This window comes from Quercus suber, unplaced genomic scaffold (assembly GCF_002906115.3).
Source record: "Quercus suber isolate HL8 unplaced genomic scaffold, Cork oak 2.0 scaffold_507, whole genome shotgun sequence".
NCBI classification, from domain to species: Eukaryota; Viridiplantae; Streptophyta; class Magnoliopsida; order Fagales; family Fagaceae; genus Quercus; species Quercus suber.
The window spans coordinates 397,112-469,017 of record NW_027069956.1 but is presented as its reverse complement, the minus strand read 5'-3'; the positions used below and the strand labels follow the sequence as shown (position 1 = coordinate 469,017).

At 31.5% G+C, this 71,906-nt stretch overlaps 7 protein-coding genes and 1 long non-coding RNA gene across 8 annotated transcripts in view; 4 read left to right on the top strand and 4 right to left on the bottom strand.

The window, feature by feature from the left end:
• The first annotated feature begins 17,526 nt into the window (after nucleotides 1-17,526).
• LOC111998979 (transcription factor LAF1) lies at nucleotides 17,527-21,302 on the top strand. The gene is made up of 3 exons (XM_024031105.2): nucleotides 17,527-17,810; nucleotides 19,227-19,356; nucleotides 20,548-21,302. Exons 1-3 carry the CDS (start codon nucleotides 17,675-17,677, stop codon nucleotides 21,149-21,151), a joined length of 870 nt encoding a protein of 289 aa, XP_023886873.1. The 5' UTR covers nucleotides 17,527-17,674; the 3' UTR covers nucleotides 21,152-21,302.
• Nucleotides 21,303-22,954: 1,652 nt separating this feature from the next.
• Nucleotides 22,955-24,721, bottom strand: LOC111998983 (25.3 kDa vesicle transport protein SEC22-1). The gene is made up of 5 exons (XM_024031109.2): nucleotides 24,488-24,721; nucleotides 23,926-24,086; nucleotides 23,600-23,743; nucleotides 23,431-23,498; nucleotides 22,955-23,319 (listed from the first exon to the last, which is right to left on the bottom strand). Exons 1-5 carry the CDS (start codon nucleotides 24,676-24,678, stop codon nucleotides 23,218-23,220), a joined length of 666 nt encoding a protein of 221 aa, XP_023886877.1. The 5' UTR covers nucleotides 24,679-24,721; the 3' UTR covers nucleotides 22,955-23,217.
• Nucleotides 24,722-26,706: 1,985 nt separating this feature from the next.
• Nucleotides 26,707-29,418, top strand: LOC136063289 (uncharacterized). Its single transcript, XR_010624967.1, has 3 exons — nucleotides 26,707-27,381; nucleotides 27,823-28,517; nucleotides 29,214-29,418. It is a non-coding gene; the product is annotated as an uncharacterized LOC136063289 (long non-coding RNA).
• Nucleotides 29,419-29,448: 30 nt separating this feature from the next.
• Nucleotides 29,449-33,230, top strand: LOC136063287 (uncharacterized). The gene is made up of 9 exons (XM_065763447.1): nucleotides 29,449-29,452; nucleotides 29,590-29,738; nucleotides 30,357-30,464; nucleotides 31,212-31,382; nucleotides 31,483-32,043; nucleotides 32,365-32,439; nucleotides 32,536-32,664; nucleotides 32,754-32,828; nucleotides 32,907-33,230. Exons 1-9 carry the CDS (start codon nucleotides 29,449-29,451, stop codon nucleotides 33,186-33,188), a joined length of 1,554 nt encoding a protein of 517 aa, XP_065619519.1. The 3' UTR covers nucleotides 33,189-33,230.
• A 43-nt stretch (nucleotides 33,231-33,273) lies between these two features.
• On the top strand, nucleotides 33,274-35,394 carry LOC111999004 (transcription factor MYB17). The gene is made up of 2 exons (XM_065763450.1): nucleotides 33,274-33,467; nucleotides 34,468-35,394. Exons 1-2 carry the CDS (start codon nucleotides 33,454-33,456, stop codon nucleotides 35,069-35,071), a joined length of 618 nt encoding a protein of 205 aa, XP_065619522.1. The 5' UTR covers nucleotides 33,274-33,453; the 3' UTR covers nucleotides 35,072-35,394.
• Nucleotides 35,395-36,152: 758 nt separating this feature from the next.
• Nucleotides 36,153-39,487, bottom strand: LOC111999024 (remorin). The gene is made up of 5 exons (XM_024031155.2): nucleotides 39,117-39,487; nucleotides 37,581-37,631; nucleotides 37,407-37,494; nucleotides 37,021-37,102; nucleotides 36,153-36,533 (listed from the first exon to the last, which is right to left on the bottom strand). The coding sequence occupies exons 1-5, from the start codon at nucleotides 39,292-39,294 to the stop codon at nucleotides 36,333-36,335; spliced, it is 600 nt and encodes a 199-aa protein (XP_023886923.1). The 5' UTR covers nucleotides 39,295-39,487; the 3' UTR covers nucleotides 36,153-36,332.
• A 25,230-nt stretch (nucleotides 39,488-64,717) lies between these two features.
• Nucleotides 64,718-69,080, bottom strand: LOC111998995 (transmembrane ascorbate ferrireductase 1). Its single transcript, XM_065763454.1, has 4 exons — nucleotides 68,838-69,080; nucleotides 66,528-66,576; nucleotides 66,243-66,442; nucleotides 64,718-65,206 (listed from the first exon to the last, which is right to left on the bottom strand). Exons 1-4 carry the CDS (start codon nucleotides 68,979-68,981, stop codon nucleotides 64,904-64,906), a joined length of 696 nt encoding a protein of 231 aa, XP_065619526.1. The 5' UTR covers nucleotides 68,982-69,080; the 3' UTR covers nucleotides 64,718-64,903.
• Nucleotides 69,081-71,842: 2,762 nt separating this feature from the next.
• LOC112001609 (transmembrane ascorbate ferrireductase 1) overlaps nucleotides 71,843-71,906 on the bottom strand; it is a 4,512-nt gene continuing 4,448 nt past the window's right edge. The window contains exon 4 of the mRNA XM_024033782.2: nucleotides 71,843-71,906. This exon is cut by the window's right edge and continues 421 nt beyond it. The gene's annotated coding sequence lies outside the window, so the exon portion shown is untranslated.

The window sequence follows — 71,906 nt, the reverse complement described above, 5'->3', positions numbered from 1 at the left end:
GCATGCAAGCGCTGGAATCAATGGTCAAGGCTCATTAATGGTGACAATGGGTGATGACTGGTGGCTGAAAGGCCAATCATACTTTGCTGCAAAGTTATGGTAGGATAAGTTCCAACCGAGCCATCCATTGTCCCCGTAAAATGGCTGAAAGGCTGATGATACATTGCTGCAAACTTGTGGTGAAATAAGTTCCAACCGAGCTACCTCACAGAGGAAAAGATGAGTCATTTATTAGTTTGGTTAATTGACCCACCAGGTGGCCCAAGCCTGGATGGTTTAACTGGCTTCCCCCTGCATGGCCATTGATTTCGGGAGAAACAATGAGCCACTTGTTGTGTTAGGTGGTCTCCTCTCCTGGTGAAACCGGAGGCTTCGTGAACTTCTTTTCCCAATAAATTCTTTTATTATTATTTATTTTTGAAACTCAAAAGAAATTTTTTGCCTGAAGAAGAAGAATAAGGCTTCGCTGAGTTGGATGCATTAAATTGTGAAATCTTGACATTGGATATTTTTTGCTCTTGGCTGAAGCAAATTTATGGTATGAGCCATGGATGGAGACATTTAGCTAGATATTGATTTTTGTGAAAAAGGAACTTAATAGGATTGGTTACGGATTGAATGGTGAAACCAGTGGAATTATCATTGGCCTTACAATGACAATTGGAATGATTTTTAAACTAGTAAGTCTAGAGACACAAACACAGATATATATATATATATATTATAATTATTGAGTGAGTATAATATAAATTTATAATTTGCATAAAAGTAATATTATACAAATTATAGTTTGACATCTTAACAAGTTGTAAAAATTTGTGCATTGCACTTCACCAAATAGTCAGAATTTCATAAAAGGGGAAACTAGTTTTTATCATAATAAATAGACTATGAAAAATTAAGAATTCTTGAACAATTTGAGCTTCTCAAAAATGAAATTCTTACCCTCACTACTTTCTTAAGCTCCTTTTCCTCGTCTAAAAATAATTGAGCTAACAAAATGGAAGGACTAAAGTAGGACATGATGCTAGTATGGGCCTAGTGGGCCTCGCATCAGTCCCCTTAATTTCATTTGAATGCTTGGTGAATAACTAAGCTCTTCAAATCATGAATTCTCTTATTGTATGAATATTTGCCTGACCTGACTATAGTGACAAGTTAACAGAAGAATTCTTGAAAATGGATTCCTATCGGCCTCTCAATTTAATCGAATAGGGTATCTAAAAGAAAGCGCTCTTTAATAAGTTGCGCTCACTTTAACATTTATTTCTCACCACTTACCCTCAATTGCATTCAATGCAATGGAACTTATCCTTTATAGATTGTCCAAGGCTCAATACGTTGCAAAATTTCCTACTAATTGATTTAAAAAAAAAAAAAAAAACTCGATTTTGGGGCATAATTCATGTTAAAAAAAGAAGAAAAAAGAAGAAGAAGGAAGTATCCCTCTATTAGAAAAAATTACTACCCTACAATTTCTATCGTTAGAGAAATTGAAAACCATTTGACTTTACTTTCGAAATGGTTTCAACTCACTTGTTTTGGGTAGGCTTTTCACAAAAAGGATTGTTGTTTTTCTTGCTGGATAGCTAGAAGGTATAAACCAATAGCTGTCTTTGCCTCTGCTTGGAGTCATTTAGTCCTGTATTGAATTTCATCCCACCATAAAAAAAGAAAAAAAGAAAAAAAAAAAGAAAAAAGAAGAAGGTTGGATGGGTTTAGATGGTGGTTTGATTCATTTCAAATGATTAAATCCATTCAAATTAAGTAAATGAATGGTCTTTGTGCTAAAAATTTTACCATCTTATTCATGTAAATCTTATTGTTTATCACTCATCATTTGCCATACCATATGGTGTGTGAGTAGCAAAGTTAAAAATTTTTTTTTACCAAATTTACCAATAAATTTTTATAGTGAATATAATAAACTATATTTTTCTTAATTTGGGTTGACCTAAAGAGGAAATGTATACGTTTATTTAACATTTTTAACATATTACGGGGGGGGGGGAGAGAGAGAGAGAGAGAGAGAGAGAGAGAGAGCAATTAGTGCACACCTACCTCGCCGTCATCTTACCATATTTAACAAGTAATCTTAACCGTTCATTCCTCAAACCCTAAAACCCCAAGTATTTAATTTTCTTTTCTGCCGCCGCCTCCTCTAGGGGCCAAACAGATCTTGTCTTTCCAAAGCTATCATCATCTTTGTTAGTGACGCCGAAGTCAAGTAAAAAATATAGAGCCCAAAAACTACAGTAGGGCGAGGTTAAAGAAGCAAATTGTGTGTCAATTCTAATTATTGAACAGAGAGCTTCAACGATGGTAAAAGGCTTTCTCAGCAGTGAAAGCAAAAGGTGATAGTTTCTTTGGAGACAACGATAAAGATGAAATGAGTCTTGAAGTTGAAGCCTTACACTCCAAGTGTATTGTCTACTGCAATCAATTCCTCGATGCTCAATTGAACTAGCCTTGTATTGCATGTTGTTTTGAACTCTTAAAAAATTACCCAAAATCTGGCTTTCTTTGCATCAAGCTTTTCTAATTACCATCCAAAATATCCAATTTTCTCTAGTACACCTGATACAGTCCTATTAGTCGATATTTAGGCATAAATACTTCAAATTTGGGGTTATTTGTACTGGATCATCGGGTACAAGACATTCGAACTATACTGGCTAGTACGGTATGACATTGACAACTTTGTTCTATACAAATCAATTGTAAATACTCTTGATTATTAATCATTCAGTATGTTGTATACACTGGATCAAAATATATAGCATAATATATGTTTTATGACTAATTCACCATTAGCGAGCTTCTACGTGAGAGAAAAAGAAAGAATAAAATAATTGGCTCTTGTTTGGGTATTCGCAGATTTTGGGCGTTATAAGCAACTATTCATAGAGATGGGAGGAAGGTTTGATGCTTATCCTTGTGGTATGAAAGAGTACTACGATAAACTCATGCAAGATTATCAAGAACAGCTCAAGGACGCTAAAGAGCGATATTACATGCAACTGACTTCCTTCTTGGAAGTTGATAACTCTTTCTTCTCAAAATGGCATGGGGACCTTAGTGCCGATGATAAGGCTAAAGAAGGACAACGACGCTTGGATTTTCAGCCTGGTTCATTTTTCAGTCATGAAGTAAGTAAAGTATTGTGGTTCTTGAAGTATTAATTTTAACAAAAATTATATTCAATCCTATATTTAGGGGTGTGTTTATATTCGGGTCAATTTATTTATTTTTTCTTTGGTCATGGTTCTTGAATTTTCTAAGTTGGTTTGAAGTTATCTTTACCGTCATCTAAATTACGAAAAATGTTGACTTGGTTAAACAAATTACATACGGATCATTTAATTATAATAAAAAATTATTGAAATAATATTAAAAAACGCCACATTAGCGCTTAAGTGACAAAATAAAGCCACATAAGCATTTTAATTTTTTTTCCCTTTATTTTATCTCTAATCACCTCTCTCTCTGATCTCCCTAAGTTTCCTCTTGGGTCGTAATTAACCAATTATGAGTGGCTGGTGGGGGTTTAACTTGGGCAGATTGGTGGCGATTGTAGTGGATGGGGTGTGCTCCGACCATTGCATGCGCTGGTTATGAACGAGGGAGCTTTGCTTTGGGTTATGTAAACTTGAGAGGTTGTTGTTTGGGTTTTTAAGGCTTCGGATAATGGTTTTGGGGTGGGAGTTTTTGGAGGTTAGGGGCTTTGCCTAAGGTGGTGGAAGCTTGCATTCGATTGCCACAGATGGATCTACTATAAACGGGGGAGGTGATTCTCTTTGGCTAATAGAACTTAGCAACAGTATTGATAGTAGGTGAATAATCATTAACGTAGTTAACAGGGGTTCTAGATGACTTTACGTAGAAGCCATTAACTTTTGGTACTTGTCAATGGTTTCAACTTTAAATTGTACCTTTTGAAAAGGATTAACTATAGCGGCATAGAATATATTAACTTTTGGCACTTGTCAGTGGTTTCAACTTTCAATTGTACTTTTTGAAGAGGATTAACTATAGCGGTATAGAATACAAAAACTATAGCACTTTTAGCTCCTCTCTCCTCTTCCTCTATCCAAACATACTCTAATAATATAGAGTTATAATAACGATAACAAACTTTTCATTATTGCATAATATTTATATTTTATACTAAAACATGTATGAATATCAAATTATCATTTATCATGTCAAGAACGTCGTAGATCAATCGACACTTCTTGCCTTTTTAAATGAGATGTTCAGGAACTAGGGTTTAGATGCCAGTCTGCTGCTGCTGTATTTCAGACTATATATTGACATAAACATATATATATTTTTCCTCTGGCTCAGGTTTTCGATGTGAAGTCTGAAGATTCAAAAGAAACCTCAAAGCCCTAGAAGAGATTGGCATCCATTGGATTACCAAGGACAAAATCTTGCTTTAAAGTCGACATGTCTTTCTGTTGGGATCGTGTCGCATTGTTCTAGCTAGTACAAAATGTATGGTTGGTTTGAATATGGACTAAGTTTCTTTTCTTCTTATTTGATAGTAATTTTCCCCGTTTGGGCACAAAAGAAGAAAAGAAATTAATCACTACCATATATATTTTCTCTCAGTTATTGTATTTTGAATTATCTGACTTAGTTCAAGAACTTCATGTTTCCTATTCAGAACTGAATCTATCTATATTTTCTTTATTTGCATCTTTCCAACCCCTTTTTAGAAACGTAGGAAATATATATCAAAACTACCAATGTGATTTGATTGAGGTTAAAGAAGGGTTTTTCTTTACCTTAATTATTATTTTGGTTTGAGAATTTGAACCAACATCCTTGTCGATACTGGATTCCGGTTCGACTCACTGACGAGGATTTTGGTTGGAATGTAATGGATCTGCGCAGTTACTGTTAATTAATCATAAGATCTTATAGGCATGATTAACCATCCTCCACTGTTTAATTAATTTTATTAGCATTTAGGACTAAGAGAGTATAAACTTTGAAGTCTCCTAATCTAAGCAAAGTAATAAATATCTACGAAAACATGTATAGATATAGGTTTGGAAATTAATTTATGTGCGTGTAAGAAATATGTTAGGCATCTCACAATATATTCATTACATGATTTTCCCATAATTATTACTTTTACTTATTCTAGAACATTAAGGGCTTAAAGTATGATGGGATTAGCTATTTAAGTAGTATTAGTTTAATTTTTGTTAATGTTTGTACCATTTAATACTTTTATTGCGTGTATTATGATAAATCTATAATTAGATTATATTTTCTTCTTATGCTCTTATATTATATAAGATTAATAACTATTTCATTTATGAAATGTTTGATTTTAGATTTTTTTTTATTTATAGTTTTATAGTTTTTGTATTAATATATAAGTTTATTGATGGAATGGTTAATAAAAAAAATTGGGTCTTATACATAATTCCTGCAATGTGTGTGGTTTAATATATACTATATTACAACTTCTATGATATAATTAATTTCTCTATGTGACTAATTATAAATACATCAAAATCATTAAAATAATTTACTTTAAGTGGAAATTGACATTTTTGTCCACAATGTTGTGAAATGGGCTTTTGATTGAAACTCCTTTGGGCTATTCACATTTCCCTTTTCCTTAGTTGGACCCTTTTGTTCCTTTGGGCCTATTCGGAAAAAATAAAAAGTGACTCTATTATTTAGAAGAAAAAAACCCCCTAATTAAAACTCAGTTATCCAAAGTTTTAACATTTAAAAGGAGTTTCATTATTTGTGAAATATTTTATAATTTATTATAATATTTGATTATTTATAAAAACTTTGTTTTACATGATGTATATTCATCATATAACTTAGAGTAATTTTAATTTTTTCTTTATTTTACTATCTATTTATTAATTATATTATTAAAATAATTTCATTAGTTTATATATGATTTTCTTAATTATATTAAGAAAATCATTTTTTTTTCATAAAAAATGATTTTCTTAATTAAGTTGTGCACTACATGTATATTCTCTTTTAGATTATATAATAAATTTCGCAATCTACCCACCGTGGTTGCACTATTAACACAATGCTAATGTTGCACGTGTGTTATGACGAACTTTCATCATATACTGCACCATAAGGCATAAGCATATTAAGATTGTTCATATAATTTCCTAATAGTTAAACATTTTTTTTGTCAGTTTTAAAGAGTCAGAAAACCCTATTCTGATTCATCAAAAGTAGACTAGAAATTTGAAAGAAATTTTATAATCTATTTTATTTTATTAATTTATCATAATTATTATAATAATAAAACTAAAAAAGTTAGGTCATATATACATATCATGCTTGTCTTATATGACTCAACGTAAATGTTACATGTTGTTCTATACACTTTTATCATTTGACGCACTATAAAACTTTAAAATTTCTGACATATATAGTTTGCTCTCTAACTAAAACTTTATTACTAAAGTTTCATATAATTAAAATATCTTCTTAATTAATATAAAAAGTCAAAGAAAATACATTGTTGCTTATCTTAATTATTAATCTCTTCAAGTAATACTATATATCATTCAATAGCATTCAAATAATACTTAAAAATCATAAAATTAAGTCCAGCCAAGGACCTTGTAGTTTAATTAGCACATTTTCATACACAAAATTCTTGAGTTTAGGAGAAAAGGTGTTCCAACTTCGGGATTAACAACTTATTGTAATTACCTAAAAAAGTAATAATAAAATAAAAGTCGGGCCACTCAAGGATAGATTTGGCAATAATCTAATTATTGATTTCGATAGCCAGTATTCTTTAATGCAACTAGACAAGTTTTTAGGGCCGGGGCCATTATTAGTTGGTAGTCCTCAGTGTATTTTACATGATTTTGACATAAAAAGATGTTTATTTTGTTTTTGGCTGAATAGAAAAAAGAAAATATTTTTTTATTAAGCATTCTTTTATTTCAATCTTTTCCTTTTTCTATTTTTTTTTTTTAATATTCTCAAATGAAAGGATTTGACTAACTGATAACTACCCCAGAATAATCCTCATTTTCATTAAGCAGGACCCCTGGCCCCTTCGTAGAAAGAGAGGGTGAGCCAGCCAATGAGGTATATATGCTATACTTTGCATCATTCATCCTCTCACACAAAGACGCAATGTGGTCTACCACATGTATATTTATAATTAACTTTAATCTTTTATAGATTATCTGTATATTATAATGATAACAAACTGTTTGTTTTTACATAAATTGTCATTAATTGAAGGTATAGCGTGTTTGACTTGTCACAATTTAATTTAAGTCTACAAGAAAGTGACCAATTACTTCAATTTAGTGACTATATATCTTGGACAAAGTGACTAGGTTTTAAATTGCTTTCTACCACATTGCAACGCCCTATTGAGCAGACGGCTTAGCATCTAATACTTTAGGAAACCATCACTCTCACTCTTAATCCCTCTGTCCTTTCTTTGCATTTATAATAGAATCATGGTAGCTGGTGTTGAATCATATAACAAAGGCATTATATTCTAGAAGAGTATGTCATACAAGTTATATGTAGTTTGCAGGAAAGGGAGCATAATAGGCTTCAATCTGCATCACATAAAATGAAAAAAAAATTTAACTATAATATATATATATATATATATTCTGTGAGGTTCAGTTGTGCAATCCCCTTGTTTACACTTAAAACCCAAGAAAAAAAAGAGAGAGTTCGATGCTCTAGAAAGCAGTGCTTTTTCATGTTGTGAATTAAACTACAGTGAGCTAGAAAACATTTTTATCCTTGTAAAGAACTGGCTCGATTTTCTTAGTAAGTGTAATGGTGAAATACAAGGGGTCCAGGGGTAGAGTGTATATATAATTGCAATTTGTAAACATCGTGTTGTAATTTTTTGTATCTCACTTAATCAACCAAATTCGAAGTAAGAAAATATCCATTCATGGTCTCTAAATTTTGGTAGCTTACCTTGGCACTTTTATTATTATTCCATAACTATTGGAAAGGAGATGTGTGTCTAAGTACCTCTTTGTCAAAAGGGACCTCCAATCACCTAAACGATTTCTTAAGATTATATATCAGTACTTTTAACAAGAAGCAAAGCCTTCCAACTTTTAAGCTTCTGGTTAAGATTGTTAATGACCAGAGTATTAAGAGTTTATGATCGGTTCATTTAGCTTTATTTCGGAATATGAACCAAACTTGAGTTATTCATAAACAAATCGATTTATTTACAACATTGTGTAAATATGTAAAATTTTTGGTGCATCATTAAACCGTGGTTGGTTTATTTCTCTGCTATGCAGAGAGCGAGTCTCATAAACATGAGTCACAACTTGGTTTTCCTACCAAGATACCCTTTCGCAATTGTGAAAGTTTTTATTCTGTTAATTTGATAAGCATATGGAAAAGAATTGTGACCGAAGTGTTACATTCAATAGAATACTACTTTCTGTAAACCTCTCCAACAGGACGAAAACTAAGTCATGTGTGAAAGCACATTAAAAATTGTTTGGTCTAGTTTGACTTCCCTATCAATTTCCATAGACTTGAATCAATTTTTGAATTTCTCATGGCAGATTCTTTCATTCCTACTTCCCTTTATGATTTCATATAACCCAAAGTTCTCTGACTTACACCTACTCCATATTGAAAAAAATAAAAAAGAAGTCAAATGCTAAGAAACATTCAACATGTAAACCTTACCTACCCTCTTTTCAGCCCTAATTTCTGAGAGTCCAGAGAGGAAGGAAATATTCTCTCTAAACAAACTTTATAACACTATACTCACACACACACACATATGTTGTTGCCAAAATAGACCTATTATATTTAGAAAAACGGTGCCCTTTCAACAGTAACCAATCGTTTTTGTGAGACTCTCCCTGTTTTGAGAGTTTTCTAAGCTTATTGCCCCTGCATTTCAAAGAATGGCTACAAACTCTTGAGGTACTCTGAGAAGCAGGCATATAAATGGCTACAAAATCTCATTGATTTATTGCACTTCCTTGACATATTTTAAGTGTCTAATAAAATTTAATAATATTTCAACGATCAACTTGTACATGTATTAAAAAACAACCTTTAAAAAAAATCCATTTTCTATTTGGAACTGTAAAACCGGGACAAAGTGTCAAAGTTATGAATTGTATACTCATATCATATTTGAAAATAAGATTTTACTACTTACCTAATTTCCGTTTACAAAGTCATTACTGGACATTCTAGCAGCGGTCAATAGCTTGCAAACCTATGGTGTCAAGTACACAATGATATATTTTTAATACCTCAGAGGTGATAGGCTCAAGCTACAACATGAGTATGTTTAATAATTTCCAATTTGCTTACTAATTTCAACGTCTTGATCCACTTGAATTTGCAAGAAGATATTATAATTAACACGTGTGTATTATCAACTATATCTAGGACTTGTGGGCATTTTTTTGTTTTTGAGGCCCACGGATCTCGTGATTAATTTAAATATAGCGCATGTATATTAGAAAACTTCACAAAAAATTCTTTTCTGATTAAGACATAACATCAAATATCTTATGTTTGCAAATTATCATAAGAATCTGTTTAACGGAATAAGTTCATTGTTAAATGATAATACAAGAGTAGAGGGACATAATCTGCAAGTACGAAACCTTTCGGAAAAACCAAGTATTGAGAGTAAAATTGGACTCAAATCCATTAGGCCGTCTAAATCCAAATGAAACAATAAGGTATGAGTAATAATAAGAAGAACAATCTGTTTTATTCCGATAAGTTTCTAACTAGCTTGTACCCAATTTTGACTTGGCATGGCCAAGTCGAACCCTTACCCATACAGACCTGACTTGCTCATCAAGTCCTTATTATAAAATTCTAAACGAAATTATTATTTTTACTCACTGTGTTTATACACTAAAGTCATATTAAATTTTTTATATAGTAGATGAATATACCAACAACAATATTTGTCAACTTGATAAGTAATTTTTAAATATAATTGTTTTCAATGTCTATCTTACTACTAACTTTTGAGTAATTTTCTTTGGTAAGTTCATTATAGATTTTATTTCTTATTATTTATTTTTTTCTTTGCTCAACATATTTTATTTTATTCTTAAAATTGTATATATTATATGAGTTGGATTAGTTTTTTCTTTTAATTTTTCTTGCTTATTTACTTATGTACTACGTTTTTAAAGCCTCAATTTTTTTTAATTACAACTATAATTTTGCTAACTTTTAGCAAGAAACTAATCCAATAGCACACTTAGTTTATAAGTGATTTTACTTTATTTCATTAAACCAGTATAACATTAAAGGCCATTCCAAGTTGATTTGATTCGTTAAAGGCTAATTAAGGGTCATAGAAATAGTAGTCTATTTTAGTCTAATAAGTTTTTTTTTATCCAAACCTGTTAAAACCCAACCCTAACCCTCAATAATCCGAGTCGGGTTCGTGTTGTGTTTATGAGTTGGGTCAAACATTGAAACCCTAGTTTTGATGAGTTTGAATTTTAGGTAATATTAGAAACTTGACTTAATATCCAAGTTAATTATAAAAATCCCAAATATTAATTATTGTGCAACAACGGAAGCTCTAATGTTAATAGTTATGATTTGGGACTAATGAAAGCACATTCATGCAAACAAGAAAATAAAAAACCCACATGAGACAACAATATTGAACATAGATTGGCTAACTCCTTGCCTACATTCATGGGTAACACCAACCAAAATCCACTATCAATGATATGGTTACAACCACACTTAACCAAACCTCACAATACTCAAAACTCACACAAACAACACTAACAAATCTCGCCAATATAAACAAAACCTCTCACAAACACAAACTAACTCACAAACCTCATAATCCCAAATATACCCAATAATTCTCTTATACTAAAAAAAAAAAAAAAAAAAAAAAAACTCCGTGTTTATCTAAGAGTTTTTTCCTCTCCTCATGTGGAAGGACCCTTGGGTAAAATCAACTAAACCCCTAGACCTTGATAACAATACATTTTTTTATAAGGCTTCAATTTTATTCCTTGATGGATATGAAATACCCAATTACCTTTTCAACTAAAAAAAACCTTTTCCTTTCATATGTAGAAGAATCCTTGTCTACCACATCAAAGAAAATTCTTGTCTTTTAGGCCAAGGAAAAACTTTCATTCCATGCCAAGGAAACCAAACCAAAACTAATTAGGTATTTGTGACAATTTTTAACATTAATATATTACAACTTCCTAGATTTCTATAAAGTTCACCTCCATACTCTCACTCTTTCTAAACTGATGTTGCATTAGACAATTTTATATAAATTGAATGGTTAACACTTACCATTATCCAATTTTTATCAAGATTAAATATAATGGTCTTAGTGTTTATCAATACTATTTATTTTTGGCTGAATTAGTGTGTGTTAATAATTAAATGTAGTTAATTAAATAGTATTTTAAAACTTAACATTATTGAATAATTTAAAATTTATCCCATCTGGCCCCAATGACATAAGCAGATAAAAAAGGAAATTTAATATCTCAAATATAAGTACGATGGATTTGAAATAAATTTCCTACAATTTTAATAATATATTTATATTTTTAATGGGTTTGGGTTTGAGAATACTTTCTTTCATCACAATCTAGTCCTTAACATTTTAGAATTTGTTGAACTCATGTTTTTACACTTTATTCTTTTCCATGGTACTAATTTGGCACAAATTATGCTTAAAGTCTTATCTCAAACTTAAGCAATTAGCGTTGTATAATCTTTAAAAAATGGATTGGAAAAACAAAACCATGAATAAAAGTAAATAATCAGAACAAACAGAGTTGAATACTACGATTATTGAGTGGGTAAACAATCCAAATTTATTAAGTTCTTAACAATCCAAACAATTTCCGCTCTTTGTAGCTGATCCCTATGTAACACCATATAATATAGGTCAGCACTGGTTTCATTGTTTTGAAAGAAACTACTTTCGGTTTGGTTGGCAAATAAATATGACATACAGTTGTGACAGTTTATCAAAACCAAGACCAGTTGACATATATTCAGAGAGAAGTTTTTTTTTTTTTTTTTTGATTACTCTATTGGATGATCCAGGGGATCAATACTCAATTGTAATCCTGCCAATTTATATATAGGAATATGATCTGTCAAAGAACTTTAGGTTGCATATTTTAACTTGTTATCCCATGTGTTGCTATATTTTAATGAATTAGTGAACCAAATGCTGATTCTCAACAATGATTGAAGATGGTTTTTCTTTTTGTCAATCTCATCAAATGATTCATCATTGACCATAATCAGAAGGGTGAGGATATTTTTTTTTTTTCAATATATGCAACATGACGCACAAGGGCACAGGCACATCACTCATTAAATTTCTACTCTGGTGTCCTTTCATTTTTTTTTTTTTTTTTTTTTTTTTTTTACTTTTCTACTTGAATTTCCCACATTTCATTGTAAGCTAATTCTATGGTCAACAAATGTATATTAATTTTGGAATAGTTGGAATTTTGCCACAACAATGGGCCTGATGAAGGTGATGCATTGCTTGAGACATTTACTTGTCGGTAGAGAGGCATGAGAGATAAAACCGACAACTTGCTCTAATTTTTTTATGTTTCTCATCGAACGTTTTCTTAAGGCTTTGTATGATGCTATACTTGTCTTTTATGAAAATGTCCATGGGCTCTACAATGGAGCAACGACATGTGCGAACCTTCTTCAATTGCTACTTGTATGCATTATAATTTATAAACTACAAACTATATATATATATATATATTGAATTGAATAAAGTTGATGTTAAGGTTAAGATTTTATTTTTTATATTTAACGAATATATATAGTGCCATATCTTTTAAATTTTTAAATGACACGATATTAGATACACCTTTAATTTTGATTTTTTAAATCTATAATATTTAATTTAAACCAAGAAATGGAGTAAGAGTTGATCATTTTCCAAAAAATCTTCCATGTGCCTTCAAATGTTCATATCACATGTAATGTAAGTTCAATTCCTAGTAGGCGACTTAGTTGGCCCAAATTGATCATTTTCCAAAAAATCTTCCATGTGCCACCCAATTAGAGCTCGCCCAAGTCAATTATAAACAAGTAATGCTAATTACACAACAGTTTTATAATAATTTCACAAAGCTTAGGCTACCTAAGCTAGGCCCACCACTAATTTTTTTTTTACCTACTATTAATAATTAGCTACCAGAGCTATTGTGAAATTATTGAGAATATGTTGTGATCTTAGCTTTATTAATTAAAAATCCAACTCAGCTTCCACCTTATCTCTATTACTAATGAAACCTAGAAAATCTCTCTCTCTCTCTCTCTCTACCAAATCATCAAGGACCATAACCTCCTTCAACTTCATCTCTCTTGTGAAGTGACATTAGCAAAGTCTTGTGGAATTGACGTCAGTAAAGTGTTTCTCTTCAACTTGGGGTTGTTGGAAAGGAGTCGATCTTAAGGTTTTGGATCTTCTTGAACCCACAAAAGATTTGGGTGGGTAAGTTTTAGGGTTGGGTGGTTCAATTTAGACCATCTAGTTCCCGCCTTGATTGCGTTGCTATCACTCATTCTAAGTCGTGTCAAATCGATTTAGGCTACAATGCACTGTAGAACTCAATAGAGTCGTTTGTTTTTTCCAACGAATTTGAAAATGTTAATTGATGGATATATTCGTGGCTTCTTTTTTATTTATTTATTATTTTAAGGAAATAGTGGGTGATGGGGAGTTGGGGACAACTCTATGCTCGAACAAAAATGCATTATCTTATCGAGAGAGCGGCTCAGGTATTGTTTAATTGTGAAGTTCATGAGATTTGGATTTGTTTAGATGATGAGAAAACAAAGGGAAAAATATGGCCTCATAACTTTGCGCGTGCGCACAAGAGAGAGAGGATTAATGAAGGCCAACAGATATATATATATATATATATTTTTTTTTTTTTGAATTTTGTTATAAATGGATGAGGTGGAAGTTGAGTTGGATTTTTTCTTGATACAAGATAGAAATTCTATTATAGCATAATCTAAGTGTATATGGGTGTGAAGCTCTCTCTTGGAGACTTAAATCCTGACTTTTGCCCCCTACACCCTACAAGTATTTATACTTGTGGAATGATTATCGCACTAAGAGCGTGCGGTAGTTGGATTTTTAAATGGCCTTGCAACATTGCGAGCTTTAATTGGGCCAACTTAGTTACATTGTAACAATTACACCTTAATAAAGTTTACAAATTGTGGATTCCAGTTAGCTCAACTGGTAAAGTCTATGATGATTGAATAAAAGATCTAGGGTTCAATCTTCGCCTATATCAAAAACTAAATGGTATTTTGGTCTGATAATAAAGAGTTAACATCAGGAGTGATTACTATAGGTTGAAACTCTCTAAAAAAGAAAGTTTACAAATTGATGTAATAATAAATTTAATCAATGAGTTTTAACCATCTAATAAATTATTTGACAAGTGATAAATAATTTTTTTTTGTGCTTACAATAAAAGGAGGGGAATTTGAATTTTCTCCATGAAAAAAACTGAGTTTTGTTTATAAAAATATCTTGCCTTGAGATATCCAAAATATTTGCCCATCCCACTGAAAATTGAAAATTTCTTGTAAATATTAATGCAATATAAGTGATTACATAAATATCACTTATAATTTGAGGAAAATGAAAATTTTAAAAATATAAAGAATAAAATCTCCATTTTAACAATGAAAATCTGAAAAATAGATTTGAAAATCATAAATAAAATATTAAAATATAAATTATCACAATAAAACACAACCAGGTATGGATGCCGCCCAATGATTCCAAAATATACTAAAAAATTTCAATATTTGTAACCTTGTTTGGTTCCAATCTAACACTAATAAAGGACAGCTAATCAAACAAGCTCTTTTTTCTTTTTCTTTTTTTAATTTTTTTTTATTCCCTTCATTTAGTTATAGGTATGTAAGTTTGTGGCAAGACTTTTGGATTAAAAAATATATTTTTTTCTGATAAATTTGTGGCTCTATAAAACATAGAAGGTTCTTTTTTTTTTTTTTTTCTTTTTTTTTTTTTTTTTTTTTGAGGAAAAATAGAAGGGTTCTTCTGACAATCATGTTCTTTATGCCTTAAATTAGTAGGGTCAACCAAGAGATACAATCCCGCAAGACAGGGTTGCAGATTCTTTAGCTTTCCTGGTACTGCCGGAGTACATGACGTCAGGCATGACAACCAAAAAAATCATCGCACTTAGTTTATCAATCTTATTGTTTCTTTGGTTGACGTCCAACGTTACTGCGAAACACAATGGCCCATCTTCATCTGGGACTTACATAATTACATTTACATTGGTTTCCTTAAATGGACCATTAAAGTTTTCTAAGGTGCAACACAATTGGAAGAAAAAATGGTCTGAATACTTTCATCGTAACTAATAAAGCCTATTCAAATGAATATAATGCATAACTAAAATTTTAGAAAATTTTCAAATGAATGTTTTATTTGTGGAGACGTGAGATTGTTGTAACTTAATTAGCATCTTTCAGTATTTTAATAAAGGTGTTTAAGATTCAAATTACCTCCTCAACTACCAAATTATTTGTTGGGTTAAAATAAATTGACCTCAGTTAATTAATTCAATTATCCAAATTGATTAGTTAGGTTAAATTACATGTAAACCGGGGAGGTATCAACAAATTACCAAATAACTAATATGCAGTAGAAAATAGATAATATAGTGATTTGTTGACGAATGAGGAAAACCTCTCGCAAAGCAAAAATCTCACCAAGTGAATTTTAAGTCACCACTCTCAATAATTCACTAATCAATAATCAAGCGGTTATAAATATGAGAAATCTTACCATTATCCTGGCTTATCCCAAAATACCAACTTACTTTTGAACAATCGCTTTAATACCCAATTGAACTTGATCTTGCAGCGGACTTCTTCGCTTTGCACAAATCTCCAATTTATGACTAACTCTTTTGTATGGATCCTAGTACGTGACTAATTCTAGTAACTTGATTGATTGTTGTTGGCTGTAAAGTTCTTCACTTCATAAATGATGAAGATCAGAAAACATTTGGTTACAAAAACTTAAGGTGTACAAACGTAGTAGCTTCACACAGAGTATATGAGTTTTGGGTCTCTGTTTCCGTACTTTACGACTTTTAAAATAAGCTTTATATATGACTAGGGTTGTAGAGAGAGAAACCCTAATCATTTAAGTTATCATGAGTTGAATTTCAGATTTGAGAATTCTGAAATCATAATTCTCGATAAATCAAGCTTATGTCGAGCTTGTGTCGAGTTCCATCATTAATCCTCGATAGCAGCTAGTGTCAAGTTAGTGTCAAGATTTAATGAAACAGCTTTTCTTCACTTGTTTCTTGGATCAAATTTTATGTCTTTAATGATACCGCTTGATATGTTTGAACAACATACTTCTCGATGCATTAAACACAACTTAGATTTATCCAATTACAAGTAAAGTACGTTTTGTCAAAAGACTAGCCAATTACATAGAAAATATGACCCTAACATTATTAACTAATTATAAAATTTTTAAAGTGTCTTAAACACACAGAAATTTTTTTTTTTTTGATAGTTTAAACTCCTTAATGAAAGTTTGAAGAGTTTGAGTATATATGACAAAATATTAGTTGAGATTATATCAACAAGTCAAGAAAGACACACCCTTGCACACATTTTGTCATAACTAGTATACATGTTAAGTAATGATTGAATTAATTTTCCTAAGTGGTGCTGCAGTGGTCTTCATGTGTAAGTGATGTAATCCAATCGCACATTAATAAATGTGCAAGTTATATTAAAGTGTGTGGCTGAATGTGCGTTTGTAGAAGAATTTAGATTATATTTACCATAATCCATATTTAAAATTTTTAGCCTTGAAATAGATATTTTCCTGCTAATGCTAGCATCTTTTTCATTTCTAAATAATTTTTTTTAAAACCCCCTCAACAAATTATTCACTCCTTTCGCTGTTTCACTGTAGTCAAAAATCAAAACGTCACATAGCCCTATTTGTGATTGACCTTGGGAGGAATGGCACATCTAATTGGCTATAATTTGAGCTTTTCACCATCTAATTAGAGTATTTGAACCTTAACATATCAAAGACCTTCAAGGTAAACTTACCACCAATTTTTAGTCCTTCAATTGGCACAGAAATTAAAAAGCCTGTCGACCTATATGCAATTAATGATACTACGTTCTTGGGGCACATATCACCCACATGGTCCAGGTCAATTCTTTCTCTGAGTTGAATCTCCTAAATTAGGCAATTACAGGTTAGCTAGTTTAAACCATTATGTAACATTGACATTTTTAAAATCTTGAAAGTTTCTATATGTTATGCATTAAAAAAAAAAATGAAATTCTTTAAAAACAAAATTCATTGCTTTGTTAAATCATCTTATTTTCAAAGGGAGAGCAGACTTCAACTAATCATTGCTTTAAATACCAAAGTCTTCATACGGTCGGCTACCCATTGTTCTCTTACATATAACCTCATCAGAGACATATATTCTTTCACACTCTCTCTCTCTCTCTCTCTCTCTCTGTGGCATATAGATAAAAATACAAACTCAAACATTCAAGCTATTGCTAAGTTTAACTTCTGTTAATAAGCAAAATGGGGTGCAAGTCATCAGACAAGCCAAAGCTAAAGCACAGGAAGGGCTTGTGGTCACCTGAAGAAGACCAAAGGCTCCGAAACTATGTCCTCAAACATGGCCATGGCTGCTGGAGCTCCGTCCCCATTAACGCCGGTGAGTTTGCTATACCCGTAACCCCTCTATCAATGATCATGTTTAAGTACATTGCGGTACATGGTACCTTAACTAACAAATTCTTAATGGTAAAATAAAGGATTAATGGAGTTATCATGAGGTTATGGGATCATTTAATTACTTTGTTCATTGTAATTATTGCCTTTTATAGTCAACTCTAGACTATAGCTTATGGTGTTCACTCTATCATCCAAAAGTTAAGAAGTAATAAATTAGTGGATTGATTGGGTGATAGGCGCATATTCAAGAATCAAAATCAACATATTAGTTTTTATTAATATGCAGTACACATCCAACCAGTTCATTAATATTTTTATTTTTAATCTTGAAATACGTTTTGGATACATTGTAAGCCTTAAATATAGTACTTACGTGTTATTTCTTAAGTTTTCTTTTTAAGATTCTACTATGTGAATTTTTCTTATGAGATATAAGTATATTTTTTAGTTAAGTAACTACATGACTGAATCTTAAGAGGGGAATCTAAAGAACAACACCTAAGATATTGTACCTAAGTTTTGTCTTTGGATATATATGGATAGACATTGTAAATTTATATTAATTTAAAATGGTGATTTGAAAATCTTATTGTTTAGAGTGCATTTTGCTCATAACCTCTCGAGTGGATAATTAAAATTAATCCAAAAGAAGATTATGAAGAACTCCCTTGTATAAACCTATATTTGGATATTTTCATAAGCCTACCTGTTTTCTATAGCATTGTTTTAGTAGCAAAAATGTGCCTCGAATTTCATTGACTTGAAATGAGAGTGATCCAACCCAAATAAACACTTCCACTTCTATGAAGTTGAATTTGTTATTTTAACCAAAAAATAAAGTTGAATTTGTTATATTCTAAAGTTAATTATACAAGTGGCTTACTGAATGAAGAACAAGTTGATTATTTTCTTATTCAGCCATCTACCTCATTTTATAGTTTTGTCCAAGCATATAAAAATAACCAATTTAATTACAGAGTCCTGATCTACGGTAAATTGTGTGGCATACTGCAAAAAGTCTAACTTATTTTCCATTTTTTTCCTTGATGGTGATAGTGCTAGAAAAGTTCTATATATATATATATATATAGATAACTTTGGCTGCTTAATAATAACTTTTACTCTTACTTTTACTTTTATTATAGTTAATTACTCGCTTAATTGTTCGGAGTTAGTAGGATGCTATCCTAAGTCAGCAGCAAAATTTCAAGCCCCCCAAAAAAAGTCAGTAACAAATGTATTTCTGGTGAAATCTGAAATGTTCGAGTGAAAGAGATTGATTATGACCTTTTTTTTCTTTAATAGACAGAATTTGACATACTAGAATTGACTGAAACGCCCTCATCAGTTAACTTTTCTCCCATCCTCATCACAAAGTGTAACACTTTTCTCGCAGGCTTGCAGAGGAATGGAAAGAGCTGCAGATTAAGGTGGATTAATTACTTGAGACCAGGATTGAAACGAGGGATGTTTAGCAAGCAAGAAGAGGAGACAATTCTGACCTTTCACCATATGTTAGGCAACAAGTAAGAAAGAAGGGTGCACTTACTTTTGTTTTATTTTTTAATTTAGCTTTGCTAATTAGTGATTAAAAATTCTAGAATAACATTCAACAATTCTATATTCAAAGGTAAAAACATGGGTACTTCTCAGTCCATGATGTTGACATAAAATTATAAGTAGCCATCAAGACAGATACTTGCAAGTCATCTCAATACACCAATCAACTGAGGTTATAATCTTTGTGACCATGACAATCATGCAAGCAATGCAATTTGCTCACTATTCTCAAGGGTGGCACAATTGTCTCATGATGATGTTTTATGAAGCTGAGATCTTTAATTTGAATCTTCCCTTCTCTCTCTCTTTTCTTTTTTTTTCTTTTTTTTTTTTGGTGGAGTCAAACTCACTTATGGCTTATGAAAAACCAAAAAATAAAAACAAAAACAAAAAACCCTTGCCCACTAGGTTGAATCTATTGGGCTACGTGGAAGTATAATTGTTAAAAGTAAAAATGGTGCAATAATTTTTATATTTTAATTAGTAGGTAGGGAGAAAGTGATGACTTCGGTTAGCACATGTAATGTAGTTTTGTGTGGGCAAGTCTTGATGATGAATGGAATAAGAAAGTAAACCTAATAGTTTTATCCTATGACGATGCTTAGTAATTGTACCACTGCAAACCAAGTTAGAGATTATCGGAGGGCACAGGCTTAAGTTAGAGAGGGTCGCTCTATTTTTTGAAAAACTTAAAGAGCAAGAGTTATTTTTATTTCAATATGAGCTCACCTTTGTTGATGGTGTAGAACTCTCTTTTTATAAGGTTGAAGAAGACCTCTGATTAGATGTCTATCAGAAATCTTCCTCCAATCGAACCTCTTACTTGTCAATCAAGTAATCTTGTTCTTTGGGATGACTTGAATTAAGGAGATTATATGAGAGATTAAATCTCTCTCTCTCTCTCTCTCTCTCTCTCTCTCTTCTTCTTCTTCTTCCTTCTTTTTTCTTTTTTTTATTTTTTATTTTTTTATTTTTTATTTTTTTACGAGTCTTTGTTTGACCTAACTCTATGATTAACTTATTTTAGCCTTTAGGCATATCATAGTACATTTTTGTTTTACAGTTAACCCGGTAATTAAGAATATATAGTAGTATACAAGAACTATTTTTTGTTATAAACAACAATGATAAAGGTAATACCGTTTGTCATTGAGCAGGTGGTCTCAGATAGCACAGCATTTGCCTGGAAGAACAGATAATGAGATTAAGAACTACTGGCATTCTTATTTGAAGAAGAAACTGGCCAGAGCTGAAGAAATGGAAGCTCATACCAAAACACAGTATACTAGTTCAAGCTCAGATACTGTGGATTCTTCAAACTCTCCCAAAAATCCCAGAACTGGAATTCCAAATATTTGTAATTCACTTGAACACATGGAAAAATCAACAACAAATGCTTATCATTCACCTAAAGAGGCTAACTGTAGCCCCTTACCAAAGCTTTTATTTGCCGAGTGGCTTTCCTTAGATCATGTTCAAGGTGAGAGCTTTGCAAATTCTGCTGAGGGACTAATTGCTAGAGATGCATTTTCTCATAATTCAAACTTCCAATACACTCCCATGCAAGTTTTTTCATCCAATGAAGGAACATATAGTGGTGAATTTCACAATGGGCTAAGCCATGACTCAGCCACTACTGAGACGTTCAATTTACAATATAAGTTTGAGGATCAGATTTCAGGAAATGGGTTTGTTGATTTCATCTCTGGGGGTGATGCATGTAGTGATTTCAACATGAATAATGGTGTAATGTATTTCTGAGCACTAAGGGCAAGTTTCTGGGCAACTGAGGAAGAATAACTTCTAATTACTCTTATTGTAATAATATTGATACTAATAAAGGGCCACTATACAATTTATCTGAAATTAATAGCTTCTTTGACCATAAAATAGGTCATTAAAAACCAGTTAAGTTTAATTAGTGGTTATTCTTCCATGTAGTTGCTTTTGGGGACACCCTTACTCATTTGTTTCAAATACAGTGCCTTGCAATTTGTGATTTTCATGTGTTGCTTGGACTCCTGAATTAATATGATTCAGAAAGTGTAAAAGTGGTCCTTGATGTGGGGATTCTCTTCTATTATGTGTCTAATTGCTTATCATTCACACAATAGTTACCTGAAAGCTTGTTCTTGGATCCGAAATTAAATCCAAGGAATTTCGACTTCAAATGACAACCACATACAGCTTGTATAGTCATTTACTTATCCCATCAAACTTGTTATCATAGTTATACCTTTGTAAAGTGCAACTGTGGTGAGATTTTTAAAAGAAGTTAAAAGTTACATTTGAAGGTAAGGGAGGCATTTCAGCAAAAAAAAAAAAAAAAAGGTTAGGGAGGCATTTGCTACAAATTAGGTTGCTTTTACAATGACATTAACCATTCTTAGAGTGCTTGCGACCAAAAATCAAGAATCTGTTTCAAGACTAACTTATATGTGTATATATATATATATTTCTTTTGATGAATAACTTGTATGCGTATATAATTGGCAAGACAAAAGCTCTCCACATAAAATGGCATGTTGTGGTAGATTATGCCAAATGGATGATTGGTCATTCATTTTGGGAACCATTTGAAGCCATTCTTCTTTGATTGCTAATTGCTTCTCTATGCATCCCAAAACTATCAAAATCACATAACAAAACTAAATAAGATCAACGTATGAGAATCTTACAGTTCCCCATTCTTTATTCAACATCCGTATTGGGTTTATGATAATGTTTTTTAAACTTAATTGTTGGGCCAGCTGTATCTTCTATATTATATAGCAATATGACTTTAATAGATAAACAAAATTTTCACCTAAAAAAGGTTCTGGTTCCATTGACTTTACAAAGAATTCAAATCATAGAACATTTTACACCAGCACCATTGTCGTTCTACAAAGCATAGGGTTGTAAACAAAAGAGCCTAGCTTTACCTGCCTCATCCAGCTGGGGCTTACTAATAAACAGTCAAACATAAAAATGAATAACAATTGAAGGGTTTGTGAACTATATACACCCTACTCTCATTAGGCAATTGATTACATACAGGGACGAAGCCAGAACTTTGAGTTAGGAGAGGCGGTTTTACTGTTGGCTGTGTGCAGCGATTTCAACCTCTAATTCTATTACTTAGCTGTTGTGATTTTTTTTTTTTTTTTTTTTTTTTGTAGGTAAGAACAAAATTATTTTTGTTTAGAATTTTTTAAAGGGCAGGGTTATTTATTTTGGATAAAATTAGTTAATTGAGCTTAATTTTGTTTTTAGTTTTACTGGTAATTTTTGTTGTTGAGCCTTTTTTTTTTTTTTTTTGGCTTGTGTATTTTGTTTTAGATTTTAGATCTATAAATTTTTTTATGTACACTAAAATAAGGAAAATATTAGAGCAAGTTTTTTATAAATTACTTATGTAATAAGTGGTTACTAGTAAGTAAAAAAATGATATGAGTGGTATGCTCATATGCGAACCAATAAAAATTTGTTACCAAACAGTTTGTAAAAATGTTATAAAAATGTTTGTGAGTATAACATTATTCTTAAAAGAATCAATGTTATTATTAAAGGGAAATAAAATGTAATTTTATAGAACAAAATTGCTAAAATTAATACACGTATATGTAATAATATTCAAAATAAAAAATTAGGGGGGCCATTGCCCCCCCTAGTCCAAGGGTGGTTCCGCCTCTGATTACATAACAATGTGTCCATATGGTTGATTGATCATTAGGCCAATCGGCTTATTCTAATTACAATGACTAGAACAAAGTTACATCTTTCAAATTTATATTTGTGCGGAACTAGAAAAGGACTAAATCATGACTTGCGCAAACTCATACATTTCATGAAATTATGATGTGGTCTGTGAGTACTAAGCTAGCCCATAAAAGAACAACAACAACTACGACAATTGTTGTGATAGGCGTCCACTTCAGGGCAATTACCTGTGAAGAAAAATAAATTGAAAATATTACAAAAACTTAAAAACTATGCTTTATTTGGGTGGTGATGAGAAATGAGAATATGATAGAAAAAAGTAGAAAATTTTTGCATGCCTCCAGGCGTGGGGAACTCCATATTGAGGACACAGTTTGAGGTGTCACAAATATTCGATCCGGTATTTCTGCCAAGAGAAGAAGAATAATACATGATTTATGTGTTTATTCATTATTAACAAATTGATGTGAAAAAAAGAAAAAAAGAAAAAGAGAACATGAACTTCACCTGCATTTTGCCTTCGTTCTAAAATTTCAGATATGTGTTTAGTAACAATATCTACATCTTGTTTCCTATTAGCATTAAGCTTTGATAGGTTGGCCTGCGTTCTTGTATCCATGTATTGCCTTCTGATATTCCCAATAATGCTGTCTGAGAATTAAGTTTCAGCAATATAGTTTCCAGAAAAAAAAAATATTGATAAGAGCATAAAACACAGAAGATTATAAAATATACGGCGTGGGAATTAGTGTCTAAAATAAATCATGTTCTCCATGTTCTATAATTCGAGTGCTACGCATCAATATCAACTCGTTGAAGTAAATAGAAATTACCAAACTTCACAAAGCTGTATGGTCTGGTGATTTTCTCTATGAGTCTATTATCAAACTTCTCAAACTCCTTCTGCAAATCTTGTAGATAATGGAAAGCTAGTTTTCTTGGATATGAAGAATCGCACAATGTGATGAAGATGATTCCATTGTCGACCAAGTGGCTAGCTTAATGTCAAAACATTAAGTAAAAAAGATAAATACCATCACCCCTTCATTATGATGATGAATGTTTTATACCATGATCAACTTCTTTAGTTTTGTTTATATTGCTATTAAAACCCAAAAAGAAAAAAGAAAAGAAAATAAGAGAGAGGATATAATGGAATTAATATCATGATTTCAATCAAAAACTTAGAACCCCAACATTTCTATTATGGCACTTGGCACATGAATTAGATGTCCAAAAAAATCGGAAATATTGCTAGTAATTATAATTAAAAATAATAATTACAAATCATATTTTTCATGAAATATCTAATGTGATATTATGTGAAACATAGTGCTTAATCGTTCTATGGAAAATAAAATAGACAAGTAACAAAAGGAAATAAAGGATATATACTTGAAGCAGTGATGATCAATGTGAATGGTCATCTTGGAATGTGCCAAGGCTCCTTTGGAGATTTCTTTGAGTATGAACTCTGCTTGTTGTTTGTAAAATAAGAAGTTGTTATTTTCCTCAATCGTATACCTAGGTCCTTGTGCAAGAGGCAACCCATCGCTCACTCTTCCAACCATCGTTAGCTTAACCATTTGCTAAGAAATATGAATCAGTTCTCCTTTAAGTTAATGAGGTTAGGATGGATTTGGACTTAAAAAGGAAATGTCTTTTATAGGACAAATGGGGAAAGGAAGTAAGAGACTTGGAGCTGAAGTTATTCCTTGGGTGTGCAATAGAAATCAATTCCAGAGGAGAAAAGCAGTGTATATGTTGAGGGGGTAGCAAAAGTTTAAAAGATTCATTTCCTTTCTTGTTTCTTTTCCATCTTTTCTTTCCTATCTCTACATATGTATTATGCATGTAACTTAAGCTTGCTTTGGTATGACTTTTTTTCTTAGTGGGAATCAAGTTGCAGCAAAATAATTAACCCAAATGCATTTATTTAAATTAATTTTTACATGATCATAAAATTTGCTACCTAAGACCAAAACATATATTACCACCATTTTTTTTTTCAAATCCACCTAAGATCTCTTCCCTCGTTATGCCCAATCCTACGTACCAGCCTAGAGCATTTGCATTGTTAGAGGCATATAGTTAAAATGTTAAATTTAACAACTAGATATAACAAAAGTGGCACAAAAAGCTAGTGCATTGATGGAGCTATAGTCATATCATTTGGCTGTTGTGCTACAGGGCACAATCAAAGATGGCTGCACTATAGCTAAGAAGGTAAAAAAAAAAAAAAATTTTATTAAAAAAATATATTATTTTATTGTGTTATTGGTGGTGTTTGTTATTTATTACAGTAGATATATTATTTTATTGTATTAAATGTTAAAATAAAACCACCATACAAAGTGAAATTGTAAAGCAACTTTTTGTGATATTAAATTCCTAAATTTTTGCCGTCACAAGTGGATGCTCTAAGAACACCTTCCATCACCGATGGCCACCTTTGATCTCTGGCTTCCATTAGGCCTGAATAGTCATGTCAAGCCGAATTTACTCTGTTTGAAATCTCTTGCTTGGAGAGATTGTTGTTGTTCCTTACCTTCCAGGTCATATGTTTCCCAAGCATGGAACAACGTCGTTTTTTGAAACCAAAAAAAGGTTATTAGAGAGTTTTGGAAGATATTACCGTTTTTCAAGTGATCTCATGTCTCACTATGACACATCATCAACGCGAAAAACATGTCTGTACTCTATAGTGTTATTTGGCACTTAACAGACACCTAGGCATAGCGATTGGAGTCTTAGGACAAAAAGGCTTAAATTCAAACGCTCTTTAATGTAAAGGAAGTAGATTAAAAAGTTGGAATGTTAGGAAGTAGAATCAAAATTACTCTAAACTTAAATAGTATAATTTGCAATTTACTCTAAGAATTTTGGTAAGTTTTCAATTATTATCTTAAAATTTATGCTCTTTAACCTAAGAATCGACAATTAACATTAAAAAAGTATACTTTTTTTCATATGACAAGAGAAAATTGAACAAGAGTAAGTGGGAGGAGAGGAATTCTAATTTATATTCTCATAGAATACAATGAAATAGTATCATTAAATTAAAGAAATAATAAAATCAATCAATATCATATACTATATATAATAGCAAAAGTATTTCCCTGCAATTAAGGATATTGTGAAATGTAGAAAAAATCCCACTTAAAAATCTGCCACGTATAGAATTTAATTTAAAAAGTTACATCGTAAAACTCAACCAAATGTTAAACCCATTGATTCCAACCCAAACGCAGCAACCCACTAAGAAACGAAAAGATATACCATATGAACAAACACGTTTAACATCTGTTTAGAATCCGCTTATTTTGTTGAAACTAAAATTTTTTGCTAAAAGTATAGTAAATAAAGGTAAAAGTTAGCTGAAATAATACAGTAGGACTCATGAATAGTATCAAAAAGTACAGTGAACTTATAAATAATAGCAAAAATAAATTGAATAGTAAAATAAGCTGGCAAAATTAATTTTGCCAAACACACAGTTATTGTTAAAAAAAGACGCGGCATCTCAACCAAACAATAAACCCATTCATTCAAGACCAAAGAAAAAACCCATCAAAAAAAAGAAAAAGAAAGAAAAAGACCCAAAAAAAAAAAAAAAAAAAAAAAAAACCCTTCCCTTCCTCCTTTCAATATTCACTCTAAACTGATATCTGCTATTCCACTTTGTTTCGTTTCTTCTTTGCAATATCATATTCACAAGGTCAACATAGCGTTCTTAATTTTCCTCTTTCATATACTCTTTCTGTTGTGTAATTTAGCAATTTTCTACCACCTCAAGGATAAACCCATCGGTTTAGCCACTTTCTTACCATTCGCACGTTCCGTTTTAAACCAAAAAAGAAAACCCAAAATCAGCCTCTTCAGAAATTGAACAGAGCCGTTCTCTTTGTTCAAGAACCAATAGCATCTCTTACAATCAAAACCATTTTGTGACTATCAAATCCTCCAAAAATAAAATAATTATTGTCCTATAAATACAGCTTATCCCATGATTTCAAACTCTATTGTACATTTTTGTTTGATCTTTCACTGAACAAATATTGATTCTTGGCTTAGAATATAATTTTATTTTTTATTTTTTATTATGCCTTCTAGAACAATCGCTAAAGAGAGAAAAATCCGAGGGTCAGCAAGTTTTTTGGCCTTGCACAAAGAGAGAGAGAGAAATCTGAAGGCTGTTGCCACGATTAGGCTAGCAACCCACCACCACCAAACTCAAATTTTAACAATGGGTTATTCGACAATGAAATGGGCAACAATAGCTTTCATTGGTAAGCTAATATAAATATTCGAATCCTGCAATATATGTTTTGTTGCTTGCTGTCGTGTCTATGGTTTTTCTAAATGGGACCCGATTTGAATGTTTTGGTTTCTTTGAAAGTAGATGAAATTTGCACTATTCTATATATGTTAATTTTGGTATTCTATATATTCATTTTTATTGCATTCCACATGTTCGATAAAATATTTTTAGACCTTAATATGTGATGTTTGTATACGATTTTTTCTGCCTCATACTATGATAAATCTAAATGATTTTTTCATTTATGAACAATGAATATGAACAGAAGTTTTCAAGGATGAATGCGCTAGAAGATATCAGCATGGTGGATAGAATAAATTATCAACCAAATATGATGCAATTGGTAATATTGCATAACATGTACTTAGTTTTTGCCATAGCGATGTGATGGTATGTTTACTTATTGCAGATAGTATTGCACCACAATTTCAGATGAATAAGCAACAGTCCTCCAAGAACTTCTCTAGCATTCCCTACCCAAACACCAATCTAACTGTATTTAATTGGTGGTCTCTACATTAGAAATATTGCTCTAATGGTAATGATAACTACATTTTAGTAACACAATTGCAAATTGTTTGATAAAATTATAATGTTATTCTAAAATTCATTTTGTATTGTTCATAGCTTTAAGTTTACTAAATGATGTGTATAATTCTCCCTATAGTACTTACATTACCTGACTGCCTAAAGAGTTCACTATCTACATTGGCCATGGTCAATAATATTTCAAATCATTGGCTTCTTTCTCCTCTGGGTTTGTATCAGTTTGTTTTATATTTTCCTTTTTTTTTATATTTTTTTATTTTTTATTTTTTATGTAATTAGTAATGTACTTCATATATTATAATTGTTTTCTTAATTTTATAATCACTATGAAATTGGAGGGTGAGAAAGAGAGACAAACTCTTACTATGATATAGGTCAAAGATTAATGAAAATGTTGGGCAATGGTGGTGTTATCCTTAGAGAGAGCATGTAATTTAGTAACTTATCACTATGTTTAGCTATTTTATTCCATGAAATTTCAGGTCAATTGAGCCACACGTGAAAGGAAAAGATTTACTTTGATTGTGATATTGCTTCAAGTCCTTTCTCTTTCGGGTTTGTTTTCTACTAAATTATCTTTATCTTTTTTATAATTCTTTTGTTAGCACTGTATAGATTTTCATTATTAACATAATAAAGCATTGTATTAAAGTTACCTAAAATATGTGTTAGATGAAGATGACATTGCCAGCTTTATTTTTGTGCAGCACTTGGTTATATGATTTTATTCCAAGGTCACAAATTTCATGTCTTTGATTATTAATAAAGTCAAAAATTGCCAAAATCAAAAGATGAAGAAAAAAAAAAGAGAAATAAAGGAAAGTCAAAGAAAGAAAAAGAAAATGAAAAATTAAATGGTAGACAAAATAATAGTTGTTATAGGTGTCATATAAATTGAAAAATCATCTTAAGTTTGAATCATATTTATAAGCCATGGAAGTATTTTATGTGTCTTGATATTACTCCAACAAATGATATTTTAAGGATTACAAGGAATTTTATTATTAGTAGAACTTATATTATATTTTAGTTACTCACTAAAAAAAAAAAACATATTTAGTGGCTTTCTTGGTAGATTTCCATTGATGATTGTTTGTTCTAAGCTTACTTTATGTTTTTACTATCAGATTGTATCTGAAACACCAATGACTTAAATCATAGTGCTAATATCCTATAAACCATTACATCTTTGTAGGGCTAATATTGCATCTTTGTAGCATTCTAACTAATATTATGGTTTTGTATTTTCAGCCAAATCAACTTATGGATAAATATTGACAAATGGCAGGTGGTAGTTATACAGTTGTAACAAATCATAAGAAATGTTGGTTGGGGGTTCAAAATATAAGTCTTTATTTCAACCTATATGTATTAATCCGAAAGATAACACACTCTATCAAGTCTATGAAATTCTATATGTATTATTTTTGTGATCTTTTAACTTTATGAAATTCTACGTTTGGTTCTTTTTGTTTTTGTTAGTACCATGGGTTAAAAATGTGACAAAATGAATGTGTAGAACCTTTGAACATTTAAATTTTTATATTGAAACCATGCAAGTTTAATAAGCATTTGAAATTTACAAGAGATATGAAATGAGTCATCTTTTTTTTTTTTTTTTTTTNAGGATCAGAATTTCAGCGGCAAAAGAGGGAAGCTTCCTTCTCTGATTTGGGCCCGTTGAAGGATAACGAGCGTCGTGATCTTAACTGTGCTGTAAAGGAGTATTTGCTTATAGCAGGGTATCGGCTCACTGCAATGACATTCTATGAAGAGGTATTCAAAACAATGCTGTCTCTCTCTCTCTCGCAGTTTGAATGACTTTTTTATTTTTATTGAGATATGTCTATCTGCTTTATTTTTCTGCTTGTTTTCTTCTAAATTCCTTGGTTTTTCTTCATGACCTACCTGTTTAAGTTACAATTAGAATTTAGAAGGCTGAATCAATCAACTGTAAATAAATGCAGTTGCATTTACTGGCTTTCTTGTCTGCCTGGTCGGAAAAAACATGATGCATTACATATATGTGTTTCTGTGTTTTTAAAAATATAGCATAACTCAAGGTTACCTAGAACATTGTATACTTGCCCTTGTGGTAGTAATATAGGGATTTGGTACACTCCTATACCCAGTATGAAATACATTGAGGCTAAGCTCGGTTCACTGTTTGTGGTCTTCGTTTGCATTAGAATGTACGTGATTCTCAGAAGCTGATTGCACTAGAAAGGGCATCGAAACTTTATCCTTAATTGTTGTCTTTATTGATTTTGACTTGTTTGCTGTCCCATTACAGATGAAACCTCTAATCATGTTATATATGTATGATTTTCACTTAATTGTGTATCTAATCTTAAAACATTATCATAACCTTACCTGACAATATTTTCACTTCAGGTTACAGATCAGAACCTAGAGGTTTGGCAGAAGACAGCTGCATGTGTACCAGATGCCTTACGTCATTATTATTATCAGTATCTTTCATCAACTACAGAGGCTGCTGAGGTATTTCCTGAGACGTTTAGGCAAGTTGCTTCTTATGTATACTCAAAAGAGTTCTAGTACCATTCTTAGTCCTTTTTAGTGTTTAAAGTTATTTCCTTTTACCAAGCTCACCCGTCTTTTTAAAAGAACACCAACGCCTTTGCAACCCACTTTCACTTTCTTACTGCCGATCTATGTAGTGCTTGATGCATATTATACCACTAAGTGGAATATAAGTATGTTAACGTATGGACTTGAACTTCAGATGATTGCATCAGTATAAAACTTTTTTATTAAATGTACTAAGTACCATTTACTTGGAGCACATGAGTAACTTTTGCCTCCACATTCTTGTTTGACACAAGAATGTAGAATTTGACCTGAAAGTGCACATATACATCAATTTATCAATTCACGATTGTGATATAATGTGTCAAGATTTGGCTCTTAATCTGTTAATCACCATTCCTAAAATTGGAATTCTCTCACTAGATTAGTAATCTCAATATGTAAATCAGATCTATTACTCTACTCACAGCCTTCTTATTTTTAGAGTTGTGGATTTTGCTTATTTGTTCTTTACTTTCCATTTTTCCAATTGCCAATTTTCTCCTTTTCTAAATTTTCTTTTGAGTGAGACATTATTTTAATAGATACTTGATATCAATGTTGTAGATGCATAGTTTGATTCATTTGATGTATCTTGAAACTCTTTGTTTTTTGTTTGCTCTGAACTGCACATAAATAGCTACGTATCTTGTGCTGCAGGAGAAAATTGCCATGCTTCGAGAAAATGAGTCATTACAAAAAGAAATTGAGAGGCTTAATCTTGAAAAGGAGAGCTTACAGAAGAACAAAGATTTGGCTGATGGACAAATAAGTGCATTAACTAGATCCTTAGAAGCTCTTCAGAAGGATCTTAAAGACAAAGAGAATCTGGTACTTCTCCCTTACTGCCCTTAATCTTTTAGAACAGCTGTGAAATCAACATTCATACTTGACTATGCAATAAAATATTCTAATATTTCTTGACTTTCAGGTACAAGATTTGAAGCAATCCTTGGAGCAACAAAGGAAGGAACTCAATGGTTGTAGATCTGAAATCACTGCTCTGAAAATGCATATAGAAGGATCTTGTTCAGGAAGGAATTTCCTAGCTAATGATGTTGAACATGTCCAGTCACAGCCTTTAGAAAAATACAAGGAAGAAATAAAATCACTACAGATGGAAATAGAAAGTTTAAAAGCAAAAAGCATGAATGCTCTTGATTCTGTATATCCTGTCAAATCTGAAAATGAATTTGCGCAGACAGAAGAGAAAGTTGTTGAGATACTTGAAGATAAAAGTATAATATCTCATCCAGTTGATGCAGGAGTGGTAGACCATAATGTTTCTGAATTACAGGCCACTCAAAGTTTTAATGACAACACAGATAAACCTGAGGAAATTTCACAGGAGTTGTTAATGAGTCATTTGAATGATGATAATCCTTCTGAAAACATTGGAAATGTTTCCAAACAAAATGGTGAACCACAATCAGAAGAAAGAAGACTCCTAAAATCAGACAATTTATCTGGTGAAGCTGTTTCTGATAATATGGCAAGTACATTTTACTCTTGCTTGGGGAAATATAATAGCCTGCACAGGAATCTGCCAGAAGCTTTTTCTTCTGTAGGGGGTTGGGATGGGGTTCTTATTGAGGCAACTTTGTGGTGGTATATTAATGTTCTTTATGGGGGACTCCATTAAATACAAAACTTCTTAAAGTTCAATTTCAAATCTTTGAATACCCATCCCCCTCCCCTGCCCCCAAGCCTAAAAAGAAAAAAAGGAAAAAGAAAAGAGAAGTCTGATTTGCATGTGCTTGTGTGGTAGAATTTTATTTAACTCCATATCTGACATATGGTTATACTTGGACAGGGCTTAGGAACCATACAGATCTTGGCAGATGCCTTGCCTAAGATTGTACCTTATGTCTTGATCAACCACCGTGAGGTTTGCTTTTAAGCAATTTTTTTAACGTATCATTTATCTCAGGAGTTTTCTTATCAAATATTCTATTTGTGATGTATTGGTGTTATTAACCTACAGGAGCTTCTTCCCCTGATAATGTGTGCGATTGAGCGCCATCCAGATAGCAGCACTAGAGATTCCTTGACCCACACATTGTTTAATCTAATCAAACGCCCCGATGAGCAACAGAGACGAATTATAATGGATGTAGGTCATTCTTTGAAGAATGAAATTTGTGTTGTTAGTCAGATCTATGGTTATAATCATTATGTTTAATCTTTTCAACTCTATATCAGGCATGCGTTAGCCTTGCTAAGAATGTTGGTGAGATGAGAACTGAAACAGAATTGCTTCCCCAGTGCTGGGAACAAGTAAATCTTTTCAACTATACCATTCTGTTTTTTACCTCAAGAAATAGGTACTCATTCTTTTGGATTAATGTATTGCAGATAAATCACATGTATGAGGAACGTAGGTTGCTTGTTGCTCAATCATGTGGATTGCTTGCAGAATTTGTCCGGCCTGAGATTCGTGATTCTCTTATTTTGTCTATTGTGCAACAATTGATAGAAGATTCTGCAACTGTTGTCCGGGAGGCTGCTGCTCATAATCTGGCCTTGCTGCTTCCGCTCTTTCCGAATGTGGACAAATATTTCAAGGTCAGCCTCACTAAATATGCTTCGAGGCTCATGGAGAAGAATTCTGACTTGACAGGATTGGCTGCAATGTAAGCTCTAGAACAGGTTGATGACACATGGTCTAGGGAATGGAGCCTTTTCACAACGCTGGTTGAACCTTAAAAAAAAAAAAAAAGAAGATGATTTTGTGTTAGTACATAGTTGTCAGAATTCTAAGCAAGGAGCCATGACTTTTTGACCAGGTCTCCTTCGATGTGGAAAGAGTTGTCGGCTCAGGTGGATAAACTATCTTCGCCCTGACATTAAACGTGGTCCATTTACTGCTGAGGAAGAGGATTCTATAATTCAGCTTCAAGGCATGCTTGGTAATAGGTAATACATAGAGGTCATTCTATAATAATATTGTTAAAGTGCTCCTCAATTTCCTTGGCAATGATATTTTTGCAATTTTTATTTTGATGGTTGGTCATGTTACCTCGATGCACAAGTCACCATGCAGATTACTAGCTTTTAACTTGTGAATAAAGGTTGAATAAGTGATGAACTCAACTTGAGCTTCAAATTTGTACTATGTAATGCCATATTGTTGATTCGTAGGTTTAATACAGACCTGGTGATTTTACCCATATAGTGCTCATAGATCTTGGATTGTTCATATGCAAAGAAGTGGTACACTCTTAACTGATTCCTTTCTTTTTTTTGAACGCTCATGTGCTTGAGTTATTTTGGGAACCTCTTACAAAATAACATAATTATTCATTGTCACCGGAAAAAGAAGAAAATGAATCTCTTATTGTTTCTAGGTAGTATTTTACCCAATGTTATATACTTAAGTAGAATATGCTTAACTAAGCATATTCTGCTTGGTAATTATGGGCAATTCTTGGCTCCAACTTGGGTTACTAAGCACCCTTTCTAATGCTATATAGCCAAACTACCTAGATATGATTTTCAGTCTTTTATGGCATTCAACCTTGAAGGCTTATTGAGGCAGTGACACTAAAGGATACAGAAACATTTTGTAAGCTTCATACTAGCGCAAGAGCCACAGGAACATTCAAAGCTAAGAATTATTATTATTTCCTTCTGATAAGTAAACAAAGAATTCTAATTTTCAATGTGATTATTCCTTTAAATATGCATGGTGTCTAATACTTTTAATGCCAATGACCTGATCAATGTCAAAACAGACAATCAGAACTAGGTTGCCATGACCTGCATAATTCACGTGTGATTTTTTATCTGTCCCCACTTTTCTTTGGTATACAAAAAATCCATGATGTCAATTCCAGGCTTCTAAAACTGAAGTTCTAAATTTTATTTCAATGAATTCCTTTAGCATGATTTGGACCTTGTGGCTCTTTTGTTGTAGGTGGGCTGCCATAGCATCACAGATGCCAGGAAGAACAGACAATGAGATTAAGAACTATTGGAACACTCATTTAAAGAAGCGTTCCCTTTGCTCAGTCCCTAGCCCTTGGGTGCACAAGCCCTCCTCCAAACCAGAGACAAGTATTGTCAAATCTGAATCCTCTTCCACTCGCCACATGGTACAATGGGAGAGTGCCAGAGTTGAGGCTGAGGCTCGGATGTCAATGGAATTGTCACTACTTGACTCATCTTCGATGATAAAGACAGAATGTGATTACTTCCTCCGTCTATGGAGTTCTGAAGTTGGAGAATCGTTTCGGAAGGTCAATGGAAAAGATGGGGTAGTGTGTCAAAGCCATGTCTCTCCAAAATCCTCATCAACAAAATGTGGTTCAGGTTCAGATGTCACAATACAAGCGATAAACACCGGGACCAGTGCATGTACTAACATGAAGCCTGAACAAGCAGATAGCTATAAACCAAAGGTAGAAGACGTGATGGCCACCTCAGATTCTCACACCTCTTATGATCTCATCGATTCTTCTGATTCAGCATTGGAGCTACTGCTAGATTTCCCAGATGGTGAGGACAGCTTTCAAGTATAGATGATTTTGCATGTACAGTAGATGGAACTAAAATATTGCCTCTTTCCTTTCTTGCATTGAATGAAGGTGGTTACCATGGGAAGGGCACTAGTTTAATCTAATAGATATTTTGGCACCTTTAAAGTTTCTCTTTTGTATATAATCTATTTTATGTAGCTGGTTTCCTAGTTTTCACATAGAATACTCTTCTTGATTTTCTCTAAACGGAAAAAGAGATGTAAACTTGAACAGGTTGCTACAATTTAAGTTATCTTCTCTTTGCTGAGAGCTTATTGACAATCATATGGCATACAAATAAAACAGAGTGGAAATTTTAGATTTAAGATCTCAGCAGAGATAAATGGAGATGTTTTTGTTTACTGGATAGCTATGCAAGGATTGGCTTAGGTATAACTGATGTTTTGCCAGAGATGCTTTATTTTAAGAGAGTATAATTTATATTAATTTTGCTTTCTGTCTTCATTTATACTGGCAACATTTATATTGGTTCAATCACAAAATAAGAGCAACTGATGTTTTGCCGCACTGACTACATTTATGGTTGATTCCTTTGACAAATAAATGGGTTCAATGATCATTGATACGCAAACAACTTCAACAAGGATAGCTACTTTAATTAATCTGCAAACAATAAAGGAACGGGATATACATGTATAACAATAGGATGGATTATTCCTGGGATCAATGGTGATCATAGACATTCCTTTTGCTTAACTTATGCAACCAGAGGCAATTTATGATGTCAAGGGCGTGCTTTAAAAGTCAGACCAATCCTGTTGCTTTTTTAGTATTATACTTCGAGGGCATCAGTCTGGGTAATGCAGTATTACAAAACTGAAACATTTTGCTTTGGAATAATGGAGATCAGGCAATGGACTTTTCTGGCCCTTTCACACAGTGTGTTCCTCAATCCTCTATGTTTATGGGCTAAATAAATTAAAACAAAAATGACAAGCCTTTAGTCCCAAAATTTTGGGGTTGGCAAATAAAGTGGTGCTAACTACATTTTTTCCCCAAAGCTCTTGTTATTATAATATGTAATATGATCTTAACTTTATGATTCTATACTATAATACACAAGTTTCTAAATAAAGTTTTTTTTTCCCCTTCAAATGCAATATACGCACAAATACATCACTGTAACACGCAACAATACATCAACCAATTTCCAACCATATAATGGGAGCATTATTAACAAATGAACTCCAAAAGAAGAAAAACTACGAACAATTCAAATAGATTTCAACCAGACCTAAGCATTTCAGCCAGAAAAACAACTAAGGATCTTCTTTGGAGCAGTTCCAGTGGCACGGTATTTTGCAGCTATTTCCTCTGCCTTGAGAATTTCTTCCCCACGTTTAGCTTCAATTTCAGCCCTCTTTTCTTCTGCTGCCTTGTGTACGAGAGCAACTTTGTTTTTCATTTTCTCCACATATTCAGCCTTCTTCTTCTCCAATTGTTCCTGCTCACAATCAATTGAATGTTAAAACATTATACACTAGTTATCCCATTCCTAGTAACTCAACCACCTATTCAGTTTGGAGGCAACACATGATTTGTGTTCATCATTCCTCCATTCATGTTTATAATCATTTTTAAAAGACAAACCATAGAATCAAAATGTAATAATAGTTGTTGGGTATACATGTGTGAGTAAAGTTTCACAATTTAATAATAATGAAAAGAATAAGTGGTTTTTTTTTTATAGAAGAATAAGTGGTTGATATAACATAGTTGAGCTCATACTCATAGACTTAAACTTCTAGTTAAATGGTCTCCCTATATGTTATATTAACTACTTGATTGGATAGTCTCCCCCACAACAAACTTGAAGTGACATCAAAATAAAATTAACAAACTTGTGGTCATTAAATTTAGTTTGTTTGGGGAAAAAAATAATTAGGTTCTAACTTCTATTAAGATCTTTGACAAAATGAAAAATCCATTACCTCAATCTGTTTTAATTGGGCCTCTAAAGTTGCTTTCTTGCTGTTCTCCCATGCCCCAATAGAAGATAGCTTTTTATGAGCCCTGATCAATAATTTAAACATGATTTCAGCAAGCATAATCCACATTAAATTATATCAAAAGAAAGTTTTTAACTAAAATATAACATGGTTTCAACCTATTTCCAACCTCTTAGGAGTCCAAGATTCCTAATTGAAATCATAGAAATTATTTATAGTAAAAGGATTCTTTCCTTTTCGCCAAAACAGAAACTCAGCATTATCACTTACCATGGATTTTTTTTTCCTCACTAAAAATTAGGCAATATAGATAGGACCCCTATCCACAAATTATTGAGGGAACTACAAGTGGTCAATATAGCTCTTACTTGTTCTCTGCTTTCGACTTTTCACTTTCTTCCCATGCCTTGATTAGTGATATCCTCTTCTCTGTTGCAACTCTGGCAAGCACAGCATCTGAAGAACCTTTGAATTAATTATTTATTCTAGTGATAGAGTGTAGGAACAAGATCAATGAGAGGAATATTAAGATGTAATATTACCTCGGTTGACAGAACCCTCGTTACTTTTCTGATCAGCGCACTCAGGAGCCTCTGGCAAAATCAATTTGTTTTAGATAAATAGGCATCTTATAATACATTGCTAAATAAGAGTTGGAACCAAATGCTGCTGATGAAAGAAAGTGTATGGTCCTATGTGAAGTGATTTATCAAATATAGAATACACAATGTGATTGATCATATAACTTAAGTTCTAAAACTTTCTACATGCATGTCACAAGATTTTAAACAACATGATACAAAAATCTGTAGTCCAATTTTGGCCAATTCTAGCTGAAATGGAACTAATCTTGAGGTTGTTCAAAATTCATGTTAAATGAATCGGCCAGTTAACTTACCTAAGACACAACCTTAAAACCTCTGTTTTGATAATAATATTTTTTTAAAAGGCTCCAGATGAAAATTGCATTTATTGAAAATAGAAATGGTATGTATGACACAAGACAAAGTCTACTCAAGAGTAACAAAAAAAATATCAATCATGAAATTTTCCAAAAAGAAAATATTCCATTATATCAAAAGGAGCCTAAAGGTGGCCTAAAAGAAGAGAAAATGAAAAATTAAGAGACATTATTTACTACAAAGGGAAGCTCAAACAATACTATTTTTGTGTGCGCTTCTAATAAGTATTACTGTTTAATCAAAAATAAAAAAGGGTTCTCTAAAAGATTTTTTTATTTTGGCTGAGAATTCTCTAAAAGATTTGAAACTCATTTACAGATTCAGTTGAATATGCAAAAAAGCAAGAAATTGATCACTCTCAATTACTATATACAACAAATTCACTGATTATTACAAGAAATTTTCATAATCACAAAACTATCAAAACATAATAATTGATCTTGGAACATATACTTTAGTTCTTCATTAGCTTGAGGTTGGTTTAAATTTTTTCCCTCCATCAAAAGATGCTCAATCTTATTAAGCAAGAAACACAAAAGTAACAAGAACAATAATTCCCCTCAGTTTCCAAAAACTTCACCTTTTTACAAATCAAAGTAAATGAACAACCGAAAATTCATACACAAAAACCAAACATGTGTTGCCCAGAAAACGTAGGACAGCAAAAGTATCAGTTTAAGATTCCAAAACATTAAAAACATACCCTTTACTCCACCAACACTAACACGCACCTATCAAGCTTACTTTGAACCCAAAAAACAAAAAAAGCAAAAAACCCCCCAAAAGATAAAGATTAGAACCCAAAAAAATAAATAAAAAATAAAAAATAAAACGCGTTAAAGTAAAGCTAGAAATGATAAAGTAATACCAAAAACACTTTAAAGTAAAGCTAGAAACAGTAAATAAAAATAAGACAGGACATATAAGAAAAAGAGTAATGAAACATATAAGAAAAAACAATTTTCTTTTCTTTTCATTTGTCATCAACCAAATAGATGTTTCAGTTTAAGCTAAAAATCTTATCAGAAAAAAAAGTTTAAGCTAAAAAAATGATTTTTGAAAAAAGGAAAAAGGAACACAGGGGGACAGAGAGAGACAGAGAGATTGTTTATTTACTTTCAACAATAGCTAGCGCTTTGGACTCTACAGGCTTTTCTCCATCATCAGCAGGAGGAAGTGGGATTACAGATTTCTCCTCGGTGACATCTTTGGGAGTTTCATGGACGTGTTCAACTGGTGGCGGAGGGTCCGAGGGTGTTTCGGTCTCCACCTTTTTTGGTTCCTCTTCAGCCATGTCTGGTTATGCAGGTTGTGGGTCTTTGTCTCTAAACTTAGTAAATAACGAAACCTTAAAGGGAAGCTCAAATATGGCTAAGGTTGTAACTGAAAAACTCACACTCAAATTTAAGAGAAGGAAGATGAAAGATAGAGAGAGAGAAGAGAGAGTTGGGTGGTATGGATGTTATAGTAGTTGGAAGAAAAAGAGGCTTGGAGGGAGCTAACTGTTATACTACTTTGGACTTAGCTGGATGGTAGGTGTGCAACTGGCCTATTATGAGTTGGCAAAATATTATGAAGAGAGAGAGAAAGATGAAGGTTTTTGATTGGAGCCCACAAATATTAGAAATAAAAGGAACTTAATCAATTTGGAGTTTGATCCAAGATACATTTAGCCTAACTCTTTCTATTTATGATGTTAAGATTATATGATAATTCTCCTCAAAAGAGAGATTATATGGGAATTTTGGAGTGTAATGAGGTATTACTTTTTCTTCGAATATTTACTATTATGTGAGATGGGAGAATACATGTTATACTTTCATAATACTAATAACTATTATTTTATTAATTTATAGTTAGATTTAAGTGGTTTGAAAGAGTTTACTTTTATTAGTTTATTAGATTTAAAAAATAATCTGAACAAAAATAAAACCATGTTTATTTGTCTAGTAAACATGAAGCTTTGAAACATGCTCTTCCTTTCCTTTTCTTTTTGTTTTTGTGAGTGTCAAGATTCAAAAAGCATCTAACTAATCTCCAAGTGTGTAGTTCTTATCTGCACAATATAATTATGAGAAAACCCCTTGAAAATGAAAGTATTGGGCCTATTGGCTAAATATTTGAGCCCAAGTCTAGAAATCACTAGACGAATTTCTTGAGATTTGGTTTGTTATCTTGAAATTCAAACTTGCCCAACTCGAATATTTTAGTTAGTAAAAAATGTCAAATCTATTGGTGGGTTACACGTTTATATTATTGCAAATTCCTCCTGTTAAGGTTTGATCATATAAATAAGAGAGATGCTACGTTTATAATAATTCTACAGTATTTTTACAACAAATCTAAAACTAACACTAAGATTACTTTTTTGCCCTAACAATAATAACCAGTAACAACCTGTCACTTAAGATTTGTTGTAAAAATGTTGTAGATACATCATTTCTCTATAAAAAAAAAACTAACAAATACTCAGGTATTCAAATATTACTATTTAGTCCTTTTTCTTTAATAATAATTTAATTGTTGGAAGATGAGGCATTGCAATCTTAGACACCTGTTGGAAACACTAAGAAATATCAGTAGTTACAAAGCTCTTAACTCTACTTGGTCTTTGTTACTACGCGGCTATGCCTAGTTTATTGGTTTTGATTTCAAAATATATACTATATAAAAAAATATTGGTTTTTTTAAACTTTTTTTATATACATCAATCAATAGTTGAGGGAGGGAGATTAAAACTTTGATTATCTTTATTGGAAAGTTGGAAATATCAAGAAGTATAAGTTGAACTACAAGACTCTTGGTTATTTGTTGGTTTATTACTTTTGGATCCTCTCCTATTTGTCCTAACTAGACCAAATTGATAATTATAATACGACAATCTTAATGTACTACATAATTTTATTTTTCTTGTGATGGATCTTGTGTTAATCATAAATAAGCAAATAGAGATTTCTCTTGTCATTTACTTATATACATACTAGCATATAACTCATGCATAGCATATAACCCGTGCATAAGTATGGTGCAATTAAAAGCAATTACAATTACACACACACACACACACACACACACACATATATATATATATGGATTCAAAAGCAATTACAATTATACAATTACACATATATATGGATGCAAAAGCAATTACAATTACACATATAATTTTATTTTTAAGTCGTAGATGATTCTCTCTCTCTTTTAATTTTTAATTTTAGTTTTTTTTTTTTTTTTTTTTTTTTTTTTTTTTTTTAAACTGGTGGCGGAGGGTCCGAGGGTGTTTCGGTCTCCACCTTTTTTGGTTCCTCTTCAGCCATGTCTGGTTATGCAGGTTGTGGGTCTTTGTCTCTAAACTTAGTAAATAACGAAACCTTAAAGGGAAGCTCAAATATGGCTAAGGTTGTAACTGAAAAACTCACACTCAGATTTAAGAGAAGGAAGATGAAAGATAGAGAGAGAGAAGAGAGAGTTGGGTGGTATGGATGTTATAGTAGTTGGAAGAAAAAGAGGCTTGGAGGGAGCTAACTGTTATACTACTTTGGACTTAGCTGGATGGTAGGTGTGCAACTGGCCTGTTATGAGTTGGCAAAATATTATGAAGAGAGAGAGAAAGATGAAGGTTTTTGATTGGAGCCCACAAATATTAGAAATAAAAGGAACTTAATCAATTTGGAGTTTGATCCAAGATACATTTAGCCTAACTCTTTCTATTTATGATGTTAAGATTATATGATAAATTGATAATTCTCCTCAAAAGAGAGATTATATGAGAATTTTGGAGTGTAACAAGGGAGTACTTTTTCTTCGAATATTTACTATTACGTGAGATGAGGGAATACATGTTATATTTTTAGAATACTAAATAACTACTATTTTATTAATTTATAATTAGATTTAAGTGGTTTGAAAGAGTTTACTTTTATTAGTTTATTAGATTTAAAAAATAATCTGAACAAAAATAAAACCATGTTTATTTGTCTAGTAAACATGAAGCTTTGAAACATGCTCTTCCTTTCCTTTTCTTTTTGTTTTTGTGAGTGTCAAGATTCAAAAAGCATCTAACTAGTCTCCAAGTGTGTAGTTCTTATCTGCACAATATAATTATGAGAAAACCCCTTGAAAATGAAAGTATTGGGCCTATTGGCTAAATATTTGAGCCCAAGTCTAGAAATCACTAGACGAATTTCTTGAGATTTGGTTTGTTATCTTGAAATTCAAACTTGCCCAACTCGAATATTTTAGTTAGTAAAAAATGTCAAATCTATTGGTGGGTTACACGTTTATATTATCACAAACTCCTCCTATTAAGGTTTGATCATATAAATAAGAGAGATGTTACGTCTATAACAATTCTATAATATTTTTACAATAAATCTGAAACTAACACTAGGATTACTTTTTTGCCCTAACAATAACAACCAGTAACGACCCGCCACTTAGGATTTGTTGTAAAAATGTTGTAGACATATTATTTATCTATTAAAAAAAACTAACAAATACTCAAGTATTCAAATATTACTATTTAGTCCTTTTTCTTTAATAATAATTTAATTGTTGGAAGATGAGGCATTGCAGTCTTAGACACCTGTTGGAAACACTAAGAAATATCAGTAGTTACAAAGCTCTTAACTCTACTTGGTCTTTGTTACTACGTGGCTATGCCTAGTTTATTGGTTTTGATTTCAAAATATATACTATATAAAAAAATATTGGTTTTTTTTAAACTTTATTTTATATACATCAATCAATAGTTGAGGGAGGGAGATTAAAACCTTTAATATCTTTATTGGAAAGTTGGAAATATCAAGAAGTATAAGTTGAACTACAAGACTCTTGGTTATTTGTTAGTTTATTACTTTTGGATCCTCTCCTATTTGTCCTAACTAGACCAAATTGATAATTATAATATAACAATCTTAATGTACTACATAATTTTATTTTTCTTGTGATGGATCTTGCGTTAATCATAAATAAGCAAATAGAGATTTCTCTTGTCATTTACTTATATACATACTAGCATATAACTCATGCATAGCATATAACCCGTGCATAAGTATGGTGCAATTAAAAGCAATTACAATTACACATATATATATATATGGATTCAAAAGCAATTACAATTATACAATTACACATATATATGGATGCAAAAGCAATTACAATTACACATATAATTTTATTTTTAAGTCATAGATGATTCTCTCTCTCTTTTAATTTTTAATTTTAGTTTTTTTTTTTGGGTTGATATACACGTGAGTTTACTCTGCGAGGTTAGTAACATATTGTAATTATCTCTTAAAAAAAAAAAAGATAGGACATGTAGCGTAAAATTAGACAACAATTGGAATCCAATGAATTTTCTCTAGCTTTGACTTTAATTAAATTTATAGTCATAGATGAGTCCATCTCTCTCTCTCTCTTCCTCTCACTCTCTCTCTTAATTTTTAATTTTAGATTTTTTTTTTAGATATACACAGAGTTTACTTTTTTTTTTTTTTTATTGGACTTTTGATGGTTTATTTATACTAGATTCTTAATCTTTTATATAACATTAATTCACCTATAACAAAAATTAAAAAAAAAAAAAAAAAAACTTAGATAGGACCGGGTTGTAAAATTAGACAACAATTAGAATCTAATTGTATATTCTCTAAACCTTAGCTTTAATTATATACCAGTGTATAGCTCGTGCATATGCATGGATACAATTAAAACAATTACAATTATACAGTTCAAATTATACATGATATATATATATATATATATGATTTAGAATTTAATTGATTTTAGACTTCTCAACTCTCGCACCCAATAATTTATTTGCCACAAAAATTAAAAACTTAGATGGACACATGGCAGAAAATTGGACTCCAATTGAAATCTAAATTAGAATCTAATTAGATTTGGACTCTTCGGTTTTTACACTAAATAATTCATTATGCACAAAATGAAAAATTAAAAAGAATACGTAGTACAAAATTAAGAATCCAATTAAAATTTAATTGGATTTTCTCTGAGTTTGGGATATATACACACACACATGTAGAATTACGTTATTGAAGCATTTCAATTGCGATGACTCATAGACTTGTACACCCAATTTCATTTTAATTATTGCGTATTTTGCCAACATGTTCACCTTAATCTTAATTTCCAAATTAATTCTTTTGCTATACAAAATAAATGATACTAGCTGACTTCCCTAGCAACGGCTCTTAATCCATCCCAAAAATCCATTTCTTTTTCTTCCATCCCAACTTGAACATGACATTGATTCAATTCTATTTCTCAAAAATCAAAGGCCATATATGATATTTGCGTTGTACCCGTGTCATCTCCAAACGACAAAAATGTCTGTGATATTTGCTTTAATTTCCATGAAAACGATGGTCTTGAAGTTTATGAGATAAAACAAAGTGGATCTTGACAAAGAATCCAATTTGCAGGTTAAAATATCATTTATATTAGAAGGGAAAACGACATCGTTAGAAAAGATTCCCCAGTTTACAGTTACACAAACGGACAACATTGTCTTGTATTTTACGTTACAAGAGGGATATTGATGCGGTTGCCCCTAAAAGATTCATTGTGACGAGCTCTCCCGATTCTCTGTCATAATTAAATAATCATACTAATCAGTATCATTAGAATATTTGTTAATAATTTATTTTTAAAAAAAATTTAACACAATTTTTATGAGAAATGAAACAAACTGTTAAAATATTATTTTTTTTTCTCGTAAAAAATTTCTTTAAATAGATTATTAACCAATACCTAAAATTATTGGTTAACATTCTCCTTTTTTTTAATAAGTGTTATTAATATTTTAATGAATAATAATGATAGATTTTTTGTGGGCCAGTTTCTATAGTGGCTCATTATCCTTTTTGTAATCAATTAAGATCCACAAAATCCGCGAGTTTTAAAATAGTGCTTCTAAACTTGCATTTTATTATTGTTTCTATGTATGTCTTCTTTTGTTTTTGCCTTCTACTTTTTACTTTGCTATTAGGGGTGAAACCGTTAAGGTACACTAGGAAAGAAAAATGTAAAAGGGGAAAGAATTTTAAAATTGAGTGAAATTTTATTCAGTGAGAAGTTCTAAAGATGAAAGAAACAACCCACTTTTTTAAAGATTTGGACCGATCAATGGTACTCCCAAGGTCAAGTTAGTGAAAAAGAAAATTTAGAGTGAGCTTGAAGAAAAACCGTTGAGTAACCATATTGTTGGTGCAAAACTTTGTCCATGGCTTAGAGGAGGTATGTATAAAGTTTTCAAGTGATGGACGATGGCCAATTTCCCATGTAGTGGGAGTGGTTCTAAGTTCTAACAATGCATCATCCCCTCAGATTAGCTAAAGGGATATGCTCCTAAGATAATATTACTTATGACTTACCCTTATACATTTATGTGGCGTTTGATACATGGTAATGTTTTAGGATTCTTAGGAATGTTTAAAGATTTCTATGTTTGGTTGCAAATCATACTAGGGAATCAGATGCCAAGGGAATCTGGATTCTTTCCTTAAACCCCTCTCAGTAGGAATGTGGATTCCCTTTAAAACAGGTGGGAATCCAGATTCCCAGGCTTAAAGGAAATTGTATTTTTTATAAATTGACAATTTTAACATTTTTTTTTAAATGACTTGGTAGTTCACATTCAAATATAATGATAGAATAGAAAAAATAAATAATTCATTTAAGATTCTTGGAAATAAACTAAACATAGGAATAGCTATATTCTCACATTCTTAGGAATCTGGATGCCAGGAGTAATGTAGATTCTCCCGTACCAAACGCCACATTAATGTTGAAAGGGTAACAATTGGTCAAGGTAATTAACGTAGATTTGATGGATCTATAGCCTTTCTCAAATGCTTCCTTTGAGTTAGGTAGTGCTTGATTATCTAGCTTTTAACATCCACAATCAAGGTTCAAGGCTTTGTCCCTTTGGATGATTGATCGTTCCTACATTGAAAGTTGTTTTTATCTAATATGTTTACATAGATATTTTTTGCTTGTCAGTGTCACATACATCCAAAAACAAAAAACAAAAATCTTCTTATAGATAGTATAGATGTTAAAGGGGTAACAATTGGCCTTTCTCAAATGTTCCCTTTGAATTAGGTAGTGCTTGATTATTCTGGTCTTAAACATCCCCAATCAGGGTTCAAGGTTTTGTCCCTTTGGATGATCAATCGTTCCTGCATTGAAAGTTTTTCTTATCTAATATGATTTTATAGATTTTTTTTGCTTGTCAGTGTCACATACATCCAAAACAAAAAACAAAACACATTAATGTTGAAAGGGTAACAATTGGTCAAGGTAATTAACGTAGATTTGATGGATCTATAGCCTTTCTCAAATGCTTCCTTTGAGTTAGGTAGTGCTTGATTATCTAGCTTTTAACATCCACAATCAAGGTTCAAGGCTTTGTCCCTTTGGATGATTGATCGTTCCTACATTGAAAGTTGTTTTTATCTAATATGTTTACATAGATATTTTTTGCTTGTCAGTGTCACATACATCCAAAAACAAAAAACAAAAATCTTCTTATAGATAGTATAGATGTTAAAGGGGTAACAATTGGCCTTTCTCAAATGTTCCCTTTGAATTAGGTAGTGCTTGATTATTCTGGTCTTAAACATCCCCAATCAGGGTTCAAGGTTTTGTCCCTTTGGATGATCAATCGTTCCTGCATTGAAAGTTTTTCTTATCTAATATGATTTTATAGATTTTTTTTGCTTGTCAGTGTCACATACATCCAAAACAAAAAACAAAAATACTATTTGAAGCAATGAATTGAATTTGCAGCGGAACTCAAAACATAAGCAGTATGGTTAGTTCCGGTTTTTAATATTCACAAAAACAAGAATCAGTTAAAATGTGTACTATCACACAGTTTCTCAAAAGCCTATTTTGAATATCACGGAGCTTGAAATGAGGACATCTTAGATATATTCACATGAAAGCATTCCTTTCTTAATTAACTTTATCGATAAGTTGATTGAACTGACTTAATTATGTGGCCTTGATGTTTGCTTGAGTAAAGGTCAATGAAAATGAAAATGAAAATATTCTTTTGGTCCTAGCTCCTAGGGATGTATCGCAGATGCGATGTTTGATATGGTACAGAACTTGACTCCTTATCAACATTGATAGTGTCTTCTGGCTTTTAGGCAAAAAACAATCCTCTTTACAATATAGATATTGTAGTTTTGTAGTATTTGTCCAAAACAACAAAGTTTATACACCAAGTGTGGTAATAATTTGGAGATAATATAGCATTTGTTTAGTTGGAGAAAGAATGGAAGAAAGTTGGAAAATATGCACTTAACTTTTAATTGTGATTAAAGTTTCGGATTAGGCCGAAAGCTTGGAATGCTTAAAAAAGCAGTTTCGTTTTGGACATTTAAAGGTCACGGCTTTTTGGCAATTTAATACTAATAATTTTTCTATGTTACATCGAATGTCTAATGTCTATTCCTCTTGATGGGTTCACATATAGCACGAATTTGGGGACACAATTAACTTCAGCTAGTTTATAACCCCCAAACAAAATCACAAGGACCCTTTTGAGGAAAAATTATTAGGTCCTCTCGAAATACTATAAATACGTACCCCCTCTCTCACATAAATTATAAGTCTCACGACGAATTTAATTAGTGGGACCCAATATTCATGTGAGAGGAGGGAGACGCATTTGTGGTATTTCGGGAGTATGCAATAATTTCTCCATTTTGAGTATTGGAGTTTTTTTTTTTTTTTTTTTTTTAAACAATTGGAGAATTCAATACATCATCTGTATATATAAACTGTGATAATCGGTTGCCAAACATACCAAGGAGCACCCTGATTGAAAATAGATTGGAAGTTAATGTCCCTCTGTCTCTCACAAGAGTGAGAAACTTAATAGAGAGCCTTGTAAAGGAATGTTTGGGTATCACCGGTTAATTAATGAAGTAATCTACCTCCTAATCCCTCAAAAGTAAAGTTCAAGACTTTTTGCCGCTAATTGACTAGCATCCCCCACCTCTAGATTTCTTAAAGCTAAATTATGACTAAACCATCTTTGCAATGTCCTGGACAGCTGGACTGGTAGGTGTAAGTAAATTAATCCAAAATCAAGAGGGTAAATAGGTTAAGGGTTTCATGAGAAACATTGGAATTTTAGAGTTGATAATTGAGGGTAAAGAGTTTGATAATTGAGGCCAACTCTCGAGTTGTCCTTGTGTTACTTAACTAACAAAAATTACTCATCCTTTTACCCACAAACGTAATCCCCTTTTTTTGTCAAATTAGTTGGACTCCTTTCAATTCTGCCACTGAAAAGAGAGAGAGAAATCATTGTGCGGATCTCCTCACGAGTCACAAAAGAAGTTTGTCATTTAGATGGTCCTTTGTTTTGCTTTCTGAGCCCTATAACATTGTTTATAAGCCAACTTGAGATTAAAGCAAAGGATGTGACTTGTCTCATTCCACTTTGTAATGATGGTTAGTGTAGTTTTTGATACCATGTTGCTTTGGGGAAAAGAATAAAAAAAAAAAAAAACATATAAAATGACAAGAATACCCCCGAAACCTATAAAATAACCAAAATACCCCCCCTAAATCTAAAAAATGACCGAAATACTCCTGAAACCTATAAAATTACTAAAATACCCCGAAACCTATAAAATGACAAAAATGCCCCTAAAACCTATAAGATGATAAAAATACACCCAACCCTAAAAAATGACTGAAATAACCTCGAAACCTAAAAAATGACCAAAAGATCCCAAAACCTAAAAAATGACCGAAATATCCCAAAAGCTTAAAAAATAACTGAAATACCCCCAAAACCTAAAAAATGACCAAAATACCCCTGAAACCTTGAAATTACCAAAATACCTCTGAAACCTATAAAATTACTAAAATAGCCCCAAAATATAAAAAAATTTTGAAATACCCCTAAAACCTTTTTTTTTTTTTTTAAAGACAAAAATGTCCCCGTAATCTAAAAAATGACTGAAATACCCTTAAAATCTAAAAAATGACTAAATAACACCAAAACCTAAAAAATTATCAAAATTCCCTCAAAACCTACGAAATGACTGAAATATTCTTAGAACCTTTAATCTTGACAAAAATACCCTCGAAACATCCAAAATACCCCAAACCTTTATTTTGGTAATTACAGATATATTTTGGTCATCTTACAGGTTTAGGGGTATTTTAGTCACTTTAAAGGTTTCAAGGGTGTTTTGGTCATTTTAGATATTTTCTGAGGGTATTTGGTTGTTTTAGAGGTTTAGGGCTATTTTGGTTGATTTATAGGTTTTGAGGTATTTTTGGTAATTTTAGAGGTTTGGGGTTATTTTTTGTCATTTCAGAGGTTTTGGGCGTATTTGGTCATTTTACAGGTTTAGGGTGTATTTTGGTCATTTTATAGGTTTGAGGGTATTTCAGACATTTTTTAGGTTTATGGTGTATTTTTACCATCATATAGGTTTTAGGGGAATTTCTATCATTTTATAGATTTTAGGGGTATTTTGGTCATTTTATAGGTTTTGGGGGTATTTTGGTAATTTCTAAGGTTTACGGGGTATTTCGGTTAATTTTTAGGTTTTGGAGGTATTTTGGTAATTTTTAAGTATTAGGGGTGTTTTAGTAAGTTTTTAGTTTTCAGGGATATTTTGGTCATTTCTTAGGGTTAGGGGTTATTTCAATCATTTTTTTAGGTTTCGAGGGTATTTTGGTAATTTTTAAGTTTCAAGGGTATTTCAGTCAATTTTTAGGTTTTGGAGGTATTTTTGTCATTTTTTAGGTTGAAGGGGGTATTTTTGGTAATTTTATGTTTCGGGGGGTATTTCAGTCAAATTTTAGGTTTCAGGGGTATTTTGGTCATTTTTTAGGTATAGGGGGTATTTTGGTAATTTTTGGGTTTCAAGGGCATTTTGGACTTTTTTTAGGTTTCGTGGGTATTTAGTCATTTTTAAGGTTTCGGGGGTATTTTGGTCATTTTTTAGGTTTAGGGGGTATTTTGGTAATTTTAAGTGGTTTTTGAGCATAATTAGTGATTTTAGAGGTTTCATGGGCATTTTGCTCATTTTAGAGATTTTGAGGATATTTTGATTTTTTTTAGTGGTTTTTGAGCATATTTGGTGATTTTATAAAAATTGGGTTTGGGTAGGGTATGGATATTTATGAGTAAACAAACTGGGTATCAATTGGGTATGGATACTAATTGGGTAAGGTAATTGGGTATCCATAGATAAATTAATTGGGTTGGGTATACCCATACCCTACCCATGGCCATCCCTATCACAAGAGTGAGAAACTTAATAGAGAAAGCCTTGTAAAGGAATGTTTGGGTATCACCGGTTAATTAATGAAGTAATCTACTTCCTAATCCCTCAAAAGTAAAGTTCAAGACTTTTTGCCGCTAATTGACTAGCATCCCCCACCTCTAGATTTCTTAAAGCTAAATTATGACTAAACCATCTTTGAAATGTCCTGGACAGCTGGACTGGTAGGTGTAAGTAAATTATCCAAAATCAAGAGGGTAAATAGGTTAAGGGTTTCACGAGAAACATTGGAATTTTAGAGTTGATAATTGAGGGTAAAGAGTTTGATAATTGAGGCCAACTCTCGAGTTGTCCTCGTTTTACTTAACTAACAAAAATTACTCATCCTTTTACCCACAAACGTAATCCCCTTTTTTTGTCAAATTAGTTGGACTCCTTTCAATTCTGCCACTGAAAAGAGAGAGAGAAATCATTGTGCGGATCTCCTCACGAGTCACAAAAGAAGTTTGTCATTTAGATGGTCCTTTGTTTTGCTTTCTGAGCCCTATAACATTGTTTATAAGCCAACTTGAGATTAAAGCAAAGGATGTGACTTGTCTCATTCCACTTTGTAATGATGGTTAGTGTAGTTTTTGATACCATGATTACTTAACTAACAAAAATTACTCATCCTTTTACCCACAAACGTAATCCCCTTTTTTTGTCAAATTAGTTGGACTCCTTTCAATTCTGCCACTGAAAAGAGAGAGAGAAATCATTGTGCGGATCTCCTCACGAGTCACAAAAGAAGTTTGTCATTTAGATGGTCCTTTGTTTTGCTTTCTGAGCCCTATAACATTGTTTATAAGCCAACTTGAGATTAAAGCAAAGGATGTGACTTGTCTCATTCCACTTTGTAATGATGGTTAGTGTAGTTTTTGATACCATGTTCCTTTGGGGAAAAGAATAAACAAAAAAACAAAAACAAAAATCAACCCTTGTTTTACCTTTCAAAGGCAATGCTAGAAACACTCCGAAGATCACTAATAAAATACAATGGTGGAGCATTAGCATAAGACGTTTTGAAAAAAAAAAAAGTTAACTTTTATATGTCAAAGAGTTATTTTATTTATTTTAATAAACTACTTTACAATATACCTTATATTACATATTCTATTTTTTTTTTTACCATTTTATCTAAAAGCTTTTTCTTTAATTTTTTGTAATTAATAAAAATATTTTGTATGAGAGAGAGAGAGACTAATAAGGGCATGCAATGATTAATATTCAAGTTATTCTTTTACCGCTTTGCTAATATTCAAGTCGCCCTTCTTGTATGTTTATCAAAAAAAGTTGCCCTTCTTGTGTGAGGTGAGGCAATGACTAATAAGCGTACTTTAAGATTGCATTCATAAATGCGTTGTACATTTGGTCTGCCAGCAACTTTACAGCCACAAAATGATAACAGAATCTCTTAATACTTGTGGGATTCTCGTTAACTTAATTGAAAAAATTTCTGATGGTTAAATAAGAAATTTATGGTTCAATTCTCGTATATACCAAAAATTGATTAATATCTTACCCTAATGATAAAAAGTTATCATTAGGAACAGACGTCATAGGTTAAAAATATCTCAAAAAAATAATCTCTTAATACTTTTATTATTTTAGAAAAACCAATAAGAGCCCTATTAAGTAGAGAGTTTAGCTTGCTTCCAGTATTTTTTTAACTGGATAAGTTCTTTTGTTTTAAATATATAATAACAAGTGGTAATGAGTTTTAATCTCAACATTTTATTTAGTTAGTGAGACAATTTCTCATTAAAATAAAAAAGATCCTAGTTTAAAAAAGTACATGAAGTAAGTCAAACTCTTAAATAGATCGTGTAGCATGCTTTGCCCAATAACTTATGATCTGTTTGAATTGAGGAGGAGGGAGGAGAAATAGTGTAGAGTGGAGAAATAGCGTAGAGTCAGACAAATATTAACATAATTTTCAACTAACTCTATTATACTCTCCTTTGCCCTCCCTCACCTCAAACGGGCTATTAGTGTTATTTACACAAGTTTCATTTCTAGCCAAAAAATAAAAATCTAATATGTCCAATTTTGTCCTGGTTCACTCTAGGAGAAAAGTTTGCTAAGTGTGTACTGTCATCACGCATAAATTAATTCTCAAAATGCAAAATTAGTACTAAAAAAAGGGGTAATTATACTAAACCCACATGTGGCTTGTCCTGAAATCATTTTGCCTACTCGTGATTTAAAAATTATCACTTTACCCACCTGAGGTATGTTTCGTTTGTTTTCTGTAACCCACACCTGTTAAAATCAGGAGTAAATATGTATTTTTACTCAAATTTTATGTCTCCTTCCTCCCAAAACAAAAAATAGCACAAAAATGCAAATGAAACAAGATCAAAAAGTTGTATTTTTCTCTCTCCATTCACACAAATTTTGAACATGAACAACATACCCAAAAAAATTGTCACTTGGGCCATTGTATCCTGATTTTGTATTTGGAAATACATATTAAATGCATACGAGGCATTCTCATTAGCATCCAAATTATTACAAGAGGACCCATATCCAAGTGTGGTGCAATCTGCGAAGGTGCAAGCAAAATTTATGTTGTCTGCTAGTTTGCTCAGATCTTTGGCATTTGGATTGAACACACACCATTTGTTGGGAAGATACTCCATATTCTGTGCAGGCACAAGAAATTTATTTTGACTCCGACCAGAAACATCTATCGCATATTTTGGCTGCCCATCATACCTATAAATTCCCCAATGACGTTCAAAATTTCCCGGATCAACGCTCTTTGCATCCTCATCTATAAGACCAAACAAGTAACTTCTATATATCCAGGGTGTAGTGGGGTACTCGTATTGCTAGCAAGTTTTTCTATAAGCCCCCTGTAAAATCTATAAGCGTTACCTACATTAGCATAATAGCATTCTTGTCCCCATCTGTAGGCCACCCAACCTCCCCTACAATAATGGTCATGTTAGAAATTCCAACAGCTTTCAAANAGAAAAACTTGCTAGCAATACGAGTACCCCACTACACCCTGGATATATAGAAGTTACTTGTTTGGTCTTATAGATGAGGATGCAAAGAGCGTTGATCCGGGAAATTTTGTTTTTTTTTTTTTTTTTTGGAGAGGAGAGAGACATAAAATTTGAGCAAAAATACCTATTTACCCTTAATTTTAACAGAGGTGGGTTACGGAAAATAAACGGAACATACCTTATGTGGGTAAAGTGACACTTTTTAAACCACAGGTAGGCAAAATAATTTCGGGCCAAACCACAGGTGGATTTAGTGTAATTATCCCTAAAAAAAAGTATTTGCTGCAGGAAATACCTTTTTAGTTATTAGTGAAGATTTTTTTTTTAAGGTTTTTTTTTTTTTTAAAATCTTTTGTTGTTAAGTACTCATTAGGCTTAATGCCCTCATTGCAAGTGAATGGTACAACAAACAACATCCTTAATATTTCTTATACAATAAGTCTATATACACAATAAAATTGAAAGTTCATGCATGATATATATAAAATAATATCTAAAATATTTAGATGAATTCAAAATTAAAATTTCAATAGAAAATTGTATCCTTTTCATCATTTGACTATGTGAGAGTCCCTTTTTGGACAGTGTCCAGGCCCAAGCCAAAGCAAGGACCCCGGGCCCTTTTGTTGTAGTTTGAAGGGACTGGGCTTGGTTCACCGCACCTAAATGAGCTGTTTTACAAACCAAGAGGTGCACAGAATAAGAATCCTACAATATGTACATACTAACAAGCAAGAATATATATATTGAACAGCAAGGAAAACAGCAAAGGAAAAAAAAAACAAAATGCAATAATGCAACACACGAAATAACTGTTGAGGATCCTCAAATTAGTATGAAATATTTCGTTATTTTCTTAATTGTGGATTACAATGTGTTCACTAAGACGTATTACAAGGTCCAAATAAGCTCAAAAATTACAGACTTAAATGGTTATCTAAGCCTTTAAGACTTGCAAAGTTTGAATCCCTTTGAATCCAAGTATGTCCTACAGTGACTGTTCTGGGATACCGGGCAATATTTCCCTATTTTTTTTGAGTTTTTAACAGAGTTTTCTCAATGATTCTGTTGTCATCTTCTCTTGCTGAATGCCCTCTTCAATGTGAGCCTTTTATAGCGTCATTCTAGGGCTCCGAAATACCATTGATTCTTCCCCTCTGTTCCCCCGGGGTACCAGCGCCCCTGTCATGCCAACCACTTCGGTGGCTGGTCCTTCCTTATTTTCTCATAGTCTTCTTCTTTTGATGCCTTTTCCCCCAAAAGCTCCTCGCCGAATTTCCTTTCCAAGGCGTCCCCTAGAGAGCTGACTTCCAATCTCTCTTCCTTCAAGGTTTTTATACCTCATCTTTTAAAATTCAGCTTTTTGGTTACCTTTCCTTTTGTCATTTTTCCCAGATGAGCTGATTCCATTTCTGCTAGGTTGAAAGTTTTCCCAACTACTTCCCTTCATGGTTCTTCATTCTGGGTTCCCCAAGGTACTAGCCCCCTTGTTTATGAATTGTTACTTTCCAAACCTTTTGGTTCTTTTCTGCATCATTGGGTGATTGAGAAGGACATATATGTCCTTCGTTTTCGTGTTTTTGGGTGCTCTTTTTGAACTGTCTCAATCTCCTTCCCAGTTGTGTTGCACACCCCGAAGATCCCAAGCCCCTGGCAATCTCAGGATATTCTGGCCTAGTTCTTTCACTGGACTCCCTTTGGTTTTCTGATTTTGGATAGGCTGGGCTTTTTTCTTCCCCCCCCCCCCTCCCCCTTCGTTTCATGGGCCCTAAGGCTAGTCCCTTTATGGATTTTGGGTTTCAAATCTTTTAGGCTTACCATTCTTTTCCCTTGTGGTGAGCTCAACTACTTTGATATTACTTTTCTATAGAGTTGGCACATTGTGCTATTTTTTATTTTTTTGGGCCTTGGTGTTATGATTTTTTTTTTTTTAGACCTCAACAAACTCTATAACTTTTTAAATGATTAAATTAAATTGATGAATATATGAAAAAGAGTACTTTAGCTATAGGTATTACCATATTACTGTATTACTTCAACTAGTGTGTAATTCATGCATACGCATGGATGTATTTAAAATTAAACACATTTTTTTATCATAAAAATATAAATAATTAGTCAAATTATTAAGAAAAAAAATAATTAGTCACATGTTTAAATTCTTTCCTAAATTTAATACTACTTATAATCATTTTTTTTTCTAACTTTTAATAAGATAGAACATGTAGTGATCTTTGTTGTATGACGATTTTTAAAATAAAATTATTTTGTTGTTAAGTACTCATTAGGCATGATGCCCTCATTGTAAGTGGATGCTACGACAAACACCATCCTTAATATTTCTTAGACAATAAGTCTGTAGACATAATAAAATTTGAAAGTTCATGTGTGATATATATATATATATATATATGTATGTATGTATGTATATATAAAATGATATCTAAAATATTTAGATGAATTCAAAATTGAAATTTCGATAGAAAATTGTATCCTTTTCGTTCATTTGACCCTATAACTTTTTAAATGATTAAATTAAATTGATGAATATATGAATGTTACAAACATAAATTCAAACCCCATATTATAAAAGAGTACTTTAACCATAGTTATTAGTGTATCACTTCAACTAGTGTGTAACCTACGCATAGCATGGATGCATTTGTAGGGACCGGGTTTGAGCATTTCTGCTGTTAAGAGAGTGGACTCAAGCTCAGTTAGTCCAGTACAATGAATTTGTAGAGAGTAGGTTCAAGAACTAGGCCCTAGTAAACGGACAACGCCCAATGTAGAATTCCCCTCCGTTGAAGGCTAGCGCACCAGGGTTACCCTCCAAGGTCGCTCCTCGGCATCGATCCGAGGAGCTTGACCGTGGTCTCTCTCCTTCTCCCTGCCCATCGTCCTTCTTTACGTTCATCTGTTTCTTCCCCTTATATAGCCCCTTTTCTCACAATCTCTCTCTTCCACTTGTTGATCATCCGCACCCCTCTCTTCTGACCGTTCGTCCCATCAGCCACTTTACCAGTACTCATGTGAGTTGCAGTAACCAAGGCTGCCCTGTCCAGAAGTCACATCTCCATTAGTGCGGCCAGAGGGTTAGGTGAGCGCATTTAGTGTGGAGATGACAACTTATCCTGGGCTTGCTCCCCCACTTAGTGTTGGTCTTGGTCCTCCGAGGACAGGGTCATCCTCGGTAGGGCTCCTAGCAACTCAGACCTTCATACTTCGTCCTCGGATGCTCCTTCCTCCTCGGCATGGGCCCTGGGCCGGATGTAAAGTGGGCCAAGGCTACCAAGTTCTCAGGCCCCACACATTTAAATTAAACACAATTTTTTTATCATAAAAATATAAATAATTAGTCAAATTATTTTAAAAAGTAAACATAATTAATCACATATTGAAATTCTTTCCTGAATTTAATACTATTCATAATCATTTTTTTCTTCTAATTTTTAATAAGATAGAATGTGTGGTGATTTTTGTTGTATGATGATTTAAAAAAAAAAAATTATTTTGTTGTTAAGTACTCATTAGGCATGATGCCCTCATTGTAAGTGGATACTAAGACAAACACCATCCTTAATATTTCTTATATAATAAGTCTATAGACACAATAAAATTGAAAGCTCACGCGTGTTTATGTTTGTTTGTTTAGAAAATAAGCCAAACTCAAGTGTTAAGTTTAAGCTCAATTATTAAATTAGCAACATAATAATGTATTCATGAACAAGCTTGTGAACACAAGAGCTTGATTTAACCATATGTAATATTTTATATATATATATATATATATATTTGCCTAAAAATATATTTATATAGACTTGAAATTTTATTGTAAAAGTTTGTCAATAGGTTCATACAATATTAAATATTAATTATTATTTGTAGATTATTAATGATATAAATAGTTTATTTGTAGTAAAAATTCATAAAATTGTGGAGAGGTAAAACATTTTAGTCATGGTTTCACAATATATAAGAAAAGAATAAGTTAATCAAGTAACTCGTGAACAAGCTTAAGCTTACTCGACAAGAAAATGAACTAAACTTGAACATAAAATCTTGTTTGGTGATGAGAAAGACCTCAACTTGTGTATAAAAAAAATTAAATTAAATGAACAAGTTTGAACTTTTAATACTCAACTCACTCAGCTCAGCTCGTTTATAACCCTAACTCCATGATGATTGCTATTTATCATCAAGTTAAGTCATTGATCAATTTATAGTGTAGGCAAAATTATTCTAGCCTATGTATCTTATTCGATGACCCAAAAAAAAAAAAAAAAAAAAAAAGGAATTCACACTAATTTTTACTTGAAAGACAGTATATTAATGATGTGCTAATTATTACAAACAAGATAGAATGAAGGCAACTACTAAGGGTGTGCATGGGTTGGGTTGGGTCGTGTTGAGGGGATTTTTTCAACCCAACACACGATGGTGAGTTAAAAAAATCTAACCCAACTCAACCCACATATCAGGTTAGATAGTTTATTATTATTATTATTATTATTATTATAATAATAATAAAATTAAGTATTAGAATAATACCACCACAAATAAAAAACATATTTACAACAAAATAATTATGAATATAACACCAAACCAACACAAACTATATGGGTAGAATTTAGAGTTTGAGTTGTATAGGAAGAGGGAAAAAATGTAAATGACGAGATTATATAATATATTTTAAAATATATATTTTAAAATTTAAATATATATTAAATATAAGTGGGTTAGGTCGGGTTAGACAAATTTGTGAATCTTATGACCTGATCTCAAACCAACCTATCAACCTTTAAAAATCGACTTAATCTAGCGAATTGAGTTAGATTAGATTGATTTTGACAGGTTAGCGAGTTGGTTGCACACAGCTGTGGAGCTACATTGATCCTTGGGCACCACAATTTTTTCTTTCCCTCATACAACTATACTAGTAATAGGATATAGCCCTCCCAAAAAAAAAGGACATTTTTTCCGGTCAGTCAAATGGATTACTAGTTGGCCTCCTCAATTGTCTAAAACTTTATACCAGTCCTCCTCAATTGTCTAAAACTTTATATTAGTTCCCCCAATTATTCTTAAGATTTATAGTTAGTCCAAAAGATAATAACTAATAGCTGACCTTCTCAAATTGTTCAAAAAATTTATAATTAATCAAGTGAATAATAACTCACTCTCTAGCATCGACATTGACAACCCACGGAGTTTTTAGTGTTGCAGCTATTGCTAATGCTAGCACATTGTCCCATTTTCTTTCTTCTCAACACAAAAACTTCCATCTCAACCAAAACTATTAATCTATTTTTATCCTGGCGCAACATCATCTTCTTGACTTTTTACTAAAGTGAATATGTGCATTTTCTTCTCTTTCTTTTATCAATCATAATTATTCTTTGACCATTATTATTGTTTTTGTTTAATTTTCTGTTTTAGCCTTCAAGAAAGCATTTGTGTGGATGTGTCTTATGATTTCATTTTTGTTTCTTTCTTCTGCCACTGTATAGGTGCCTGGAGAGAGGGAGAGAGAGAGAGAGATATATATATATATATATGTATATATATAGGCAAGTTGCATAGCAGTAGATAGATACTGCTATAGTAACTAGATAGATGGTACAATTTGGTCGTAGAGCTCAGCCGACAAAGAACGGTAAGCAGTGTCGGCAGTTGAAGGATCTTTAAGCATCAACTGCCGCGCTGTGGTCCCTTTAATGCTCTCTCAGTTTCTTTATGGCGATTGATGACGTGTCTTTACACCAGATATGACACGTGGTCTCCAATCTAGATAAAGCTAATTCTTATCCTTGTTTCCCATATAAAATTGTCTCGAATCACAAAACCATCACAAATTTTCAATTGTGTGCCTACTTTCATTGGCTCTCACGTAATCACACCTTTGATGAGTTCTTTCAATGAGGGGGTGTTGATGTCGATAAGGTGCTCTCTTATAGGGCTTTTTTTTTTTTTTGGATAACACTTTTTGAACTTCATCATCAAGCCCAGATGTATAAGCCTGTTCAATGTTCATTGCTTTAAAATTGGCAACAGAAGTGATTCGCATATGGGTAGGATAAATTAATATGGACAACACCACTCCAACTCCAAATAAATTTAAGTGATATTTTTGTTTGATTGCTCTTTTCTATCTTAAACATGAAGGAAAATGCATTCATATTGTTCATTTGTTCATTTGCCTGACAATCAAAGGGACACAATCTTTTACTTACATGCTAAGAACAATGTTAGGGTACAAAATTTTTCTTTAATAACCTATTTTTTTGTTAAGTTGATAAGTTGAGATTGTGTTATATCACCTTTATCTGAACATTTTATAATACAACTTTTATTATCCATAAATAATAATATATTATATCTCCAATTATGAAAAAAAAAATTAGAAACTTTTTGTATTCTTGTAATTATTAAGGTGCTAATATAAGTTTTTTTTGTTTTTGTTTTTTGGGTTGGGGGTGCGTATTCCCTCAAAAGCTAAACCCAAGTTTCACAAATTTGTCTTGTTATTTTCTTTTTTCCACCTTTAATCTATTCAGACCATGTAAGATGTTTTTGTAAAGAATTCACATTCCTCAATGACTTGATGATGAGCCCTTTATTGAAATGTTGAAAGAGAACCCTTAATTTGTCAAGTAATTGTGGCTGCAAGACGAGAGTGCGTGTGTGCATGAAAGAGGAGGAACTACTATCTACCCTAACACCCCGATGAAGAGAGATATAACAATTAAATGAGCCAATTGTTTTTTATTTAGGAGGAGAGCTGAGGCTTCCTCATATCATATCATATATTATATAACAAAAATTAGGTTTAAAAGTCGGGTTCATCAAATGATTTCACTAAATTGCAAAATTTACCAGATTACAACAATATTTTGGATAAAAAAGTTTTTTTAATAAAGACAACAACTTATTTTTCTTATTAGTTTCTTTAGATAAAATAACAATAATTTTTTATCAAAACATGAAACATGATCTAAATTTTAGTTGATAGAGACAACAACTTATTTACTCTTATCAATTTCTTTAGATAAAGTTATAGAGACAACAATTATTGCATCTAAGTTTTAGTTGATAGAGACAACAATTTATTTGTTCTTATCAATATTTTTTTTAGATAAAATAAAATAAGTGTTTTAACAAAAATGCAACATACATCTAAGTTTAGTTGATAGAGATAACAACTTATTTATTCTTATCAATTTCTTTAGATAAAGTAACAATAAATATTTTAACAAAACATGCAACATGCATTTTAGATAAAATAACAATAAGTGTTTTAAAAAAACATGCAACATACATCTAAGTTTTAGTTGATAGAAACAACAACTTATTTTTCTTTTAATTTATTTAGATAAAGTAACAATAAGTGGTTTAACAAAATATGCAACAAACATCTAAGTTTCAAAATTTAAATCCTACTCCAACTAAAAATCTATCATCAAATTTTCAAAATTTATATATAATCACCAATGGTCTTTCCATAGAATCTCTCTTGCGCCCATGTTTTTGTTTATTATTTTTTTCAAGTTGAACTTATCTCATATTATTTGTATTTGAAGTATATACATGTTGTATAGATTCATAGGAGTTGATAAATTTATATGATTCTCTCTCTCTCTCTCTCTCTCTCTCTCTCTCTCTCTCTCTCTCTCTCTCTCTCTCTCTCTCTCTCTCTCTCAATTTTTTCTTCCAATAGACAACTACTCTCATTAATTATTAAATTAATTTTATTAATTGTTAGAATATATTTCCTCAAATTAACAATAGTTTAATTTACTTAAAACCTTATCAGAACTTCAAGAATATTTATATTCACCAGTGGTCTTCCTTCTTACAACCCATGTTTTTTTTTTTTTTTTTTCAAATTGCTTTTTACGCATATGTATTTGTATATAATAGTTTTTTTTAAAAATAAATTCATCTTACTTATTGTTATTTGTTTCTAAACTTTCATATATGGATATTATGTCAAAGGAAGTCTTCTATAAAGAAGCAAAACAAGGGACCCCTATTTAAATTCTTGGTTTCTCTTAGGTATATTTTTTATTTTATTTTTTAAATTCTCAACTTTTGAATTATTTTTTGTGTATTAGGTTTTGGTTGTTCTATGTATTTAGTTTGTAATTGTTTTGATTTTTTCAATTGACTATCACTATGAAAAAACCTGGTTCAAAACATGTCTTTCATGTGCTATAGTGCAATCTGATTCCAAGTTACTTTTTCTTATTCATTGTTAAGACTTTATCACTATCTATCTATTTTTATATTTTAAAATTATGTCTATGCTTTGTGTTAATTTCTTAGTATGCGGAACTCCTCCAATATCCTTTTAGATCATTAAATTTAAGGTTCCTATGAACTTTTTCATGACTACATTTCTTCAAAAGTCAAACTAAATTCAATTTAAAATTCCTCCTATATCATTTTAGACCATTCATAATATTTGGCCAAATTAGATCCATCGGTCCAGATTTCTATATAAGTCTATCTTTACTTAACTTTATTTTCATTTTTTTAAAATGTTCAGAAATTTGGATTGTTTTTCATTAATGAATTGGGATTTTAGCTTATTTTGTTTTGATTTTTTTAATTATTATATATTTTTTCATGTGTAATATTAATATATGTGTTATTAAAGGCTAAAGCACAATATAATTAGAGACATTACTCAAGTTGTATAAGTTAGGGTGTTAACCATTTGAATAAAATCAACACTAAAACAGATTATTTAAATATCAAAATAAGAATTAAAAATGGAATTTATTTTAGGTGTACAAATATAATTGATTTTTTAATCTTAAATTTGAATTAATTATTTTAGGATAACCTTATTTACGCAAGTATTAGAAAAGATTTAATTGCTTGAGTTCAAATCACCCTATTCATTAATAAATAAGGAATTATAAAAAAAAAATTATAAAATTTTTTATTGATCATTTTAATTAGAGATATTATATATAAAGACAAATATACAAAATTATGCATTTTATATAATAAGAATCATTCATTTAGTTAGAAACAAGAATTCTAAAATTATGTAATAATAATTCTTTTAGTTATTATTTCTATATATATATATATATAAAGAAAATTCATGATTAAAGCAATACAATGCACAAGACTTTCACTAGTATTAATAAAAGAGGAATTATATGTGTACAACATTTTTACAACAAATCTTAAGTGACAGGTTGTTACTGGTTGTTATTGTTGGAGCAAAAAAGTAATCTTAGTATTAATTTCAAATTTGAACCCATAACAACTAACTACCTGTGATTTGTTGTAAAAATGTTGTAAAATTATTGTAAACGTAGCATCTCTCTTAATAAAAATATTGGTTCATCATATTATGGGCCCAAAAATAAAAGAGATATAATAGAAACCTACATTTACACATCCTATATGACTATGCCAGTCTCACACACATAACACACCCAAAATTGACTTCAAGGAACTAGTGAAATTGTTTTAAGATTTAGCCTCATATTTGTACTACAATGCTCCAATACCATCATGTTTACTAAAACCTAAAACACCTCTAATTTTTCTTTTAATCTAAAATTTCAGAGATTGAAATATAAAACTTGAAGACGTTCAAAATTGGCGTAAGTTTTTCTTCTCTCTCCAGCTATTTAGGTTCATAGCCATGTCCTTCTTGTATAAGAGAACCAGGAATTTGGTATTAATTTATCCACATCAGCTTCTCAAAGTGACCACCCATTAAAAAAATCATAAAGAAAATTTAACACTTATTTTGTCATAATTATAACTTCACCGAATATTATGGTTTAATCTAATCTGATGCAAGTAGAATTGGTAGGTCATCTCGGACGACTCAAAAGTTCAGTTTAGCCATGTCAAGGAAAGACAATAAGTTAATTAATCACCAATTCGTAAATTCTTGCCTAAAAGCATTCCCATTGGCCTAGCTAAAATAACATTTAATATATAAAAAGTGTTACATCCACAATATTTTCACAACACTTTTATAGTAAATTATAATTGACAAGTTGTTCCAGGTTTTTAATTTGAATCTACTACTGAAATTACATCCTGTAACAACTTGCTATCTAAGATTTGTTGTGAAAGTATTGCGGATGTGTATATATATATATTAACCCAAAATTTCCTAACAAAACGTCACCAAAGATTCAATTTACTCTGGAATTCTTTTAATTTATTGAAAAAATTGTTATTTTCTGACTTAAGCATCAAAAGGTCTTGGTCGGCACTTGATTGATATCATTTTAATTATGTTGTTTATTGCACAAGTGCTCACTGTTTAGCCTAACCCTACAATTAACTGCATCAACTTATTCTATGTTGATTATCTTTTAGAACTAATTTCAGGCACGCACGGGGACTAGCTAGGCAATTATTGATTCGATTTTGGTCAATTACAAAAGAAATGTTGATTATTTAGTTTGTTCCTTTATGGTCAAAGTATTTAAGGTAAATATTTTTTTTTTCCAGGCGATAAATGTAAATGAAAAATGCTAGAACTATAAATTATTTTACAATATTTTTTACAAATTGCAAATGTGATGAGTAATTGTTATTTTGGTAAGTAAAAAAGTGATATTAGTAATAGACCCAAATGAAAACCAATTAGAATTGCCTACATCAATAATTTGTAAAAACGTTGTGAAATAGTTTGTTATTTCTAATGAGTGCCCTTAGGGCAATCGTTAACAATCAATTTAAAAAAAGTTTTGACACCACTTTTATGAGAAATGAAAAAGGCTGTCAAAATTAAACATTAATTGTTTTTTTTTTTTTCATAAAAATTTTCTTTAAATAGATTGTTAACTATCCATTTGCATTCCTTGCTCCATATAGACTGGCCTCTCCATAAATGCTTGAAAGATCTACGACTACGAGTGAAGAAAGCTGTTACCTGTTCTCTTTCGACCTTTCACTTTGATCCCAAACCACATGATTTGATTAGTGAATTGTGGTAGCCAATTATCTGTTGACAACTTCTTGAGAAAGATAATAAACTGTTAAAGAAAGATGTTGTACTTAATTAATTGCTATTGTATAATACCCTAGAAAGATCAAATTATATTGTTCATACATACATTTATATTTAAGTTGATTTGATGCCGTTTCTCAAAAAAAAAAAAAAAAAAAAAAATATTGATTTGATGCAATGCCGACAAGTCTTTAATGGCCTTGATTTTCTGTCTTCAAATTGGAAATGACCTCATTATTTTTCTTGCAAAAAGTCATTTTTGCTGTGCTACCATAAACCTTTTGATCATCCATTGAAAGTAGTCATCGATCACTTAATTGATCCGTTGTCATTAAACTCTAATTTAATTTGTTAAATCGATCCTTAATTACAAAATCCATAAGTGGATAAACACAATAATTTATTGGTAAATGTCACAATCTTTATGTCCAGAAAATACAGATACCAAACATCCTTGTTCCATACAATATCCAGTCACTGGAAAATAATCCATACATCAAATATATAAAAACATCTTTTTTTGATAAGGTTTTTTTTAATAAGGAATATATAAAAAAAAAGATCTTATTAGATAGCAGAGTAGCTATTTTCATCATCTTCTGCTGGAGACTGAGAAAGAACAGATAATATAACAAAGGCTCCAAATAATATTGTAATAACAGCAGTGAAGTTGACAAGTAAGGCCTCTGAGCCATACTTTGCAAGCCCTGTATTTTCAAGGAAAGTAAGTTTCTCTAAGAATCCTATTGCACCATTGCCCACAGCCAATGTGAACACAGTAAGTCCAAATACCACATGCCAAGGAACAGAGTCGCTCCTAAGCCCAATAGTCCCTCCAGGGTAGAAGAAGACCAGGAACCCATATAACCACTGCAAATTTATTTTCTCAATGTTGTTAGGCTGGTTTTCATGAAGAAAATTAATGAAATTTACATTAAACACATCTCTATTTGTATGAGTTTTTAGTTGAATTATTATGCTGGGTGTTACAATTAGGACAGGTGAGCCCACTTAACTGAGCTTCAATTAACAACAAAGTTTGTTATGGGCCTTGCTTAAAACATGGCCTTGTGATTAAAGTTAAAGACTGGACCCTACATTCCAAGCCCAAGCACGTTTCTTTGCCTTTTAACAGCATGGATATGACATTCCAACAAGTATCTTTTCTCTTTTCCTCTCAGAAAAGAAAAGTAAATTATACTTTTGGTCTTAAAATTGAGGATAATTTTGATTTTGGTTCTTTAATATTAAAAACTTTAGATTTAGTTCTTCAAATTTCAAAAATGGAATAATTTAGTTCCTGAAATTAGGATAGTTAGATTTTGATCCTTCAAATATGAAGTTGGTTTGATTTTGGTCCTTCAAATATGTGGTTTGCTCAATTTGGTCCCTAAAAAATGGGGGTGTCTTAGTCTCCCATTAGTCACATAAACAAAAAAAATATATGAACTGATCAAATTGTTCTCTTTTTTAAACTCCATTTGAAACCCAAATTTTTTTAAATTTAAAGGATCAAAATCAAACCAACACTTAATTTTAGTGACCAAAAATGTAATTTACCAAAAATAAAATCTAAGCAAGAAGCCGAGAAGCTTTACAATATTGGGTCTTATTAACGGCTGTCCTTACAGAAATTGTTAATAAATTATTTTAGAAAAATTTTGATATCATTTTTATAAAAAAATATAAAAAGTTTAAAAAAAATTAATTAATATTTGTTCATAAAAAGTTTCTAACAATATTTTATAAATTAATACCTTTAAGGCATCTGTTAACTTTTCCCTACAATATTTTTACTACAGCGTAACATATGGATGATAGAATAAAAGTGTAATTACCACTTTAGTTCCTAAGGTTTGTCCTATATATATATATTTTTTTTATCCCGTGCAATAAGTAGTTTTACCTGAATACCATAGAGAACAATAATCCCAATTCCAAGCCAGGAATGCAAGCTGTAGAGATTGACAATCCCGCTCTCATTATGATACTTGAATGCAGTATAAATTCCCAAAATACCAAGTACTAGAGCAATGGCATGAAGCACCAGATGTATCAACTTCTTCACGTCTTTCCTCAAAGGAAGTGACTTGTAACTAATAATGGCTGCATTTTAATTAATGGCAAATTAATTACTATGCATGTAGGAGAATCTTAGACCTTATTCTATATAGAATGATTTGTAAATTACCTTCACCCCCTATGATAATGAAGCCTACCAACATCAGAAAAGGATGTAGCTGTAGAGAGAAATTAATGGACATGTGAGGCTTTTTTTGCTTGATAGAAATTACAAACGTACATAAAAATCAAGTCAAGCAAAAAGGTATACTTTGCATAAAATTAAAGTTTTAGTTAATCATCCACAAATTTTTTACAGAAATAATCAATGATTTAGCAAATATATTACACACACACACACACACACACACACACACATATATATATATATATATGTATATGTATATATATAGCATGTGAAGATCAAGTAATTCTTTTCTCAAAAAAAAAAAAAAATCAAGTAACTCGACATGTGGAAAAGATACTTAATTTTAACCATTATGGCCTTTAACATGTTTATATATATATATATATTCTTTAATATGCTCAAGATGTATATATGTATGTATGTATTTACGAGAGATCAGGACAACTCAAATTTGGGAATCTGTTTTGCACTCTTACATAAGTGTGATACTTTACCCATTTTCCCTTCTTAATTAGTATTTTTTTGGCTGGAAGGAAATGATATGCATATTTATGAAAATTGATTGTGATTTACCACCAATCGATGATTGTGCATGATTTTCAGTCCATTGAAAAAATATAAGAATTTATAGACCGAGAAAAAGACATAAAAATTTTCGACTAAAAAATTTCTGGAGGATATGAAATTATGAAAAGTATTGGTATGTGAATTTATATAACATAAAAAATAAAAATAAAAAGCCAAAATCATTTTTTAAAACTTCCAAAGAATATCACGAATACACGTCTAGCCATAACTATAAGTCCATAATTAAACATTCATTTGGCGCCACACGCATGTTACAGCACATAAGTGTTCAGAATCACTCTAAAATAGATAATGGGATAAGCAAAAGACTCACAGCTCATGTGAAGAAGAAATTAGAAACCTCATTAATTATTTCAATTTCAATATGGCCATGGGTAGGTTGCTATGTGTCCTACATTAATTTCCTAACTTACACACGAAAAAAAAAAACCCTTAAAGTCTAAATATTATATAATTTTTTTATGTCGTAAATATATATAATATAATAATAATGACCCTCACATCAGTCACATGGGTACTTTATAAATTACTATTTATTTAAAAAACAATAGCAAAGGTTTTAGGTAAATTTTACTTGTACTAGAGTTAAGATATATAATAATTTTGTCGAGCCGTATGATAGTGATACTCATTTTATTCAAATAAAAATGATTAATTCTTCCCAAAAAAAAAAAAAAAAAGAAGACAATTAGAAAGGTAGGTTTTATTTGAAGGGTAGGTACGTGCTACCAAACTAGGCAACTAACTATCACCACTACCAGCTTCTCAAAAAAAACTATCACTACTACCAAACAAACAGCTTGGGATTTTAACTGGTTTAAGCTATAGGTAAATGTCACCGTGGCAACAAGTAATTTTCCATTTATTAGAAAATATAACCCTAGTTCAAGAAAGAAAGTCTTTTCATTTCATCAAGTTCGTGCTAATATTTTTATTATCTAAAAGAGTTGGTATTGTTGATTAAGAATCAACCTATCACACATGGTATAAGTGTGAACCGCTTTACAAAAAGCTAGCTAAATTTCAAAATATTGACATTAAGGACCAAAAAAAAAAAAAAATAGTGCTTGGCTTAGCTGTCCAGTGCATTTAGTTACTGATATTAAGCAGCTTGTTACCACCACAAAAAAAATATATATATATATATATATATGATTAAAAAAGTTTGAAACAGTCCAAGCCAATTGGTGTGGCATCCAATACCATATTCACAGTGAGAGAGAATCAAGAAAAATTCCAAATGCCAATAAACATGAGGAATAAAACCTAGGTCACCCATTAAACCATAACTTACAGTAAAAGTAAAATATTAAGATAGTATTCATTAACAATAAAAAGATCAAAAAATCAAATTTAATACTAAACTTGTTAATGTCCAGATAAACCAAGAAACACAAGATTTCGTCATTTCCCAAGCCACACACACACACACACAAAAAACAAAACAAACAATGAAACGAAACACACACTTTGATAGACATGGTCAACCGACTCAACCTCACAGGAAAAAACCCAAAAACCAAACGAAAATTACAGAACCCAGAAGAGAGAAAGAGAGATAGAGAGAGAGCTTCTACAATTCTACAAAACCCCCACAAATTACAACCAAACAAAACCTAGTACTGGAAATCATAACAAGTGTATATATGTAAAAACCACCGACCCAAGAAGCAAAAAGAGAAAGATAGAGCTAGAAAAACTTACATTGAAGATGAGGCTCTTGTTGGGAGCTTCCCATGCGAAACCACCTCTGAAATGTAAGGTCCAAACCAACACAAAAACCACACCCAAAATTGCCAGCACGTGTGCCACAAACGTGAAAGGAATAGCCCTTACACCGAGTACCATGTTTCTCTGAACCAAAAAATCTCTATCCCCTCTATCCTGATCTTTGTAAAATAGCTATATACGGAAATGAAAGCAATCTCTTATGGCTAAATATATTCTGCTGGTAACGTCTTTTAATTGCTTGCCTTTTTCTGATGTAGTTATTTTTAGCTTGATTTGACCGTCCGATGAAAATCTTTTTATCATTATTGGATGATTGCTGCCACGTTGGTTTCTCTGATTGGGAGTGTACTGTTGGTGTTTGGGGTCTAGGGTGTACCCCACAACTTCGTGTCTATTCTTCTACCCCTCATTCTTTACTTACCTGTCAACATTTTGCATATATTTCATCTGAGACATTATTGTGCTATTATTATTGTCGACTTTCGGATGTATGGGAGAAAACATATTGTGTTTCTACTCATACCTAAGACTTCAATACTTCTTCTAACAAGCTTTTTTTTTTTTTTTTTTTTTTAATAAAGACAAATATACAAAATTATGCATTTTATATAATAAGAATCATTCATTTAGTTAGAAACAAGAATTCTAAAATTATGTAATAATAATTCTTTTAGTTATTATTTATATATATATATATATATATAAAGAAAATTCATGATTAAAGCAATACAATGCACGAGACTTTCACTAGTATTAATAAAAGAGAAATGATATGTCTACAACATTTTTACAACAAATTCTAAGTGGTAAGTTGTTACTGGTTGTTATTGTTGAAGTAAAAAAGTAATCTTAGTGTTAATTTCAAATTTGAATCAATAACAACTAATCACCTGTGATTTGTTGTAAAATTGTTGTAGACGTAGCATCTCTTTTAATAAAAATATTGGTTCATCATATTATGGGCCCAAAAATAAAAGAGATATAATAGAAACCTACATTTACACATCCTATATGACTATGCCAGTCTCACACACATAACACACCCAAAATTGACTTCAAGGAACTAGTGAAATTGTTTTAAGATTTAGCCTCATATTTGTACTACAATGCTCCAATACCATCATGTTTACTAAAACCTAAAACACCTCTAATTTTTCTTTTAATCTAAAATTTCAGAGATTGAAATATAAAACTTGAAGATGTTCAAAATTGGCGTAAGTTTTTCTTCTCTCTCCAGCTATTTAGGTCATAGCCATATCCTTCTTGTATAAGAGAACCAGGAATTTGGTATTAATTTATCCACGTCAGCTTCTCAAAGTGACCACCCATTAAAAAAATCATAAAGAAAATTTAACACTTATTTTGTCATAATTATAACTTCACCGAATATTATGGTTTAATCTAATCTGATGCAAGTAGAATTGGTAGGTCATCTCGGACGACTCAAAGTTCAGTTTAGCCATGTCAAGGAAAGACAATAAGTTAATTAATCGTCAATTCGTAAATTCTTGCCTAAAAGCATTCCCATTGGCCTAGCTAAAATAACATTTAATATATAAAAAGTATTACATCTACAACATTTTTACAACATTTTTATAGCAAATTATAATTAACAAGTTGTTGCAGGCTTTTAATTTGAATCTACTATTGAAATTATATCCTGTAACAACTTGCTATCTAAGATTTGTTGTGAAAGTATCGTGGACGTGTATATATATATATATATTAACCCAAAATTTCCTAACAAAACGTCACCAAAGATTCAATTTACTCTCGAATTCTTTTAATTTATTGAAAAAATTGTTATTCTCTGACTTATGCATCAAAAGGTCTTGGTCGGCACTTGATTGATATCATTTTAATTATGTTGTTTATTGCACAAGTGCTCATTGTTTAGCCTAGCCCTACAATTAACTGCATCATCTTATTCTATGTTGATTATCTTTTAGAACTAATTTCAGGCACGCGCGGGGACTAGCTAGGCAATTATTGATTCGATTTTGGTCAATTACAAAAGAAATGTTGATTGTTTAGTTTGTTCCTTTATGATCAAAGTATTTAAGGTAAATATTTTTTTTTTCCAGGCGATAAATGTAAATGAAAAAAATGCTAGAACTATAAATTATTTTACAATATTTTTTACAAATTGCTAATGTGATGAGTAATTGTTACCTTAGTAAGTAAAAAAGTGATATTAGTAATAGACCCAAATGAGAACCAATTAGAATTGCCTACATCAACAATTTTGTAAAAACGTTATGAAATAGTTGGTGATTTTAGCATTACTCTATGGGTCATGCTAATGAGTGCCTTTAGGGCAATTGTTAACAATCAATTTAAAAAAAGTTTTGACACAACTTTTATGAGAAATAAAAAAAGCTATCAAAACATTAATTATATTTTTTTTTCATAAAAACTTTCTTTAAATGAATTGTTAACTATCCATTTGCATTCCCTGCTCCATATAGACCGGCCTCTCCATAAATGCTTGAAAGATCTACAAGTGAAGAAAGCTGTTACCTGTTCTCTTTCGACCTTTCACTTTGATCCCAAACCACATGATTTGATTAGTGAATTGTGGTAGCCAATTATCTGTTGACAACTTTTTGAGAAAGATAATAAACTGTTAAAGAAAGATGTTGTACTTAATTAATTGCTATTGTATAATACCCTAGAAAGATCAAATTATATTGTTCATACATACATTTATATTTAAGTTGATTTGATGCCGTTTCTCAAAAAAAAAAAAAAAAAAAAAATGATTTGATGCAATGCCGACAAGTCTTTAATGGCCTTGATTTTCTGTCTTCAAATTGGAAATGACCTCATTATTTTTCTTGCAAAAAAGTCATTTTTGCTGTGCTACCATAAACCTTTTGATCATCCATTGAAAGTAGTCATCAATCACTTAATTGATCCGTTGTCATTAAACTCTAATTTAATTTGTTAAATCGATCCTTAATTACAAAATCCATAAGTGGATAAACACAATAATTTATTGGTGAATGTCACAATCTTTGTCCAGAAAATACAGATACCAAA

Coding starts and splice junctions, on each gene's coding strand:
- LOC111998995 (XM_065763454.1), bottom strand. CDS start 68,981: ATGGTACTCGGTGTAAGGGCTATTCCTTTCACGTTTGTGGCACACGTG. Junction 66,443..66,527: donor CATTATCATAGGGGGTGAAG/GTAATTTACAAA, acceptor ATTAAAATGCAG/CCATTATTAGTTACAAGTCA. Junction 65,207..66,242: donor TTGTTCTCTATGGTATTCAG/GTAAAACTACTT, acceptor ATAAATTTGCAG/TGGTTATATGGGTTCCTGGT.
- LOC136063287 (XM_065763447.1), top strand. Junction 32,440..32,535: donor TCTTGATCAACCACCGTGAG/GTTTGCTTTTAA, acceptor ATTAACCTACAG/GAGCTTCTTCCCCTGATAAT. Junction 32,829..32,906: donor TTCCCCAGTGCTGGGAACAA/GTAAATCTTTTC, acceptor AATGTATTGCAG/ATAAATCACATGTATGAGGA.
- LOC111998979 (XM_024031105.2), top strand. CDS start 17,675: ATGGGGTGCAAGTCATCAGACAAGCCAAAGCTAAAGCACAGGAAGGGC. Junction 17,811..19,226: donor CTCCGTCCCCATTAACGCCG/GTGAGTTTGCTA, acceptor CTTTTCTCGCAG/GCTTGCAGAGGAATGGAAAG. Junction 19,357..20,547: donor CACCATATGTTAGGCAACAA/GTAAGAAAGAAG, acceptor GTCATTGAGCAG/GTGGTCTCAGATAGCACAGC.
- LOC111998983 (XM_024031109.2), bottom strand. CDS start 24,678: ATGGTTAAGCTAACGATGGTTGGAAGAGTGAGCGATGGGTTGCCTCTT. Junction 24,087..24,487: donor ATTGATCATCACTGCTTCAA/GTATATATCCTT, acceptor ACATTAAGCTAG/CCACTTGGTCGACAATGGAA. Junction 23,320..23,430: donor GGAGTTCCCCACGCCTGGAG/GCATGCAAAAAT, acceptor TTTTCTTCACAG/GTAATTGCCCTGAAGTGGAC.
- LOC111999024 (XM_024031155.2), bottom strand. CDS start 39,294: ATGGCTGAAGAGGAACCAAAAAAGGTGGAGACCGAAACACCCTCGGAC. Junction 37,103..37,406: donor AAGTCGAAAGCAGAGAACAA/GTAAGAGCTATA, acceptor ATTATTGATCAG/GGCTCATAAAAAGCTATCTT. Junction 36,534..37,020: donor CCCAATTAAAACAGATTGAG/GTAATGGATTTT, acceptor GATTGTGAGCAG/GAACAATTGGAGAAGAAGAA.